Source organism: Eucalyptus grandis, chromosome 7, assembly GCF_016545825.1.
Source record: "Eucalyptus grandis isolate ANBG69807.140 chromosome 7, ASM1654582v1, whole genome shotgun sequence".
Classification (NCBI taxonomy): domain Eukaryota; kingdom Viridiplantae; phylum Streptophyta; class Magnoliopsida; order Myrtales; family Myrtaceae; genus Eucalyptus; species Eucalyptus grandis.
Genome location: NC_052618.1, coordinates 32,189,937 through 32,262,025, shown reverse-complemented (window position 1 = coordinate 32,262,025; position 72,089 = coordinate 32,189,937). Strand labels below are relative to the sequence as shown.

The following is a 72,089-nucleotide window of genomic DNA, read 5'->3' as shown; positions in this document are numbered from 1 at the left end:
TCTACCGTGTGGACTGCTTTGTTTACTGGTTATGTCAAAGCACAGCAATGTGAAGCTGTATTTGAACTGGTGAATGAATATGGAGGGAATGCAAACATTTCTTTTGATGCACCCACAATCATCTGCTTGCTAGGTGCCTGTGCATTGCAGGGGCCCTGGATCCGGGAACACAAATTCATGCTTACTCACTGAGAAAAGGGATGGAAATGGAGGAGAAGCTGATTAGTGCCACGATCGACATGTACTTTAAGTCTGGCAGTACTGAATATGCAGGAAAGATATCTCAAAAACTCACGGAAAGAGACTTGATTCTCTACAATATTGTGATTTCCGGTTATGCAAATCAAGGGCACGAAGATCAAGCTATGAAGCTGTATAAAGACATGTTGGAGAGAGGATTGAAACCTGATGAGGTCGCCTTTATTGCGCTTCTATCTGCTTGCCGTCATAGTGGGTTAGTCGAAATGGGGGAAAAGTATTTCAAGTCCGTGGTAGAAGATTACAAAATTGTGCCTGAAACGGATCACTATGCCTGTACGATTGATGTGTATGCAAGGGCAAATCAACCAGAAAAGGCAATGGATATCATGAAGAAAATTCCCAGGAATTCGGATCTTGTGATTTTGGGGGCTTTTTTGAATGCCTGTAAGATATATAGGAACCTCAGTCTTGCAAGAGAAGCAGCAGAGCAGTGATTGGTTATTGAGGAAGATAATGGATCTCGGTATGTGCAGCTGGCAAATGTATTTGCAGCTGAGGAAAATTGGGCGGAGATGTGCAAGATAAGAGAGAAAATGAGAGGGAAGGAAACCAAGAAGCTTGCTGGCTGCAGTTGGGTGTATCTTGAAAATGGAATTCATGCATTTACCTCTGGCGATACATCACATTCAAAAGCAGAGATTATCTATTCAATCTTGGAGTTCCTATCTGCAGATTTACGTGCACCACCCAATTCAAATGTTGGAAAGGTTACAACTTTAACATCAACATAAGGGGACAGATGAATTCAAATGCTTCGTACAGGAAGATCTATGGCTGCTTTCAAGAGCATATATATTTAAAAGAGGATGAGGTATGGAAACACGGACTAGATTTAATTTGAATTAGACGTTGTCCCTCTCTGCATCATGATGCGATTGATATTTCTCTTTACTAGATAATAGGTGTTCATTATTCAGATTAATACACAGCAATGAATTCAACTGTAGAATGGTGGGGGCTGTTGCCCTCATCTAAATACTATTAAAACTGGCTGATAGCCCATGCATTGTATGGGTTTCTGTTGAAAATCAGAATCAGATTTGCTGGTTATTTTGTTTCCAGATTTTCCAGATTTTCCAGATCTTCAAGATTTTCTAGATTTTCCAGTTTTTATTTTTCTAGATTTGTTTGTTAGCTTTTAGGAATTTGTTTATTACGTTTTAGGTGGTGTAGCAGCTATAAAAAGGTGAGATGCCTCATGTAAATATTCATTCTCTGGAGAATAAAAAAACTCAGAGCAATTTCTCTTGAATTTCTTCATGGTATTAGAGCACGATCTGGACCATTCTCTTCTACCTTATTTCTGAGAGTTTCCACCATGACAAAATACCCTAGAGCTGCCATGGCAAGCAAGGTTGAGAGTGAAACCTCATATCCTAGAGCTCAGAACTCTCCTCACATTACCCAACCTATCAATATATCCGAAGGTGGAACTCTTCTCATCACCGGTCATAAACTTACCGATCACAACTTCAATCAATGGTCCCATTTTGTCATGATTTTGGTTTGCGGAAAAGGTAAAGAAGATTACCTAACTAGAGCTGCCGTACAACCTGAGGAGATGAGCCCAAATTATCGAACATGGAAGGCGGAAAATAACATGGTGATGTGCTGGCTGCTGAATTCAATGACAAATGAAACTGGGGAGAATTTCATGTACTACAAGACAGCAAAGGAGATTTGGGATGCTGTTCATGAAACCTATTCAAACAAAGACAACACCTCAGCCATATTCGAGATCAAGGGCATTCTTCATGATCTAAGGCAAGGGGAATCTTCTGTCACTGATTATTTTAACCAACTCATACGTCATTGGCAGCAACTTGACATGCTGGAAGATATGATGTGGAGTTGTCCTGAAGATAGCCATCGGTACAAGCAGATTCAAGATCGAGAACGCATCTACAAATTTTTGTTAGGCCTAAATCAAGAGCTTGATGAGGTACGTGGACGAATTCTGAGCATAAAACCCTACCTAGTGTACGAGAAGTTTTTGCTGAGGTCAGGAGAGAAGAGACTCGGCGAAAGGTGATGCTTGGTTCTTCAAACAACCAGACCAATCCAGCAAATTCTGCTCTAATAGCTCGAGGATCTCAACCATCCTACAGTCGAGGCAGTCAATCAAACAACAACAACCAGCAAAGGGGTGGTCGTCCATGGTGTGATCATTGCAAACGAACGGGTCACACAAAAGACACATGCTGGAAAATTCATGGTCGGCCAGATGATTGGAAGCCATCAGCCTCACATCCTACTCAAAATCGAGAGAGCAGAAGCAACGTAGTCCAAACTGAAACAATCGCTTCGGTAGATTCAAGTCCCTTCAACAAAGAGCAACTGGAGATGCTAAAAAAGTTGCTACAAGAATCAGTTCAGAAGGCAATCCATCCAGAAGGGGTTAGTACATCAACGATAGCGCAACGAGTTAATTTTCTAAATGCCTTTAGTGCTAAATAGGAGAAGATCACCTCTTGGGTTGTAGACTCAGGAGCATCCGACCACATGACAGGAGATATCACGGTGTTCAACGAGTACAATCCATGTCAAAATGGCACTAGTGTTTGAATTGCTGATGGTTCTTGCTCAAAGGTGGCTGGTGTTGGATCAGTGGTTATTTCAAAAGATATAACACTGAATTCAGTATTATTTATTCCCAAACTCAGCTATAATCTTATCTCCATCAGCAAATTAACCAAAGATTTAGGCTGCATTACTAAATTTTTCCCACACTCATGTGAATTTCAAGTTTTGAATTCGGGGATGACGATTGGCAGTGCTAAGATGGATGCGGGTCTCTATCTTCTGCGAGTTAATGCCTCAGAATGGAAAAACAAGAAGCTGTCATGTGTAGCATCTCGTGCTAAAGAAGAGAGTGACATAAGATTGTGGCACTATAGGTTAGGTCATCCAAATTTCTCATACTTAAAAAGGTTGTTACCTTCGTTGTTCAATAAAGATTCAATAAAACTTCAATGTGAGGTGTGTCAATTATCCAAACATACTCGCAGTTCATATCATTTGCAACCTTATAAGTCTTCTCATCCATTTCACATGATTCATAGCAATATTTGGGGGCCTTCTCGTGTCAATAACATTTCTGGTTCTAGGTGGTTTGTTACTTTCATTGATGATCATACAAGACTCACTTGGCTCTTCCTAATGAAAGAAAAATCAGATATTGGCCAAATTTTTCAAACCTTCAACCTAATGATCCAAACCCAATTCAGCACAAAAATCCAAGTATTCAAAACAGATAACGAGAGAGAATACTTTCACTCACAGCTTGGGTCATATCTAAACAGCCATGGTATCATACATATTAGCTCTTGTGTAGACACTCCATAACAAAATGGAGTAGTGGAGAGGAAAAATAGACATCTTTTGGAAGTCACTCGTTCTCTTATGTTAACCACCCATGTTCCTAAATATTTTTGGGGATAAGCAGTGTTGACAGCCACATATCTCATCAATCGTATGCCTTCCCGTGTCCTAGATTTCCAAACACCATTTCAGAGTCTACTTTGTAGCTACCCACATATTTTGTTTGCCTCACATATCCCACTCAAAGTATTCGGTTGCACAGCGTTTGTTCATATAAATCAACAACATCGTAGCAAGCTAGATCCTAAGTCCCTCAAATGTGTGTTTCTAGGATACGCTCCAAATCAAAGTGGATATAAGTGTTATAGCCCACAAACAAAGCATTTTTATACCACCATGGATGTTACCTTCTTTGAGCACCAGCCATTTCACTCCAAAAATACCATTCAGGGGGAGAGTTGTGAGGAATATTATTTTTGGGACACTTTTCATTCACTCGGGTCACAACAAACAAATACAAATTCTGCTTGTCTTCCTTTCTACCCATTCCAACATCTGAGAGTCATCCAACATCCGAAAGTCTTTCGTATCTACCAATTCAAGATGCTACACAAGACAAAAATAAAGAGGTAATTGTCTACTCTAGGCGGAAAACTCAAAAGGAGTTGGAGGACCGTATTACATCAAAGCCGGCTTAAGAGACAGACCTGAGTTCAAGACCCACAATAAATGAAGGTAATGCTCCTAAAAGCTTAGAAAAATTTGCTATACTTGATGATCTTGATCAGCCCATTGCTCTTAGGAAAGGGAAGAGACAATGCACTCAACATCCCATTAACAATTTTGTGTCATATGAAAAGTTGTCTCCTAAATAAAAGGCATTTGTTTCAAAGTTGGGTAACATTCAGATTCCCAAGAATATCTAGGAGGCACTTGCTCAATCCGAGTGGAAAAAAGAGGTTCTTGAGGAAATTCATGCGCTTGAGAAGAATAATACTTGGGAATATACAAAATTGCTAGTTGGGAAGAAATTGGTGGGATGTAAGTGGGTCTTTACAGTTAAGCACAATGCTGATGGTAGTGTTGATCGTTTCAAGGCAAGGTTGGTTGCTAAGGGATTCACACAATCATATGGTATAGACTACGAAGAAACCTTCGCTTCGATGGCCAAACTAAACTCCATTCGGGTGTTGCTCTCCCTTGCAGCTAACTTGGACTAGCCCCTACATCAATTAGACATAAAGAATGCCTTCTTGAATGGGGAATTGGAGGAAGAAGTCTTTATGGAGGTTCCACCGGGAATTGACACTAAAGAGAGCTTCAACAAGGTATGCAAACTCAAGAAATCCTTATACGGCCTAAAGCAATCACCCCGTGCTTGGTTCGAGAGGTTAACAAGGGTCGTTAAGAAGCTGAATTTCATTCAATGTCAAACAGACCATACAATGTTTGTCAAGAAGTCAGCTGAAGGTAAAAGAGCAGTAATGATTGTATATGTCGATGATATAATCCTAACTAGTGACAATCTAGAGGAGATTGGAAAACTGAAGAATATCTTGGCAAAAGAATTTGAGATTAAAGACCTAGGTCAACTCAAATACTTCCTAGGTATGGAGGTAGCTCGGTCACGGAAAGGAATTGCAATTTCCCAACACAAATATACTCTTGATCTTTGAAGGAAACTAGTATGCTTGGATGTAAACCAGCTGACACACCCATGGATTCTACAAATAAAACCGAGATGGAAGAAGAAAGACCATTAACGGACAAAGGGAGGTATCAAAGATTAGTTGGCAAACTAATCTATCTCTCACACACTCGGCCAGACATTGGTTTCGCAGTAAGTATGGTTAGTAGATACATGAACCGACCAACAAAGAAACACATGCAGACAGTTTTTTCGAATCTTACAATACTTGAAGAAAAGTCCTGGAAGAGGGCTCTACTTTAAGAAAACAGATGAAAGAAACGTGGAGATATTCACGGATGCAGATTGGGCTGGATCTCTCATGGACCGAAGGTCAACAACAGGGTATTGTACCTTCATGTGGGGCAACATGGTTACTTGGAGAAGCAAGAAGCAACCTATTGTTGCTAGGAGCAGCGCTGAAGCGGAGTTTAGAGGAATGTGTCAAGGAATATGTGAAGGCATATGGCTAAGAAGAATCTTAAATGAACTAGGATTCTTTAATACCAATCCTATGTCATTATTATGTGACAACAAATCTGCTATTGAGATTGCCAAGAACCCGGTTCATCATGATAGAACAAAGCATGTGGAGATCGATCGACATTTCATCAAAGAAAAACTCGAGGAAGGAATGTTGAAGCTCTCGTATGTTCCAACCAATCATCAAACAGCGGACATACTGACCAAGGTTTTATCTAGAAATAGTTTCGAGACTCTAAGGTGCAAGCTGGGTATGATAGACATTCATAACCCAGCTTGAGGGGGAGTGTTGAAAATCAGAATCAGATTTGCTGGTTATTTTGTTTCCAGATTTTCCAGATTTTCCAGATCTTCAAGATTTTCTAGATTTTCCAGTTTTTATTTTTCCAGATTTGTTTGTTAGCTTTTAGGAATTTGTTTATTACGTTTTAGGTGGTGTAGCAGCTATAAAAAGGTGAGATGCCTCATGTAAATATTCATTCTCTGGAGAATAAAAAAACTCAGAGCAATTTCTCTTGAATTTCTTCAGTTTCTATGGCTGCACTATGCATTAAATTTTGTTAGGATGAGCATGTAATAAGAAAGCGGCATATATACATTCAATAGATTATTTCTGAAGAGGAGATGAGCGAATGGACATAACTTTTTAATCCTCGTACATTATAAGAAAGCAAAACAAATAATATGATTGGAAAAAGGTTTTCATGATATTATAAGAGCAAGTGCATTCAAAAGACAATAGATGGTGAAGTTTTTACTTTGCTGCATTGAGATGAATATTTGTTGGGAAAAAAATGCATAAACTGCTTTTCAATTTACAATCGTATATCGTATATGAAAGAAAATAGTAGAAACATATTAGAAGAGGACAATGATAGGCGTGCAGTTTTGCTTATCAGCCGCAAACGTTCTTGCAGACAATACTCACTCTCAACACTAATTCAATCATGTTTCAAGGGTCGATGGTAAAAGATATATATTTTGAAGAATGAATTGCACTCGTTGGTGTACCACACACGAGACGGTGGAGATAAAAAACGACTGTGATGGATAAGAAGTGCCGCCAGATGAAGCAGTGGCAAAGCTTGTTCATGTCAAAGCTCTCAAGCCAACAGAGGTTTTGCTCAATTAGTGGAATTTTATTTCAAATAGGATGAGCTGAAGATCACTACTAGAGGATGAAGACGTGCATATAGTTCCAGGATTTGGTTTGGATGAAAGCCATTTTAATTTATTCATATGTTTTCTGGGCATTGATATTCTCTTCATCAATTACGCTTGTCATGTCTGATGCATGAATGCCCAACTTTTGCAAACACACTGTCTTTCCTTATTTTGTAACACTCGAACTCTCCATATTAGTTATTGATCCACCATATGCCATGCCTCTCTATCTCTCCATAAATAGTATTAGTCTCTCTAAAAAATGTGGCATCAAAGGAGAGTTGCTGGAAAAGTTGATGTCAAACTACAACAAGATTAGCTTGCTCAAGAGCTGCATATATATAGTTCAATTTTTTGAATGATATTTATCATTGCCACCTTTAAATCTCCCGAACCTACTTAATCAAGTGGGTTCATTATCTTCTATTTTCCTGATAAATCAACCTAGTATAATGAAAACGTAGTTGCTGCAGGTTACAACGCAATAAACTAATCCTACTAAATTATTAGTTTTTATTGATTTTTTGTCTTCAAGCACAAGCCAGTATGCTGTTTATTGAAATGAATAAATTTAGACAATTTATGATCATTGATTGGATTTGCCACTCTGAAAAAAAAAAAGACGTCTACCTTCACTCCATATATTGTATCATATTATTGATGTACAAAAACTTCTCAGATGCCATGAAAGAGGAGAGAAAAAATATTTGTTTGCAGAAATGTGATAGGAAACTTGTTTGTTGCTACTTATATGGACACTTTATGTTTGGTTATTTTCTGACTGCCAGGTTGGAGCACCTTCTTCAGAACCATCTGACTGGTTAACTTGTTGAAATCTACTCTCGTCATGTTGCCAGTGAACACTGATATCATAAAGCAAGTCAGGAATCTAAATGCTCAATTTTCTGAAAATGGAAGAACCAGGAAAGAAGATCCATTTTGTGGAAGAAGACTGATAGCCTGCAGCTGGGACTTTACTGGACTCTCCACGGCTTGCCAAGCAGGCCACCATAATCTCCGAGGACTTCCTGCATACATGATGGCAAAGATATTCAAGAAGTCACTGTCTAGGACGAGCTTGTAGCTGAATAAAGGTATAAAGGTGTGACGTCTCAAGGGGGTAATGATGTGTACAATGGTCTTATTAGTGGCTATTTGGATATGCTTATGTAGAATGCAGGTATGGATTGCCAGACCATGTCCGGTCATATCAAGCTGGCTCATTCTGGACGTCTTCTTTCATCACGGTTTCAGCATGTGAGGCTCCATGTCATCAGTAGAATAAAGCAGTTTTTTCTGGACGTCCATGGTGAATTCCTCCTATGGTGCCTGCCTAAGCAGTCCAAATTTTTTGAATTCGTTGAGTCATTACTCTTTGGAGCTTCTGGTGATCGGGGATGAGCACAAATATTTACCGTGGTCGACGTGGCAACACTCTCCAAACTCCGTTCCGATGGCGTATGTCTGTGATATATTTTCTTGAGTATCAGAGAAGAGTAACCTGTACTTTTCATGGTTTGTGTATATTCTGAGCTCATTATTTCAAACCAAATTGAAGTCATACATATGGAGAAATAAACATTCTGAAGTACTCATCTTCTTCGGGTGTTATTTTCTTGCACACCCCTCTCGCAAAGATGATATCATTCTTTTGGATGCAATATCCCTGTCACTCATGAATTTTTTTTACCCAGAACCCTTTAATATGTAAATTCCCGATGCAGATAAATTTTTCAGTGCGAGGAAGTTCAAGAGATTGACATTAATATATCTTCACAAAGCTAAAACAGATCCGTTGGAATCATGAGAACACGTAAGAGAGTATGCCCAACATGATTACATCCTTCAGTAGATTTGATTCCAGGTAATCACCTGGAGAAGAGCTGGCTTTTGGATTTGAATATGTCGGTCTCAGAGTTCAAAGTTTATTAATAGGAATTATTGGACAGACATATCCTCACATGAACATGACAAAGCTAATCAGAATGTACTGAACTTTTGAGATCTTTCTCTCTTTGTTCAAGGTAAAATACAATTTCGAGTGGCTGAACGATTGAGTTGAGTTCAAGCTAGAAAATATTGACTTGAGTCACAATAGCATTATCAATTAGTTGTTAATTCATAAGGTAAATGCATTGGAAGTTTTAAAACTTATCATGAAAGTGTAATTAAGTTTTAAAATTTTTAAAAAGTGCAAAACTTATTGCAAAAGTATCATTGAGTCCTACAACTTTCAAAAAGCATAATAAATCCTAAAACTTGTCAAATTGATTCAATCAAATGCTTCCATTGATTGCACTTTTGAAAATTTTTAGGACTCAATTGTACATTCTTGATAAATTCTAAGACTTGACATTTTATTTTTGAAAATTTTAGGGCTGGATTGTATTTTCGTCACAAATTTTATAATTTTGTTACATTTTTTTAAAAATTTTTATGATTTAATTATTTCATGATAAGTATCAAGATTTTCAATATATTTATGACCCATAAAAAGAAAAATATATCATCAATGAGTACTAGACTATAAACATGAGTCTTCCTTATTGTCTCCAGCGAAATTGTCCTATAAAAGGTCAAACAAACCAGCCAACTCATGACAGAGCATTGTTTAGCCTTGTCAGGTGATTTATATAGTCCTATATCAAAACTAAGAAAGTTGTGATTATGTATCATTCAATATTATTGTAGAAGTATGTTGATTGAGATTTGAGTTAATTTTGTCTTTTGATTGATAGAGGTGGGTTTAACTTTCCAATTCACTCCTAACAAGTTTTCGTTTATGCCAACCAATCAAGTGCACAATCCAACGAGAACACCCATCAAAACATGATAGCACCTTTTTTCTATTTTTTTGGAGTAGGTAGCACTTGACAAGACACCATCTTAAAATCACCTCGTTTGTGAAAAGATCACTCTCTGGACAGCTAACCATTATTGGTCCCTAAAAAGTTATATGTATGTCACTTACCAAGCCATCTCATCCAATTATCATCTGAAGACCTTTACCTATTAAGCATTACCCAAAAGTTTACTAAAATGATAACTTATAAATATTAATTCAAGTAAACTAATGTGAGAGTGGCCATTTTCATCTCCTTAATTCCTACTCAAGTCTCTTTTTCTCTCACTCTCGCACACATGTCTTGATTCCTACATAGCTAGAAATTCGAGAGAGAGAGAGAGAGAGAGGAGCTTGGGGAGAGCTTGTTGAGTGTTATGAAGATGAAGCACCCTCTCATATGATTTTTATAGATCTTTAGATTCAAGGATAAACTTAATTGCAATCATATACATTGTGTGTGGAGGAAGCTAAATCTTGGGCAATGTTACCTAGAATGCTCGTGCCAGGTCAGTATTTTCTATTCTTGAGAAAATACAAAAAATTTAGGCTTAGAGTCAACCCATTAACATCCAACCTGTTCATTGTTATATTTGTACAGAGATTTGCAAGGCAGATTATTTGGTAAGACAGACATTATGATATTTCCATATTTACTATATGACAATAACCTAGATATCATGCGGGTTATCCCTTTAGCTATTGGATACTTGCCATCATAAAATCTTGATGGCCGATTTTCCTTTTGTATTAACTAAACTATGTTAGAGATAGAAAATGTTGTTGTGTTGTACTGCTTTTTATTTTTTCCAGAGAGATTACCTCTTACATTTTCTAGGTAATTATGCTTTACATCTTGTATATTCCGAAATTAGAATTTAGCATCCTATATCTTATCAAAAGGAAAGGTTATGTTGGTGCACATCAAGTAGCTCTCATTTCAAGTATTCAAAGTGCCAACATGTGCCCTTAACCTATGAAGCCAAAAAAATCCTACTTGAAGCTTCACTTGGGTGCCTGTATTAAATAATAGTTTGGGTCACAAATTGTAGATGGCTGATGTTTTCACTAAGACACATCTACCTAGGGTTTTTGAAAATCTTTTATTAAAATTCCAATTAACCTCTTCTACATCACCTTGAATTTGAGAGAGATGTTAGAGATATTACTCTTCCCCGATTGATTCTCATTAATTTTATTTGATATTGTAATATTTCATTACTTTAGATATTTTCTAAAATAGTTTATAAATAAGCTCTTGTATCATCAGTATTATTCATACATAAATATATATGAATTCTCTTTTCCACTTTTTTCTTAAGTAAAAAGACTCTTGCATTCACCATTTTCAATAGAAAAATTCACCTCAACAAGTACTACAAAAAAGTGATGCATCATTTATGTTTTTTAGAGAACATGGAGACAAAAAGAAATACATTCTCTTGACTCTCATGTTCGAGTAATTAGCATCCTAAAAAAAGGATAACCACTATTGGTGGGGGAGTTGGAAGATTTTCAATCTATGAACCGGAGTTCACCAATTAAATTCCATTACTTATGTGCAAGCTATTCTGGGTCATGGCCATTTGAATAGGTTGATTATAACTTTGTTTTACCTTTATTTACCTTACCACATTCTTAGGTTGTATACGGGAAAATAAGTTCAATTTTACTATTCTATATAATTAATATATTTGAATGGATATGATTTTTATTACAATTTTTAGTTATTAATAATAAAAACTGCCTCATTTTTAAAGTCAAAGGTCACCCACGCCTTCTGCCTCCCTCTGTCTCTGTGCCTGTCTCTTTCTTCCCATAAAACAAGCCAGGGACAGTGAGTACCGGGTGCCAAGCAACTGAGCGAGGGAGAGATGGCTGTGGACAGCAGAGCTCAGAGGAGGATTCAGTCTCTGTATCGTCATCTTTCACCACAAGCTTCTGATGCGAGACCACTTCTTCAACCAGTCAGTATGCTCTCTCTCTCTCTCTCTCTCTCTCTCTCTCTCTTCCTTCCCGCGGGTGTCTGCTTTTGTTTTGTTTCGTCTAGCGGAAAATGTTGATATAGTTGGCGCATAGTTGATTTTTTTTTTTTTTTTTTTTTTTTTCTGGTTTTGATGGAAGACTAGTGAGAGCAGAGCAATTAAGCCTTCAAGATGGTAGAGAAGCTGTGGTAATCGATGGTATGGTGTTGGACATTCATGCCCAACCTCTTTCTCCTGCTTCCCGAACCACAACCCCTAGCGAAGTAAATTTGTTTTTCTTCCCTTATCTGTTTGTTCAGTCATTCTTATTCTGTTTTAAATAAAGGCTTTTGTGGGATGTTTACCTTGCTTGTAATGCGAGTTTAAGAACGAAATTTGTCGACGCTGGCTGCTAAAAAATGCCAAATTGGGTATCAATTTTTTGTGCTCTTAGTCTGGATTTCAGTGAAAGAGAGGTGGGAGTACTCTAATTAGGTCCATTTGGGGAAATTTCGAAGTTGCTGGAGTAGTCTAACAAGTGCTAGTCTCTGTAATATGGATTGACGCTCGTTTCTGTCAATAACATGGAGAACCCAGCCAAAAATAATAGGAGAGTATCATATAAAGATGACGCAGGAATGGAGGATAGACCCAACTAGTCATATAGAATGAGAAAGGTTGAAGTGCAGAAACATCAGGATTGTGAAGATATATAATAGGACGCACAGTCTTGTGTCAACTTTTACCCATTTAAGGATGCGTTTGTGGAAGGGAGAAAATGGTTTAGAAGTAGGTGGTTTTGTCTTTGAAGGAGTGGGTTTGTGCTTGGAATATGGTGGCGGAGAAGGTTTTGAAGATTTGTAATAGTTAGTGGCAGAGTAAGATACCAGATGCGGGTACTTACCAATATATTCTCTAAGGGGTCCAATGGTTGGATCTGTCTTTCCCTCGATGAAAAATTTCATGCTCGGATGAGCTGCACTTCTTCTTTCTCTTGGAAGGCTTGTCGTTCTCTTCTTTTGGAGGGTTGGCAATTCTCACACCGGCAATCTATATTACAAAAACAATGGCCTATATGAGGATTGTTGAAGTATACAAGGAGTTGTACTTGCTAGTTGATAGGCTCTGTTTTAAGTGTTTGTCCTTCACCTTCAACTTCTAGTAGTAAGGCTGCATTGTCGAGATTGTAAGAATGATGGAATAAGAGTCTTCTTCATTTTCTCTTGAGTGATCAATTTTTGTGACCATACCGGCTGTGCTTTTTCTTGGTGAATTTTTATTCTAAAGGCTACATAAATTTTACTCTAAAAATTGTATAGGCTAACTTTTTAATAGATCTTTTCATAGTTAGTCACCTCGGTATCTAGAAGGAGTTTGACTAACTTTGAACAAGGAATCTATCTTGGAAAATGATGCACAAATTCATCTAGTTGTTGTCTACAGAGATCAAACGAGCATTCTCCGCTCTTGGTAAAGCTAAGTTTATGGTGTGGTTTTGAACTCTATGCTCCATTTTGGTAGTGGAGAGTTGCCACGATTGAATATGGATTATGGGGAGTCCTAGTGTTTTGCTTACTAGCCCAAAAATCTACTATTGGCGGACATTATTATAAACCAAAGTGTTTAGTTTGCTTTATCCGATATCTCTTTCCTACGGGTCCGTTCATTTTGCGAAAAATTGGCCATTTCTAGAAAATATTTTCCCATAGGTCTTTTTCTAAGAAGATGACAATATTTTATGGTGTTCAGCTAAAACCTGAAAATGTTTCGGAAAATATTTTCCGATGTTCGGTAAGGAAAATATTTTCTAAGACTTCACCACTTAGGCATGCATCACTTACCAACCTATAAATCCATCAAATATGAAATTGCCTTTAAATTCGGGCAAACTTGCTTCATATCTTTATTCCCTCATTGTTGCCAAACGCTCATCTATTCTAAAAAATGTTCGTATGGATTTTAAAAAGAAGCAAAAAAAAAAAAAAAAAAAAGCAAAGCATATACAACCCTAATGAGAATCTTCCAATTGAGTGGCATGTTTTCCCCTGCGTCTTTTGTATTCTAATAAACAAAAGAAAAAGAAGCAAAGCATGTAGAGCCATTTGCTTGATCAATGTACAACTGCAGAATAGAGTAAATAAAGAAAATGATAAGCAAGAGTGCAGAGCGCGAGCTTGAGATCAACGAGCTTGAGGTTCGCCTAGCAATGGCCGACGATTAGCCAAGAAAGAAGAAGATGGAAAACAAAGAAAAAAAGAACAAAAAAAGAAAAAGGAAAATTTTAAATTAAAAAGGAAAATTAAACGAATAAAAAAAGAAAAGAAGAAGAAGAAAGTGGAGAAGAAAGTGAATTTATAGAGGTGTGAGATAAGAGAGATCAAGTGAGGAAAATGTTTTCCATTTTTCAAAGTGGAAAATATTTTTCTCTGATTTAGAAGACTTTTTTTCTTTTCATGGAAAACATTTTCCCCAAGGTATTCATTTTTTGTGAAACGAACGCCGAAAAATCCGGAAAACATTTTCTCGGAAATTATTTTCCACAAAATGAATGAAGCCTAAAAGTGTGAATTACTGTCCTGTAAGAGCAATTTTTCAATGGCAGCAACCTGCACTTGAACAAAGGGAAAATCTAGAAGTGTGTCGCTAGTTATGTGTGCTAATGTTCTGCCATCAAGATACCACAAAGGATGAGAAGTCTCCCCAATCGAGAGAGTTGAGAAGGAATTAGAGAGATCAATTGTGGTGGGCGCTAATGCTCGCCACCAAGATACCACAAAGGATGAGAAGTCTCCCCAATCGAGAGAGTTGAGAAGGAATTAGAGAGATCAATTGTGGTGGGCGCTAATGCTTAGCCACCAAGATACCACAAAGGATGAGATTTCTCCCCAATCGAGAGAGTTGAGAAGGAATTAGAGAGATCAGTTGTGGTGAAGGCGTGGTCGAACCGTTGTTGGCATCATAGTGCACTGTGCCCGGATCCATTACCAATTTTAGAAATGAGATGATTCCTCAATTGAAGAATGCCTCCCTAGGTGCATGGAGGAATAGGGCCTTGGACCATCAACATGGGGGCCAAACTGTGAACCAAACCGATCATAGGAGGATTGCAAACTCGATTGATTATTGGGAACCGTCTACCATGTCATTGACCCCATTTCGGCTCCTAGAATTACGTCTACCTAGGTACTCTCGGGGGATGGGTTTAGTGGCATGACTGAAGCAAGTGTCACGGGTCGATCAATTTCGGTCAATCAAACACCGCGCGGCCTTAGGATCGGTGATCCCAAGTCAGCCTTACACACGCACACGCTCGAACACAAGAACCGAATGGGCAAAGAGAGTGTATATTGCTTGTGAACGAACTGGTTACAAGGTGGGAGAGGGATCCCTATTTATACAAGAGTGGGTCGCATCTCGGCCGTGGATCGTCCTCCGATCCAACGGTCCGTTTTGAATCCGTATAATCATTACAAGCTATACAATAGACTACTCGAAGGCTACTCGATGGTCTGCACCCGGCGGGCCCTTGGGAAGTCCATGGGTCGCGTGCGTCAGGCCTTGGGCAGATCATGGGCGTGCGTTAGAAGCAAGATCAGGGTACCAGGTCGGTCTGACACGCGACCAGCTAAACCGTCACGGGCTGCTTGAACATCGCTCAAGGGTCGCCCACGGGCTGCGCATGGGCCTTCCGCTCGTTCGCTCATGGGTCGTTCGTGCTGCTTCCGGCAGCCCCTTGTACGTGACACGGTCCCTCACGGACGATCTTGGATCATGCTTGTCCGTGGGCCGTGTCATTCTCCCCCACCTAACTGGCGACGCCTCGTCGCGTCCGTGGCATGGAAGGCTTCGATGTGCCCCTTGAATTCCCACAAAGCCTCGGAGGGTTCCCAGCTTGCTTCACTCTCAGGAAGGCCTCTCCACTGGACGAGGTATTCCTTCCTTGGTGCCCGATATTTCTTCCGTATGATCCGATCCGCCATGATACACTCAACATCCCGATCATAGGAGGTCTTCACCCCAAGGGCGCTCGCTGCGATGTGCCCCGATCCGGATCATCCTCATCCACATGAAACGGTTTTAACATGCTCACATGGAACACGGGGTGGAGCCTGAATTTGGACGGTAAGTGTAGCTTGTACGCCACCTTTCCGATCCATTGTATCACTCGAAAAGGGCCTTCATAGCGACGGATCAGCCCTTTGTTCACGATTCTGTATCGAAGGACGAGGTGCAACTTGACTAGCACCAAGTCCCCGACTTGAAACTCCACATGCCGTCGCTTTCTGTCAGCCCATTTCTTCGTGCGTTTCACGGCCCTATCCAGACACGCCCGGGCCAAGTCCAAGTGCTCACCCCATTCCTTGGCGAGTTTATATGCGGCCGGGCTACTTCCTCGATACCCCGAAGCGATTGCGCTTGGCGTGAGCGGCTGCTGCCTAGTCACGATTTCGAACGGGCTTTGACTCGTGGACTCGCTCCGCTGCAAGTTGTAAGAGAATTGGGCCACGTCGATCAGTCGTGCCCAGTTCGCTTGCATATTGCTCACATAGTGCCGAAGGTAGATCTCCAGCAATCCATTTACTCGCTCGGTTTGTCCTTAGGTCTGCGGATGCATGCTGGTGGAAAGATTGAGACTCGTCCCCAGCAACTTGATGAGCTCGGTCCAAAGCCGTCCGGTGAACCGAGGGTCGCGATTGCTCACGATCGTGCGTGGAATGCCCCAATATTTGACTACGTGCTTGAGGAACAGCTTGGCAACTTCCTCGGCTCGGCATTCCATTGTGGTTGGCACGAACGTCGCATATTTGGAGAGGCGATCTACCACAACCATGAGAGCCCGACACCCTTCAGACTTGGGCAGATTTACGATGAAGTCCATGGAGACGCTCTCCCATGGACATTCCGGGATGGGCAACGGTTTAAGGAGCCCCGCGGGAGGCCGTTACTCTATCTTGTCTTGTTGGCAGACAAAGCACGTCCGCACGTATGTCTCCACATCATCCCGCATATGCGGCCAGAAGTATTGATCTTCCACAAGCGCCATGGTGCGGTGGATTCCCTGATGTCCCGCCCATTTGGAGTCGTGGCACTCTTTTAGGACTTCCTTTCGAAGTTTCCCGTGACGCGGCACATAGAGTCGCCGTCCTTTGGTGTAGAGGAGGTCATCCTCATGCCAAAATATCCTCGTCAAGCCCTCTTTGGCGTATCGCATGAGGACTTGGGCTTTTTGATCATGCTTCAGCCCCTCCTTGATACGATCAACCCATGGGCAATTGGGCTGCTCACCACATTGGCCAATTCGAACTTCCTGCTTAAGGCGTCGGCCACAGAATTGGACTTTCCGGGCTTATACTCCAGCACATAATCGAACTCGGCCAGGAAGTCTTGCCACCGAGCTTGTTTCGGGCTGAGCTTCTTATGGGTTTGGAAGTAGCTCGTAGCCACGTTGTCGGTCCTCACGACGAACCGGGATCCCAAGATATAGTGCCTCCATGTGCGAAGGCAGTGCACCACCGCGGTCATCTCCTTCTCTTGGACCGTGTATCGTCGCTCGGCGTCATTCAACTTTCGGGATTCGAAGGCCACTGGATGACCTTCTTGCATCAAGACACCACCGATGGCAAAATCAGAAGCATCGGTCTCCACCTGATATGGTTTGGTGTAGTCGGGCAGCATAAGCACCGGCTCTTTGGTCACGGTCCGCTTCAACCGCTCGAACGTCTCTTGACACCGATCCGTCCACTCCCACGGCCTTTCTTTCTTCAGCATATCCGTGAGTGGCACGGTGAGGCGCGAATACTCCCGGATGAAGCGCCGGTAGTAGTTCGTGAGACCAAGAAAGGATCTCAGCTCAGTCACCTTGGTTGGTGGCTCCCAATCAACAATGGCACGGATCTTGGCCGCGTCCATCCGCACACGTCCGCCCCCAACGATGTGCCCAAGGAACGGAATTTCTTTTTGTGCAAAGGCACATTTCTCACGTTTCACATACAAGTCGTTTTCTCGAAGGGTTCGAAAAACTCGACTCAAATGTTCAACATGCTCCTCGAGCGTCCGACTATATATCACTATATCATCAAGATAAACTACAATGAACCGATCAAGGAATGGATGCAGTACCTTGTTCATGAGTGTGTAGAACGTAGCCGGTGCATTGGTCAAGCCGAATGGCATGACAAGGAACTCGTATGATCCATAGCGGGTCACACATGCTGTCTTTGGCTCATCCCCCTCAGCGATCCGCACTTGATAATACCCCGATCGAAGGTTGAGCTTGGAGAACCAACGGGCTTCTCCGAGCTGATCAAACAAGTCAGCAATAAGGGGAATCGGGTACTTATTCTTGACGGTCAGCTTGTTCAATGCCCGGTAGTCGATACACATACGGAGGGATCCGTCGTGCTTCTTTTGGAACAAGACCGGGGCACCGAACGGGGCCTTGGATGGCCGAACATATCCAGCATCCAACAGCTCTTTGAGCTGTTTCCTCAGTTCCTCCAACTTGGGCGGAGCCATGCGATAGGGAGCCATGGCCGGTGGTCGAGCATCGGGCACCAGTTCGATCCGGTGGTCGACCTCTCTCCGAGGAGGCAGCTTCTTGGGCAACTCGGGCGGCATCACATCTTGGAAGGCATCGAGGACTCGGGATGCTTCTTCTGGTACCGAGCTTTCCTCCGCGCCCTCCTCCTTCAATGCCGCCAAGAAGGTCACCTCGCCTTTCTTCAGCCCTTTAGCAAGCTGCATGGCCGATAGCATCTTCCTGTCGCGTCCAGATTCACGATAGATCGGGACCATGCATTGGCACCGCTTGTCTAGAATGCATATGCAATCCGCGAAGGGCATGACACCCGCATTGATCCGGTCGAGAAATCCCAAACCGAGTATGAAGTAGTAGTCATCAAGGGGGATTACCTCGATATCTTCTTTGCTGGTCTAAGGACCTAGGTGAAACTCCACGCCCCTGGCCATGTCGCTGGTCAAGACTTCTCTGGAATTCACCGTCTTGAGCCAACCGGACTCATTTGCCTCGACCGGAAGATGCAGCTTCTTCGCGGCCTCTTTGGATATGAACAAATCGGACGCCCCGGTATCCACGAGTGCGCTCATCGTGATACCCCCGATCTTCACGTCTACGAACATCATTCCTTTCGGTTCTTTGGCCTTCTTGGAGGCCTTGATCGTTCCAAGGATCCGCAACGATCCCAACTGCGCCTCCTCTCGTGGCTTGTCCTCCTTGCACAGGGCCGCCAACTTTCCCCTCTTCGGGCAATCCCGAGCCATATGGGGACCGTCACAAAAGAAGCACTTGTATGTGCGTACCTTGTGTTGGTATCTCACGTTGCTCGACTCGGGTTGATTCCTATGAGGAGTCGGATGTGGTCTGCCAGCATTTGGTCGAGGGAACCGGCCTCGATCTTCCCCACCAGTAGCCTTTTCTCTCGATCGAAAGTCGGGCTTGGCGGTGGTTGCCGGCCTATATTCAACAAGGGACTCGGCCACAGAAGTGGCTGTGGTGAGGTCCGTTGCACTGCACCGTTTGAGCTCCTGCTTGACCCAAGGTTTGAGTCCGCCCATGAATTGGTGGAACGCCTCCGTCTCGGTCATGGACAAGATTTGGAGCAGCAGCTCCGAGAACCGCTTCACATATTCACGAACTCCGTCCTTCTGCTCTAGGCGCTTGAGTTCCCCTCGGGCTTCCTCCTCCGCATAAGGGGGATAGTAAGTTCGCCGAAACTCTTCGACGAACCGAGCCCATGTCACGATAGGATCGCCATTCCTACCATCCGACCGACGTCTCCACCACAGCAGCGCATCATCAGCTAAATACATGGCTGCGGTGTTCACCCGGATCACGTCGTCGGTCGTCCCTATCGTCTGGAAGTATCGTTCCATGTACCATAGGAAGTTGTCCACGTCCTTTGCCACCTGGGAGCCCTTGAACTCCTTTGGTTTGGGTGCATCGGCACGGATCGCACGGTGATCACCCCGTTCACACGTGCTTGCTTCAAGCTCCACGAGCTTGCCCTTCATCTCCGCCATTTCCGCCCGCATGGCCGCCATCGCGGCTTCCCAAGTCTCATCCCGCTGCTGCAGCTCGTGCATGAAGGATCCTTGCACCTCGACACGGAGCTCTCCCATGCCGGCTTGGAGCTCTTGCACTTCGGCCAAGAACTCCTCCCTACCGGCTTCCGCTCCTTCAACAGTCTGGTGCAGGTCATCCATGAACGCCTGGACGTCTGTGACGGTCTCCTCTATGGCCGTCAGACGGTTTTCCAGATCCCTCTTCGGATCCCTCGCACACGAGGCAGCACGGGCCTTTTTCGACCGGTTAGCCCTCCCGGCTGAACGCCCACGATCTTCATGCTCATCGTCTTGAACGATCGGAACATCAGCGCGAGGATTAGCCATTTCGTTTGGAAATGATGGCTCTGATACCACTTATCACGGGTCGATCAATTTCGGTCGATCAAACGCCGCGCGGCCTTAGGATCGGTGATCCCAAGTCAGCCTTACACACGCACACGCTCGAACACAAGAACCGAATGGGCAAAGAGAGTGTATATTGCTTGTGAACGAACTGGTTACAAGGTGGGAGAGGGATCCCTATTTATACAAGAGTGGGTCGCATCTCGGCCGTGGATCGTCCCTCCGATCCAACGGTCCGTTTTGAATCCGTATAATCATTACAAGCTATACAACGAGACTACTCGAAGGCTACTCGATGGTCGCACCCGCAGCCCTTGGGAAGTCCATGGGTCGCACGCGTCAGGCCTTGGGCAGATCATGGGCGTGCGTCAGAAGCAAGATCAGGGTTGCAGGTCGGTCTAACACGCAACCAGCTGAACCGTCACGGGCTGCTCGAACATCGCTCAAGGGTCGCCCACGGGCTGCGCATGGGCCTTCCGCTCGTTCTGCTCATGGGTCATTCGTGGGCTGCTTCCGGGCAGCCCCTTGTACGTGACACGGTCCCTCTCGGACGATCTTGGATCATGCTTGTCCGTGGGCCGTGTCACAAGCATGATGAATATTGGATGTAAATGAGGCATTAGATTTTTGTAGAAATTGTTCTCATTGGATGAGGAGTCGTGAAGGCAACCTGTCGGAGACGAAGCAATTGATTTTAGTGGGAGAGTTCGCAATTGGCTTCAGATGTCGAAGGTGGAAGAGATGGACTGATCAGGTTTCTTGATGGCATTCTATAATTAAGTTCTAGTTCAATTACCTTGGTCGCACAGTGAGCTTTGTATTATATATATATATATATTCTAATGACCTGAGGAAACCCGTAAATCGACAGTCGGCGGGCAAACCTTGGAGCCCACGGAAGAACCCACCACTCCTGTGAAGTGGGTAAGTCCACTTGCGACATGCTGGGGATTCAAACTTCTCCCCTTTGTGAGGGGAAGAAAGCCCAAAGCCAACAGCGTCACTCAATGCGGTGGTGTTTTGTATTATATATTTGTAAGTCAAGAAAAGGCACGTTCTGATGCTATTTATCACGCAAAAAAATAAATAAATAAAATCAGCATCTGAAGCAGATTAGATGTTCAAAACGTATGAAACCGTAACAGAAGTTAGCGAAAAAAAATTGTAGGAGTTAGGATTTGCAGGGTTACTTCCAACATAGACTGGATTGCGTCCAAAATCCAAATCTCCCATTCCCGGTATTGTTCTGTTGCTCTAGGACCTCGGCTCCAACTCCTTGTCTTCTGAGAGCGAGCCAAATCTCCCGAAATATCCAAAGGTCATGAACTTCATGGAAAACTTTTGAGGGCCGAATTGATTAAACTACAGAGACACTGATCCTTTCTGACCCATGTGAAATAGGAGGGATTGATCCCCCCAGTCCCATTGTGATTTGGAACAACCTTTGGCGAATACGCAAAAGATCCATTCACATGGCCCAGCGGATCAGTACAGATTAGAATTGGCTCAAGCTAAGTTTTTGCAAAGATGATTTCTTGCATCAAGCTTGATGGAGATGAGACTTGTGCCGTCGGGAACGTTGGGGGAAGAGGTGATGAGAAATTGGAATTAGTGAAAATAGAAGACAATGGGTAAAGAGATGGCAGAGAAGAAGAAAGCTCGGGATTCATCCGAAATAGAAATGGGAGCCAAGAAAGTGTTGATTTGGGGTAGAATGTCGAAGAATTTGATGGTTTTTTTTTTTTTTTTAGCTCTGATGCTATGTTGTATTTAAAGTGATAGAGAGAGTAGAGTTTGAGTTTTTATGGTGGCTTAACTGATGGTTTATGTGATGGGCCTAAGTTGACCCGTCCGCCCATGTTGGGCCTAAAAGCCCGGCCCACAAGATTATGGCCCATGGATGAAGGGGTACGTTCCTTTCGAGGGAGGGAGGAACACAACCGTTGGCATAACGTACGTTCCTCTCCCTCTCTCCTTCCAAAAGAAAAACAGTGTGCAAAAGGCGACGCCGTCTTCCCTTCAAGGCTAATCAACGTCATCGGATTGAACGGGATCGGTTTCTCTTCCTCTTATCGGCGTTGGTGTTTAATCTGTGGCTAACAAGATAAGCTCGATTTCGTGGTGTGCTTTAGGATTGGTGATACATATGAATTTCCCGGGCTTGTCTTCCGCATTCATTTTAGGGGTTCGATTTAGTATCGAATCAGTTTTTGGGAATTCGATACTCCCAACATTGGTATCAGAGCCCTAGTTCATGTTTTCCCGACCCCTTTCATGTTTATGAATAATTTTTTATTGATTTTTCGCGGAATAATTCGGCCGAAACCAATAAGGGCAAAAAATCCTAACACCCGAGTACTCTTCATCCATTTTTTCGAGTTTTTGTAAGTTGAAATCAATTTTTGTTGGCATAGGGTGAAAGAGCTCATCGAGACGAGTCCATCGTGGGTCGACCGCCGCCGGGAGACGCCGGACGCGCCCACACGCGCGGCCAAAAGCCGCTGTGCGTGGGTGCCACGCACGGCCAGAAGCCGCTGCACGTGGGCGCCACGCGCCGGTCGACGAATCGGCATGTGCGCGACGCCGCCGGCCGGCGAACTGGCACACGCCGGTCGGCGAACCGACTTGTGATGACGTCACCCAACGGTCGGTAACCGCTGGGATGAGGTCATCGATGACGTCATCACCGGCGACGGGGCGGCGACCCGACCCGAGATCCGACCGGTCGCTCGCGCGTGCGCGGCACGTGCCGGGTTGGTTCGTCCGTTGACCCGACCGGCCCGACCCACGCGACCGTTGACCTGTTGACCGTTGATCACCGTTGACCAACGACTGTTGACCGTTGACCACCGTTGACCGACGACCGTTGACCGTTGACAAAAAAAAAGGAATTTATTTCTTTTTCAATTATGTCTGTGTGGGTAATAGGTAATCCATTTTTTATTCTCCATTTGTTGCATGAATCATGGAAAAATTATGTATTTTCCATTATGTTTATTATGGATTATAAGTGATCCATTTTTAGTTCTGCATTTGTTGCAGGAACTATGATGCGTTATGCACAGATATCTACATTCCCGAGAACAGACGAAGGAAGAGCAAGACTTAAAAGGCTGATGACAGAGTTAGCTGATTATCGGTGGCATGACGGTGATTTAGTATCACATGTGGTTAGGGTCAATCAGATGATACAGGAAATCATATGTAATGGTTATCTTATGCCGGATTTTGAGAAGGTGCCGGCTTTGATGAACACTCTTCCACCTGAATGGCAAGCAGTGTTAGATCGGCTATGGGAGGTCAACGTGGTCCCGGGTTATAGGAGGTTAGTGGTAGCTTTTATAAGAGAGTACTATAGGATTGAGTTAACCAAAACTTCAACCCTTAGAATGAGCGCCACATGGCGCAGAGTCAATGCGCCTTGGAGGCGACATGAAAGCTCTCTAAAAGTTTTTCCAAGGTTGGCAAAGGTGTCTTCAAATTTCTTAGATTAGTTTGAGATGTTTTGTGTGTAAATATTTATTTCTATGTTGATATTTTCCTCTGTGAATATTGCTTAGTGTAATGGATAGTTGTATTATGTGAAAGCATTATTATTCTATATGGATGTCAAAAATTATTTGCTTTTTGTTATTGTTGACTGTGGGTAGTTCATAGAAGGTTTTATAACTTCATAAAATTTATTTTGCATAAGACAATTATATTAATAATAGTTTTAAGTTAGGATTTTTGGAGGATGATTGGAAACATAGTGACCTTTTTATTCAGAAACCTTACTTGAAATTGTTCATTGATATGATGGGTCTGTGCAAACTGGATGCATAAATGATAGGCATTAATTATTCGTGCATATATGTCTGATATGTTCAAATCGATGGTTTCAGCAACTAAGAACGTAATTGCTAATATGAACGGCAACAATTGTGAAATATTGAATATGAAGATTCAATATGTGCTGGAAAAGCAAGAAGCATTAGAAGCTCTTGACCATGTTATGGAAGATCTTGAGAATACCGTGCGCCACCTTGAGCTAGTAGAGGACTGCATAACGGCATTTGAGCCGAAAATAGATATTTGCAATGCTGGTTCTAGCTATAAAAAAAAAAGGGCTTTGAGCTCTAAGCGCAAGCGTATTGATTCGGTCAATATGTGGGAATGCAAAAGATCAAGTCATTATTGCAAGAAATCAAGAGTTAACCAACACAAGAGAGGAAAACGTCCTCAAGTGAAGAAAATGTCAATGGTGAGGTGTTACAATTGTGGCAAAAAAGGTCACTATGCTCGCAACTGTTGTGAGCCGAAAAGAGTAAACACCTCTTGTACATTTGAGAACTTTGCTTATGTGTCAAGTTCTGCATTATTGGCTAAATTCAATCCTTTGTGGACTGTAGATTCAAAAGCGACATACCATGTAGCGAAGGATAGAGAATCCTTCGTGGAATTCCGACGAGTACCAACTGGAACTAAGTGGATTTATGTGGGATATATCTCCAGAGATGAAGTTAAAGGGATTGGCACCTGCCAATTGAACATGCGTGGTGGACGCACATTGTTCCTACATGATGTTCTATATGCTCCGGAGATTCGTCGAAATTTAGTGTATGTTTTGGTGTTGGTTAAGCTTGTTTTTTATGTGAACTTCCATAATAGCGGTGTAGATTTGTATTTGGATACAAACTACTACGCTTATGGTTATTTTCTGGATGGTTTCATTGTATTAGATATTGACTATGTTAATGCAAATGTTTGTTATTCCCTTCTCACATCTCCTAATTCATTTGATAATGATATGAATGTGTGGCATGCTAGACTTGGTCATATTGGCCAACAACATATGAATAGATTAGCCAAAGAGGGCTTGTTGGGCAACATTGAAAAAGTCGATTTGCCCATATGTAAGCATTGCCTAGAAGGGAAAACGACAAGGAAACCATTTGGAAAAGGTAAAAGAGCTGAATTTCCTCTGCATTTAATCCATTATGATATCTGTGGTCCAATGAATGTGAGAGGAAGGCATGGGGCTGTTTATTTCATCACTTTCATAGATGATTATACTCGATTCGGATATGTCTATTTAATTTCTCATAAATCTGAAGCATTAAGTTGTTTCAAAAGGTTTATGAACTTGGTAGAAAATCAATTAGACAAGAAAATAAAAGCATTGAGATCCGATCGAGGTCGAGAATATTTATTTGATGAGTTCAGAAAATTATGTGATGAAAAAGGAATAGAAAGACAGTTGTCTATTCCATATACTCCTCAACAAAATGGTGTTGTAGAGAGAAGAAACTGAACCCTACTGGAAATGGTTAGGTCCATGATGGCGCATACTAACTTACCTATCATTTTTTGGAGTGATGCGTTGTTAACTGCTGCCTATATACTTAACCGGGTGCCTTCCAAATCAGTTACTTCCACTCAATATGAGTTATGGACAGGTAGAAAATCGGACTTAACTTTTCTTAAGCCATGGGGTTGTGCAGCCTATACTCATGAGTCATCTCACAAGTTTGGGAAATTGGGTCCCAGAGGAAAGAAGAGTATTTTCATAAGGTACTCCGAACACTTGAAAGGGTATGTGTTCATAGGTGGAGTATAACTGAATTTGAATCACAGGATGTCACATTCTTAGAGGATGAATTTCCTAAGAAGGGCGAAATAGGGGAAGATTACTCCCTATTTGAAACCTTGGATCAAGATAATGATATTAGTGGAGTTCGTCCAAGTGGGAGTAATATGAGAAGTGATGAATTGAATTCAACTCATTCTCAATTACAACTACATGATAAGACGACATCATCATTATCTAATCCAAGTGGGAGCATAATGGGGAATGATATGCAAAGTGTACAATCTCCCATACGGCGAACAAGTCGCCGAAGTATTCCCCGTCGACGTTTTGACATTGAAGGGGAAAATTTTATGATTACTCCGCAAGATGAGGAAGAGCCAATAAATATTAATGAGGCTCTGAATTGCCTTAGTAAGGAAAAAGTGACTCGTGCAATGGAAGAAGAAATGGAGTCAATGAAGTCAAACCAAGTTTAGGAACTTGTTGATCTTCCAAAAGGACGCAAAGCTATTGGGAACAAAATGGGTTCTCAAAATAAAGCGAAAATCTAATTGCTCGATAGAAAGGCATAAGGCTCACCTTGTGGCGAAGGGGTATAATCAACGAGAAGAAATTGATTATGAAGAAACATTTGCTCTTGTAGTGAGATTTACCTTGATTCGCATAATTTTGGCAATAGTGGCTAGTATGGATCTTGAGCTACATCAAATGGATGTAAAGACTGCTTTCCTCAATGGAGAATTAGAGGAAGAAATATATATGGAACAACCTGCTGGTTTCATTAAAGAAGGCCAATAAGAAAAGGTATGTCGACTTTTGATGTCAATATATGGCCTTAAGCAGTCGTCAAAGACAATGGTATATACGTTTTCATAATGCCATCATGGCATATGATTTTACAATGATAGATGAGGATCATTGTGTATATATCAAAAGATCCAAAGATCAATTTGTGATCATATCATTATATGTTGATGATATACTAATTGCCGGAAGCAATATGGAGTTTGTTAATACTGTCAAGAGTTGGTTGTCTTCTAACTTTGAGATGAAGGATATGGATGAGGCTGCATACATTCTTGGAGTTAAGATTTCAAGAGATCGTTCGAAGATATCGTTATCTCTTTCACAAGAAACATATATAAATAAGGTTCTTAAACGATTTCGTATGCAAGATTGTAAACCCATTGATACTCCTATTTCAAAAGGTGATGGATTGAGCCACAGATTGTGTCCAAGGACTCCACAAGAGAAGGAACAAATGAAACATGTTCCTTATGCTAGTGTTGTTGGGAGCTTGATGTACGCTATGATATGTACAAGACCTGATATATGTTTTGCAGTTGGAATGGTGAGTAGATACCAATCTAACCAAGGTCCAGCACATTGGAAAGCCGTTAAGAGAATACTGAGGTATCTAAAGGGGACTGCTGATTATACGCTGATTTATTAAGGAAAGGATCTGCGACTCTAAGGCTATTCTGATGCTAATTGGGGAGGAGATTTAGATGAAAGAAAATCTACCTCTGGGTTTGTTTTCTTATCGAATAATGGCACCATATGTTGGTGCAGTAAGAAACAAAAGTGTATAGCCTTGTCCACGATGGAAACTGAGTTCGTGGCATTATCAGCAGCAATACAAGAAGATGTTTGGCTTAAGAGATTATTGGATCATTTATGTGTTATTGGAAGTGCTGCATATTCATTGTTGGTTAACTGTGATAACCAAGCAGCAAAAGCGTACACCAAAGATCCAAAATATCATGGCAAGACCAAACATATAGATACCAAGTATAATTTTGTCAAAAATATGATTGCACGAAAAGATGTGAACTTACAGTACATATTATGCATAGAAGGGTAGCAGATCCTATGACAAAGCCAATACCTAGAGATGTGTTTTGTGGCCATATGAAATCTCTAGGATTGCGTAGAGTCCGATGTCTTTGGATTGTAATTTCCCTGAAGTGTTCACATTTGATGAATTTGTGTTTTTTTATCATTAATGCCTATGAATCTTTGTTTAATCTTTATGCATCTTAATGCTTAGTGCATTACTTTAAGTTGAGAAAGTATGTCAAACAGATATAAGATTAGCCCACTCACACGGGTAATCGCCTCTATTTACTGTGTGATAAATAGAGATGAGACTGTTTTTTAAGCTTATTATCTAGGTGATAATCGAGAGCTCAAGCTTAAAATACGTATGTCGCCTTAATTAAGTGTTAAGATGAGGACATAATACTTACTATGTCCGAAAGTAAAATAACCAACACATTTTACTTTATCTGTCTATGATGCCAGATGTGAGTTCTGATGAATTTTGCGAATGAGTAGATATGTGAACTCAAGTTAGACATTGGGTATGTCTGAACTAACATCTGTATGGTATTGAAGGAAAAGACATACACTCCATGGGAAAGGAGTTAATACCGTAATACGTATTTCATACTACGTATGCATAAGACGACCAATAAGAGTGGCAAAAGTTTGATCTCAACTTTTATGCCGTGTGAGACTCTTGAGGAAAATAGTTTCTCAATTTTAGTGCCCTCATGAATTTTACTTATTCTTAAGATTTCTATTTAGTGTTTGCTATCTTAGGATGTTGCCAATGGTCATGAGTTGATTCGATCTAATGGGACATTTCTAGAAAAGCAAGCTGAACTGAAATTGAGAGTTTGAAGGAAAAAGGAATATCGAATTTGGAGAATCACATTGTAGTTTTGTATTCACTGGTTAACCAATTATGACTGTCTTTGGGATAATCATAATTGTGAATACAATATATATATCATTGTTTAAAAGAGATCAAGAGAGATATAAATGTGATCGATCGATCTAGGGTACTACATACTAATCTACTCAGAGTGTGATGCCTATTATGAGCTGCTATATATTCCTAACAGATGTATGGCAACGAGCTCTCAAAGTATGCTGGTCGCACGGATTATTCACCGGTATGAATGTTGAAGAGAGGTAAAGAGAATCTTGTTCGGCCCACCATGTGCGAATGGGAGATGATGGTTTTATGTGATGGGCCTAAGTTGGCTCGTCCGCCCATGTTGGGCCTAAAAGCCCGGCCCACAAGATTATGGCCCATGGATGAAGGGGTACGTTCCTTTCTGAGGAGGGACGTATAAAAGGAGAAAGAGAGAGGGAGGAACACAACCGTTGGCATAACGTACGTTCCTCTCCCTCTCTCCCTCCAAAAGAAAAACAATGCGCAAAAGGCGACACCGTCTTCCCTTCAAGGCTAATCAACATCATCGGATCGAACGGGATCGGTTTCTCTTCTTCTTATCGGCGTTGGTGTTTAATTTGTGGCTAACAAGATACACTCGTTCCGTGGTGTGCTTTAGGATCGGTGATACATGTGAATTTCCCGGGCTTGTCTTCCGCATTCATTTTAGGGGTTCGATTTAGTGTTGAATCCATTTTTGGGAATCCAATATTCCCAACATTAACCCTAACTATGCTTGGGTGATATGTAAATATAATAGTAATTAATTACAGTCATCGTCCAGTTAAAAACATAATAATCACAGAAAGACTCCATAATATATATCGGTTATATATTAATAAATATGCAAGCTTCATTTCCTGTCCAGCTTCTTAAGCATGTCGTAGCCAAGTAAATGAAATAAGATTGTACTTTTCCTTGGCATCGACTAGGAATTGACGAATTGCTATCCAAAGCAAGAAGATGATGAAGGCCTTTTTGTCAAAAAGCTGCACTTAGCTTTGATAAACAAACAAATCAAATGTCAAATGTTGATGTCTTTCACTTTATTGAACTAAGAAGGCAATGCAAATTGAGGTTCACATCACATCCTTCACAATGAAATGGACACTAAACAAACAGTCCTCTATAGGGGCACCATTTCAATTGGTGAGGGGCTTCATGATCCCCGGAAGCACGTATCTGCTTGCTTTTTCCTGTTCTTCGACATACTTTATGAGGTGTCTCATCTTCTTCTTGATGTCTGCTATTTCGAGCTTCACTGTTTCTACTCCATCCTCAATTGCAAAATCATCTTTCTGCGAGAGCTCTTGATCTGTACCGCTAGACAGTCAATAAGAATTCAGAGTGTGTCCTGGTCCGTGAGAGCAACAAAAGTTACTGGCCTGTAGAGCTTTTAGTTGTAAGAATCTACTAATGTAAATCATGGCGACTTCTCTTGCAGAGTTTCTTGCATTTTAAACCCGTAAATGTTGTTTCCATCATTACAGCCACTTAAAAATCAAGCTAGCCTCACAATGTTCATTATGTTAGATGTGAGAATTTCAAGGGGAAACTATTATTTTAAACTTAATAGGGATGTTAGCTTGGTTTGACGAAATTGTGGGGATGGTCACTGTAGTGAGCGAGAAAAAGGTTTGCACTACTCACTTGCATTGAGGTGATCACCTCCCTTTGTTCCATAAGCGTGTTTTCATAATTTTTCCAGAGGGAGTCAATCCACTTGCCCATTGAATCCAGGGAAAAGGCAGCTATAACTGCTAGAGCTGGGGTGACTGGCAGAGCAAACACCGCTGTAGTCACAACCGAATGTATCAGAATGGCTTGAAAAGTCGTAACCAGTATCTTTACTTGAGAACTTCACCCAAGTGTGTCTATTCTTGAGCTTTGTGTCAATCTCCTTCTTCTTGATCTGCAACTTCTCGAACATGGACTCTTTTTGCTTGTGGATAATCTGAAAGATCTCGAAGAACTCAGTAAAAGGGTCTCCAATCTCCCTGAAATTCTTCAATTTTTCCATGGTGTTTGAGTACATAAATTTTTCCAAGGCCTCTGCATCAGTTTATCTCGAAACAGAACAAGTGTGTGTATTCCTCACCACCTTATCCTTGTAATGTTAGGATGTCAAACCCTAGAAATCATTTCAATCTCATGGGCATGTTAGGATATGAAGTCTAATGCTATTGCATAAAGCAAACAAGAGAGATTGTAAACCTTAGCACTAGTAGCTCAAGAACCAAATATACTTAGATACATGTGTTTTCAATGAAGTTCCCCGAGAATCAAGATACAAATACTCGCAGTCTTCTTTCCTGTCTTCTTTGTCGAAGCAATGAATCGCGTCGAAAATCCGCAATTAGGCATCATGCGCATACTTCAAGCAATTCTCAAGGGTGGCACAGAAATCTAGGATGTGCAAGCCATTCGAGAAGTCCTCCCCAACAAGCTCACACAACTCTAGAAGGTTTCTTGTGGTGTTGGAATCTTCCATGGACCTTTAGATGAGATCATGAGGTTAACAAAAGAGGGAGAGTACACTCTAAGGATAAAAAAGAAGCGATGCACTCGTCCTTTTTTGTCAATCAATAAACCTACTTCACATCCTCATACCAAGAAAAAAGGCTACAACTTGAATTTAATCTAGGCAATAAAAGAGATAGCATGTTTGTTCTACTTTGTGTGCTAAACATTTCATTTGGCATCCATTGATTGTAGGTTAAGGGCACATATGGATTACTTGTTAAGGTTGTCCCTTATGAGTTGTGGAGAGGATTAGTAGTCGGTTTATTAGTATGAGGGAATGCCTTACCTTTGGAGTTAGCTTTTAAGGTGAGAGAGAACCAATACCACCCAACGTTGGTATTAGAACCAATTACCAATAAGTTTGGACCAAATAATCACTTTGAAGATATGGGTTGTTGCGGCGCTGACCTAGGACCCAATGTGTGAGGGAGAGGTTTGTTGGAGTTTATCTTACATTAGTTGTGGAAGGGGCTGGTGGTTAGTTTATAAGTGTAAAGAAAAGGTTCACCAATTGAGCTAACTTTTGGGTGAGAGAGGCCCCAAGACCACCAAATACTAGTATCGGAGTCCAACTTATCAACAAATCTGAACCCAAAGTCACATAGGAGATATATAGCTTGTTGCTACTTTGACCCACATTCCAATATGCGAGAGGGAGCTTATTAGAGTTATCCCACACTGGTTGTGGAAGGGGATAGAAATTGATTTGTAAGTGTGAGGGAAAACCTCACATTTTGAGCTAACTTTTGTGATGAGAGAGGTCCAAGACCACCCAACACACTTGTGAGGAAAAGCATCACCCTTTGAATTGGCTTTTGGGATGAAGGAGATCCCAGACCACCTAACATTGGTATCATAACCTATGGTAGATTGATGGGTTCCCAATCCATTCTGATTTTGGTGAATATCTCAAGAAATGAATCTGGTGACCGATGCATTTTTTGGGCAAGTGAGCATTGTGGACTACTAGCATGGGCCAGATGGCAAATTTCATGGTTCGATGTGAAGGAAGAAACATGGGACGAAGTTGAGCGTTGGAGACTTAGATTGAGATTAATTGATGTAGAAAGATACCTAAATTAATGGGGGAGCAAACTTAACACTAGAATTACACTAGAATTCATACGTGAGGATGAGATCATTAAGATGGTTTTTGGGCAAGTGAGCATTGTGGACTACTAGCGTGGGCCAGATGGCAAATTTCATGGTTTGATGCAAAGGAAGAAACATGGGATGAAGTTGAGCGTTGGAGACTTAGATTGAGATTAATTGATGTAGAAAGATACCTAAATTAATGGGGGAGCAAACTTAACACTAGAATTCATACGTGAGGAGGAGATCATTAAGATGTATGTGTAAGTTATGTTAAAGAAGATTATCACATCGGAGAATTAATGTGATGTTGGGTAGTTAATATATCTTAGTTCGCTCATAAGTCATTGGCTTAAGTTTTTTGAGTGAATTTGAATCCAATTTGATATGTTGATGGGCTCAAACTTGAACTCCTCATGGCGCTCTCCCCGAGTGAAGTAACGTGATCCTGATGGCAGACTTCATGGTTTGATTTGGAGAAAGAGGCCAAGGATGAAGTCTAGCATTGATGGAGATTCAAGTAGAGATATCTTGATGTGGAATGATACTTAGATTAAGGGAGAATAGACCTAACATTGAACTCACATGTGAAGGGGAAATTGTTAAAATACATGAGAGAGTTATGAGATGTTGCGGTTTTGATTTAGGGCTCGATGTGTGAGGGAAAAGTTGTTGCACTCCCACATCGGTTGTAAAAAGAGCTGGTATTGACACCTAAATTTTGGCAACTTGTTTAATTGTCTATTATATAGGAAAATTAGGGATCGACCATGACCCCTAAACAAAAATATTAATTAAATAATATATAGATATTAAGAGCATTTAAATTAGGCCCATATACTAATTGGGTCTGTGGTGGATGAGTCTAAGTGGATGGCCTTAAACTTAATGGATTGGATTGGATCCACAAGAGTGTTAAATTTTGGCCAAGGCCATGGGATTCGTTATGGCCCAAATTTGCATTATAATTTCCAAGTTGGAATAATTAATTTAATTGATTTAGTACTTGGAAATGTGATTTAGTTTATTTTGTGATGATTCAACTAGAGGAGGTAATTAGAAAATTGCCTAGAAAACGCTAGACTTGGCCCTTATAAAGGGAGGCTACACAATTAAGATACACTACCACAATTCTGAGAAAGAGAGAATACACTAAGAGAGAATAATTGTGGGAGACGGCTGTGGGGAGAGTATAGCCACAAAGGCCGAATCAGAGAGAGAAGTGGATGGGGTGCTTTGTTTCCACAATAATCGGCCTCCAACCCGCTCTTACATGCTTGGCTCACAACGCCCCTCGACAGCTTTTCTTGCCATTGCCATACCTTCACCTTCACCTCCGCAAAATGTCTCGGTCAGCCTTCAAGCGAGTATCCAGTAGTTCTAGTCGTGGTCCTCATGTCCTCAGCGACACCTGTTATTTTGCCAAGTCCTGTATCAAGCCCGGTGTCCCAAGACTTGTGGCCAGCCATCAAGTGAATGCCACAAATACTGGTGACCTCTTGCCATAGTCATCAATTGACATTTCCAGTCTTCAACAGCAAAACCGAAGAACTGCTTCACTCTTATTCGTCCCCACATCTCATTGACAATCAGTATGGATTCTTGCGGTTTTGCACTTGTTCTCTTTTTGCAGGCTTTTCTCAGTGAAGTTTGACACTCATAAGCACAATTCTTATTCCATCACACAAAAGGAGCCAATCGGTGGTCAAGAAGGAGTCCTTGGTCAAAAGAGCAAAAAGACCAAAGTGGGCGTAATTGGACTAAGTGGAAAATTTAGTGTACAGTCGATTTCTTGTAATCTAGTGTGGCTCGATGAACAAAGTGAGATTCAACATTCCAACATGAACCCAATGAAGCAACAAACAAAGAAAAGGAAAAGATGACTCGGAAAGAAGGATTGATCCAGCTGTGAGCAAAAGTTCTCACTGAGATTTACTTGCCTTGATGTTGTACCTCATCATTCCCTTCGCATCGAGTCTATCGCCCCTAGTCTCGCTTGCTTTTGTTAACAATCATCACGAGCTCCCTTCATTGGCCACGTCGTTGGACCGAGATCGCAAGCTTGTGATCCTTGCTAAGCTGTGATGCCGCCGTGATCCACTGGGCTTAGCATCACCACCATCAAGTAGGTCGTCACTATCAATCGTTGCGCCATCACTAGTCCAAGTTTGGGAACAATATCTTCAAGATTAGGTAATTATTTGATGTTAATTCAATATTTGATTAAGTTACCTAATTTAATAATACCACCATCTAATTGTATATGTTGAGTGATAGGTATCCCCAACTAGGATTTATTTCCTATTCTGCAATATTTTATTTATAAGACTTTAGATGGAATTATTAATCGTGTGGGATTTCTTAAAATTGATATTTTGATCTTTAATGCTTAAGATCAATTTACTGATTTTGTCCGCGGAAAATTCGTGTTAATTTTATATGGCTTCCTAATTTTTTTTTTTTGGTCGAAAGGATAAAAAGTTAAGAGCACAACCGGCCGCCAAAGCATCCGAATACAATATGTCTAACAAAGCAGAAGGAGGTGAAACGGGCCAGTTAAGGGGAAGTGTGCCATTTTTGTGGGTCTTTGCAGCCTAGTCGGCCACAAAATTAGCCCCCCTTTGACAAAACCTAATTTGCAGATTGGAGAAGCCTTGAAGGAGAGCTGCTGCTTCAGCGAAGATGGATCTGACCTCCCATGGTGTAGATCTTAAACCTTGGATTCTTTCACCCATAATTTTTTAATCAAATTCAAGCACCATTCGATCGTGCGCCTTGCTCTGCTTCAACAGGTAGTGAAGAGTGATTGTTAATGCTTGAAATTCCGCCTGCAAAGCCAACGATGTGACAAAACTCCTGGTAAGGCCATCTATCAGTTTTCCATTTCAAGCGCGACAGATACACGCCATAGTCCCCTCATTACCCTCTAATTGAAACGCTCCGTCAATATTCACCTTCAGGAAATTGGGATCTAGAGGTCTCCATAAATCGTCCGGCTTGAGACAGTGGCGTCCAGTGCCTCCTCCGTCAGAGTTGGAAAGCTGTGCCATCCAGACATAAGCGAATGCTAGATTAACGACCCGAATTGGATCAGGTTGTTGTCGCCGAAAAATGAAATTATTTCTAGTCTTCCAAATATGCCACAAGACTGTAGCTACAGCTTCGAAATCAGGTGAGTCATGATTCTGTTCAATTATGTTTGCCATCCAAGCTCCGAGATTTTGTATACCCTGTGTTGATATCTAAATATTAAGCGTTGGATGTGACCAAATAGTTGTTGTCCATGGACAAAGTAGAAAGGTATGTATTGGAGTCTCTGGTGCGTTGGTAGGACATATTGGGCAGATTGGATCTGAGGTGATGTGGCAATGAAAAAGATTAGCTTTGGTTGGTAGAGCATCATGGCTTAGGGACCACAGGAGTAGCCGTATTTTTGGGGAAATCTTCAGCTTCCAGATTTTCTTCCACAGAACATCCGGGGCTTGAACAAAAGTAGTTGCTCTGTTTTCAATACTATTGAGGACTGCTGTTCTAATTGATTGGTGGCCACTTTTTAGGTGTATTTGCCTTTTGCGTCAGTCCAAATAATTTGATCATTTATGTAATTGGGTCTTACCGGAATGGTAAGAATTTCACTAATAGTGGAGTCATCAAAGTACCTATTTAAGAGAGGAATGTTCCATGTATTGTTGTTGGGGTCAATATAATCAGCCACCAGCAGGGGTTCATCTCGAAGAGCTAGACCGCCCAAAATTCCTTTTGGTAACCAACGATCTTCCATAGTTCTAATTTTGCTCCCATCACCCACCGCCCATTGTAGTCTCGGTAAAATTAAATCTCTTCCTACCAACAAGCTCTGCCAACCCCACAAGGGTCTAGTTCCTTTCTCAGCATGTCTAAATTCACATGAATGAAAATAAATACCGTTGAATAGCATGCTCCAAAGGGAGGAGGGTCGCTGGATTAAACGCCAGGCTTGCTTCCCGAGCATTGCCCTATTAAAATCCATAAGATCTCTAAAGCCGAGTCCTCCTTTACTCTTACTAGTTTTGAGCTCCTCCCAACTCTTCCAGTGGATACTAGGTTTTGTTCTATTATTCTGTCACCAGATTCGAGCAATCTTCTTCTCAACGGATTTGCAAATAGATGCTGGAATTTTAAAGATAGACATAGCATACTGAGGGATCACTTGGACAACAGACTTGATCAAAATTTCCTTGCCGCCCTTTGTTATTAACTTTTCTTTCCATCCGTCTACTTTGAATGAACTTTTCCCATTATCCAGGCAAACATTTCTCTTTTTGATCTACCCTAGTCTGAGGGAATCCCTAGATATTTGCTTGTTTTAACCATCAGAGGTACTCTGAATTCATTGGCCAAATTTTCTTGTAGGCCAATAGGGCAATCTTTACTAACAAATATTCCAGATTTATTCATGTTTACTTCCTATCATGTTGCCAAACAGTATTGATTTATAATATTGGAAAGATTTTGACATTCCAGCAACTTACCATCTAAGAAAAATATGGCATCATCTGCAAAGAATAAATGAGATAGGGTAGGACAGCACCTGTTGAGCTTGATGCCTCTAATGTTTCCCATATCGAGAGCCTGATGAATAAGGTTTGACAGGACATTTGCCAGCAAAATAAACAAACAAGGAGAAAGTGGGTCTCCTTATCTTAGGCCGCGTGTTGGATGGAAGTAATTGAAAAAGTTCGGATATGGCTTCCTAATTTGAATCGTGAATTTTACCTTCGGTGGGTGGGCAAATCTTGAGTGTTTGAATGTTATCTTGTCTTGATTGTTTTCCTTATTTGAAAATATAAAAAAGATTGCATATAGATAAATTAGGTCATGAGGTAATATTGCCTAATTAGAGTAGATTGTATTGCATAATTAAAATAGAATGCATATTTGGATAGTTTTTTTCATAATAATTTGAATTGCTTCTGAATAGGATTATTTACATAGCATGGCATATTTAGGTAGGTTCATGAAGCTAAGGATACTCATCCAATTGAATTGAATTACTTTCTAGTGTAGATTTGATAATATCTTTTTATAGGTAGTTTATTTACATTAATTTTTAATTGTGAATTTTAATAAATAAATAAAAATCATATGCATACCATATAGATTGATTGCACATCGTGTCATACGCCATGTCATATGGTCTATGTCATCATGTGCCATATCATCACTCATGCCATGTCATTGCTTATATGTCATTTAGTGATTGCATATTTAGATTCATTTAATTAAATTGCATGTCATGCACATAACTTTAATTAAATCACATGCCATATTAGAGTAGTTGAATGCCAATTTTCCCATCATTATAAATTGCATCTCTAGGTACATGTACTTTGGAAATTGCGTGCTATGCTAGAATAATATATTTTATTGCCATTATAATTAAGACATTCATATGCCGCATGTCCTATTAGACTAATAGCCTGCACTGCTTATAGCTTAGTTTCATTTATATAAAAGAAAACCCCAAAAAAATTGTTTGCAATTGCATGTTAATTAGAAACATATATTTAGGTTGAATATGCAGTTTTTTCCATTAACATTGCAGATACTTGTATTGCTTCAAGGTAAACACATCTTCTCTATCCTTGCAATTTATTTATTGTTTTCATTATTGGTTGTTATTTTGATGTCTCATTTTGATGAACACCTTGCATGTTAGTAATTCTAGTTCAAATGAATCTAAGCTACCTACCAAACATTTTTTTGCAATAATAGAAAAAATGTACCGGAAGGACGTTAGAGCAATTTTGTGTAATCAAGTTCTCTAGTGCATAGGGTAAAGTATAATTTTTGATACTTTACTTGTGTCCCTAATTGACCTCCAAAAAACTTATTAGTGGCGATTCCAAGATGAAAATTATTTATATTGTAAGAACTTGAACCCTAACACATGAACTGGTATAAGCTTGAGAGAGTCTGAGTTAAGTCGAGGCTTAATGTCACAACATATGGTGGTCAATTTATAAGTATGAGGAAGTGCCTCACCATTTGAGCTAGTTTTTGAGGATAAGGGAGACTCAAGACTACCCAACGCTAGTATTAGAATTTAAGTTACCAATAAGTCTGAACTCAACAATCACACAAGAGAGATATGGGTTGTCGTGACTCTGACCTAGGGCCCAACGTGTGAGGGAGGGATTGTTGGGGTTATACCACATTTGTTTTGGAAGGAAGGGTGGTCGGTGTGAGGAAAAGTTTTACCATTTAAGCTAACTTTTAGGGTGAGAGAGGTTCAAGACTATCTAGCACACTCATGAGAGAAAGTATTACCTTTAAAGCTAGCTTTTGAGGTGAGAGATACCTAAGATCACCTAACACCGGTGTCAAAGCTGATGATAGATTGATGGAATCCTAATCTGTTCCGATGTTTGGTGAACATTGCAAGGAAGGAATCATATTACCAATATAGTTTCGGGCAGGTGAACATTATGGTGTGGTAGCGTTAGCTTGATGGTAAACTTAATGGTTTGATTTGGAGAAAGAAACCTAGTGTGAAGTTTAGCATTTGAGATTCAAATTGAGATAAATTGATGCGTAGAGATATTTGAATTAAAGGGGAGCAAACTCAATACTAATACTTACATGTGAAGGGGAGATAGTTAAGATGCACGTGTGAGTTGTGTTAGAAAAAAATCACATCAGAGAATGGATTTGGTGTGGAGCAGTCAATAAATCTTAGTTTGATCATAACTCATTGGCTTAAGTTTTTAAATGAAGGTGAGTCTAATTGGATATGTTGATAGGCTTAGACTTGAGCTTTCTCTTGGCGATCTCCATGAGTGAAGGTATTAAGTTTCTTCCGCATGCTCCCTACAAATGGTATCAAAGACGTTGGTTGACTAGTGGGCCCCCAATCTATTTCGGTGTTTGGTGAATATCTTAAGGAAGGAATTTGATTACCAACATGGTTTTTGGGTTGTGGGCATTGTGGTGTAAAAATGTGGATCGGATGGTAGACTTCATGGTTTGATTTGAAGAAAAAGACCAAGGATGAAACTCTTCATTAATGGACATTCAAGATGAGATATCTTGATGCAAAATAATACTTAGATTAAGGGGAAGTAGAACTAACGCTAAGATCACACGTGATAGGAGATTGTTAAAATACACGTGTGAGTTGTGTTAGAGAAGTTCTATATCGAAGAATTAATATGGTGATAGAAATTAAAATATTTTAATTGGATCATAATTTATAGGCTTAAACTTTGAATGGAGGGCGGTCTAGTTTTTGGGTTGAGATAGGTTCAAGACCACCTCAACACTAGCATCAAAGCTGGTTAATTTGTGGGCTCCCAATTTGTTCTACTGTTTGATGAATATCTCAAGAAAGGAATTTGATTACTAACGTTGTGTTCAGGCAGTGCATGTTGTGATTTAGCAATGTGGGCACAATGGAAAACTTTATGGTTTGATCCGGAGAAAGAAATCAAGGATGAAGTTCGGCACTGATGGAGATTTAAGTTGAGATATCCTGATGCAAAACGATACTTTGATTAAAGGAGAACATACTTAACATTGAGCTCACATATGAGGGAAAGATTGTTGAAATATACATGTGAGTTTTGTTAAGTCCGATATCGAAGAATTTGTATGGTGTTGAGTAGTTAATTGCCAGTAGATATGTTGACGAGCTTGGATTTGAGCTTCCTTTTGGCAATCCCCCAGGTGAAGGTATCGAATTTCTGCTGTGTGTTCCCAACAAATGGTGCAAAAGCTGTTGGTTAATTGTTGGGCACCCAATCTGTACCAGTGTTTGGTACATATCTCAAGGAAGGAATTTCAATTGGTTTTTAGGGTGTTTATCTCATTGTTGTGGCTACCACCTAGGACTCGATGTGTGAGGGGGAGATTATTGGAATTTATCTTATTTCAGTTGTGGAATGAGCTAATGGTTGATTTATAAGTGTGAGGGAATATTTTATCCTTTGAGCTAGCTTTTGGGATAAGAGAAACCCAAGACCACCCAACACTACCTAGAAAACTTATAAAAAGTAATCCCTCCGGGAAAAATAATAGGAGGTATAGTCCAAGCTAATATTTTCTATCTTTAACACATTTCAATGGAAGGAAAGATTGGTTGTCAATGAATTATATCGGCAAACATCCAATAACTAAATGTGTGTTTTGAAAAATATCTAGGTTTTTGTCATCTGGTAAATATGGCAGCATTATAATATCCATCCGACGCAATAATTTACATTCCAAAAATCTATAGAAATATGACATGGAACTGATCACGCAAAACGGTCGAGTGTCAACATATCGTCTCTAAAGGTGGTTTCTCCTAATCATATCAAGAATGAGAAACACTAATATGGCATGAGCATTCTCGGTAACTATGCTGAAAATTTCAAAAGCTTTCTCTAGACACTTTCTATGTCATCGTGACAAAGTCTATCCTCCGATTGAAAAAATACAAATCTACATGAGAGGACGCTTCTTCATTACATTCAACAAGCCATCTTGCCCTTTGTTTTCTAACTTCCGTCCCGCGGAGCAGTAAATTGAAGCCACTTATTTAGGTAAAGAAAAATCCAATTTATGTTAATTTGTGCAAGAGTTAGCTATCTTGGTTGTTGGATTGTAATCCTATTATGGTTTTAGATCTTATGCAGATTGTGGTATCTGACTTTTGCTGATTATAATGTAGGAGAGATAAATAAAAAGGCCATCATGAATTTGAAAAAATCATTATCAAGCTTGATCATGAAATATACCCGTTACACATGCTTGTTCTGTTTCGAGATACACTGATGCAGAGACTTTGTAAAAATTTAGGTACCCAAATATATTGGACAAATTGAGGAATTTCAGAGAGGGTGGACACCCATTGACTGAGTTCTTCGAGATCTTTCAGATTATTACAAAAGTCAATGTTCAAGAAGTTGCAGATTGAGAAGGAGATCAACATGAAGCTCAAGAGCATACGCACTTGGTTGAAGGTCTCAAGTATGATCCTAGTTATGACTTTCTAAACTGTTCTGATCTATTTAGTCATGACTACAGCAGTTTTTGCTTTGGCTGTGGCCACTGCTCTTGCAGCTACAACTGCCTTTCCCATGGATTCGGTTGGCAAGTGGATTGACTCCCTTTGAAAGAATTATGAACATATGCTTACATAATAGGGGGAGGTGATCACCTCAATGCAAGTGAGTACTACAAAGCCTTCACACTCTTATTATAATGACCATCCCCATAATTTCATCAAACCAAATTAACATCCCTGTTAAGTTCAAAACAATAGTTTCCCCTTGAAGTCCTCACATATAACTTAATGAACATTGTGAGGCTGGCTTGATTTTAAGTAGCTATGATGATGAGAACAACGTCTAGTAGTCCAAAATGCAAGAAACTATGATTTCCATAAGCAATTCTCACAAGTAAAAGCTCTACAGTCCATTACCTTTGTGTCTCTCAAGGACCTAGACAATTAGAATTCTAATTTACCGTTTGGAGGTATAGATCAAGAGCCTCTTGTGGAAAGCTGATTTTGCAATTGAAGAGAAAGCAGAAGAAGTAAAGCTAGAAATAGCAAACATCAAGAAGTAGCCGAGAGATTTCATGAAGGATGCCGTGGAAAAGCAAGCCAATATGTGCTTCAGGGGATTATGAAGCCCCCCACCAATTGAAACGGTGCCCCTATAGTGCCATACAGGACTATTGTTAAGTGTTTGTTTCATTGTGAAGGATGTAATGTGAACCTCAATGTGCATTGCCTTCTTAGTTCAACAAAGTGGAAGACATCCACATTTGGCATTTGATTTGTTAGGATTATAAAAAATAGGTAGCTTTTTGACAAAAAGACTTTATCATCTTCCTACCTTAAAAAGTAATTCTTCGATCCCAAGTTCCACATGAAATGAGGCTGGCTTGTGTATAAATATATAGTTGATATATATTATGGGGTCTATGAGTGGCTATTGTGTTTTTATATGTTCCTTGATTGGAATTAATCACTATTATATAATCCTAGGAAACACATATCGGCTAGCTTTTCTAGTTATTCGACATCTTTCAAGAAATCTCTTAGCTTCTTCTTGATGTCTGCTATTCCAAGCTTCTTTGCTTCTGCTCCCTCCTCAATCACAAAATCAACCGTTAGCAAGAGGCTATTATTCTGTACCTCCAGACGGTCAATAAGAATTCCGATTGTTTCCATGTCCATGAAAGCAACAAAGGTATTGGCAGGTCAAGCTTTTAGCTATACGAATTTACTAATGTAAATCATGGCAACTTCTCTTGCAGAGTTTCTTGCATTTTGGACTCCTAGACGTTTTCCCCATCATTATAGTTACTTAAAATCAAGGCAGTCTCACAATGCTCATTATGTTAGACGTGAGGACTTCAAGGGGACACTATTGTTTTGAACTTGACAAGGATGTTAACTTGGTTTGTGGAAGTGTGGGGATGGTTACTGTAATAAGGGAGAAAAAGGTTTGTAGTACTTACATGCACTAAGGTGAACACCTTCCCATGTTCCATAAGCGTATTTTCATAATTCTTCCATAGGGAGTCAATCCACTAGCCCACCAAATCCATGGGAAAGGCAACTGCAGCAACCAGAGCCATGGTGACTGGCGGAACAAACACCATAGCAGTCATGACTGGATAGAGCAGTATGGCTTCGAAAGTCGTAACTAGTATAGTGCTTGAGACCTTTGCACAAGTGTGTATGCTCTTGAGCTTTGTGTCAATCTCCTTCTTGATCTGCAACTTGTCAGACATTGACTTTGTTGATTGCAGATAATCTGCAAGATCTCAAAGGGTCTGCAGTCTTCCTAAAATTCCTCAATTTCTCCCAGGTGTTTGGGTACCTAAATTAGTTTTTGTCGAAACTGAACAAGTATATGTATTCCTCACCACCTTGGCCTTGTAATGTTAGTATATCAAACTCTAGAAATCAACTCAACCTCATTGGCAGAGAATATGAAGTCGAATGCTATTGCATAGAGAAGACGGGAGAGAATGAAAATGTTAGCAATAGTAGCTCAAGAACTAAATGTACTTAGATACACGTGCTATCAATGAAGTTCCTTGAGAATTAAGATACACATACCTGTGACCTTCTTTCCTATCTTCTTCTTCGAAGCAATGAAGCGTGTCAAAAATCAGCTATTGGGTATCGCATGCATACTACAAGCAATTCTCAAGAGTGACACAGAAATCTAGGATGTGCAAGCCATTTGGGAAGTCATCCCTGACAAGCTCGAACAGCTTTGGAAGGTTTCTCCCGGTGTGGAATCTCCCATTGACCATCAGGTGAGATCATCAGGTTAACAAAAGAGAGGGAAAGTACACTAAAAGGAAAAATAATGAAGCAGTCACAGAAGTTCACATCCCCTATAGAATTTTAGAGCATGTGAAATTGAAATTTGAAGGAAGAGCATGGGAAGGAACTCCAAGTTAAGTTAGAAGATCATTGTGGCATGTCCCAAAAATATAAACTATTAATAGAGCAAAGATTCGAGACCATGCTAACTAGATTTGGAATGAAATATAACTAGTACAGACCAAACCTAGAACATGAAACTCCAATTGGAGAACTGAGTCTACGGAGTTTGATGAACAAAGACAATTACAATTCATATTCTGTACCTTATGGAGTTTAGGACAAATATTAGATAATATTGACGATTTTTACACCATTCTCACATGGATGAGAGTCACATTCATGCAAGAAAATATGCATTATAGTACGAGGATGATAAATGACTTGAGTAGTTACCGATGTCCATGCTCTATATTTTAAGCACCTAATATAAATTATTTCTAGTTTTATTCCGTGAGTCATCCTATCAAGTGGGCTAGTACATTCATTTTCAACCTCAACAAGTTAGTTCTATGAGTTGGGGTATATCTCATAATCAAGCGGGGTCATGATTTTTTCAAATTCATGAGGGCCTTCTCATTTGACTAGCTTGCCTGGTAACCAGCAAGAGTTCAGATTCCACAATCTGCATAAGATCTAAAACCATAACAGGAGCACAATCTAAAAAGCAAGATAGCTAACTGTTCTTGCACAATGGAATATAAATTGAATTTTTCTTTACCTAAATGAGCTGCTTCTTGCAATTGACTGCTCTGAGGGACGGAAGCTAGAAAAGAGAGAAAGAGCAAGATGGCTTGTTGAAAGAAGAAGAAGCGCCCTCTAATATGGATTTCTAATTTTTCAATTGAAGGATAAACTTTGTCAGGATTACATAGAAAGTATCCAGAGAAAACTTTTGAAATTTTGGGCATTGTTACTGAGAATGCTCATACCATGTTAGTGTTTCTCACTCTTGAGATGATTCCGAGAAACTACATTTAGAGGTGATATGTTGACACCTGACTTGTTTCTTATGAACAATTTTGAGTCACATTCATATAGATTTCTAGAATATAGATTTATAGGTGAAATGGGCTTTATGGTACTGCCATATTTACTAGATGACAAGAACTTAGATATTGTGTGGAATACCTGTTTAGTTATTGGACGTTTGCCAATATAAAACCTTGACAACCAATCTTTCTTTCTATCGAAATGTGTTAAGATAGAAAATGTCAACTTGTAATATACCTCTTGTTATTTTTCCTTGGAGACATTACTTTTTACATCTTCTAAATAGTTATGCTTTGCATCTTGTATCATCTCAAATTAGAATTTGGCATCTTCTATTGGAATATTGCGTTGCTGCAAGACAAATGGCTATCAGTTATAAGCGTTCTAGGTAATCCTTATGTGCCCTTAACGACGATCTGTGGGATGACAAATAATATGTTAGCACACAAATTGGAACACACATGCAATTTCTCTCTTGTTGTCCGGATTAAATCCTCTTGTAGTTTTTTCTTGGTTTGAGGACCTGAAGTAGGTTTATTGGATGATAAAAAAAGACTAGTGCATGAAGAGAGAGAGAGAGAGAGAGAGAGAGAGAGAGAGAGAGAGAGATAGTAAAATCATGGGAAAATAGAGAAAAATATATGGACAAAATCAAATGCCATGATTGAATTTTTTTGAAAAGTTAACTATATATTTAAGAGATTCATAGGATCATTGGGTAGTGCCATCTAGGTAGATGACTTATATCGGGTCGCTAAGGACCTGCTTGTTTTTTCTCCAAAGAGTGTCCGATTCTATTTTTTTTTTCCCGGAACGAAAAAAGAACACAAATCCGTTTGGTAAAATTTTTGCTCCTAGAAACAAAAATATATTTTTTTTGTTCTCGGGAATAGATTTACAATAGAATCAAGAAGTAGAAAAAATAACTTCTTGTTTCGGGAACAATTGCTAAAATCAATTCTTTTTTTCTTTTCTTTTCTTGTCTCTTCTTCTCTTCCCTCTCTTTTTCTTCCCTTCGCGCCAGTTGCCGGCCTCCCGGCGACACCAAGCTATGGCAAGGCTTGCTGGCCTAAGCCTTGCGTGGCTGGGGCGAGGCTCGGCCTCACCCGGATCTTGCAAGGCCAAGGCTCACCTTGGCTAGGTGAGCCTCCGGCGAGCTTGCCGAATCTCGCCCTAGCTTGGCGAGATCCGGCGAGCTCACTAGACCTCGCCCGATCGATCACCGGCCACGGCAACGAGGAATAAGAGAAAAATAAATAGAAAAAGAGTAAAAAAAAAGAAAAATATAATAAAATTACTAAAAATTAAAAGAAACAAAAGAATTTAAGAATCTTACCAAACACATTTCTATCATAGGATTAAAAAATTTGTACAGTTACCAAGCACGTTCTTTACTCAGAAATTGTTCTCAAGAACAATATTAGAAAAAACCAATTTTGATTAAAAATTGTTCTTCGAACAAAATATTTACTAAACGTGCCCTTAGATTTTTTTCCCCTCTATTCTCGCCCTTTTTGTTTATTCTCATTATACACTACTACTTGTATGACTAGAACACAAAGTCATTATTATTAATTAATATATATTCCAAGGGTCTTAAATCAAGTGAGACATGAAATCTACAGCTTGGATCACATGAGAGACAAAGAAAGATGCTCCATTTGTTTAAAAAAAATAAACTTGTTGAAAAACAATGCTCTAAAAGTAATGGTTCCTATCCTTAAAATAATTTGCCAATGAAAGATATCTTCATTATTGACAATAATTAATAATTAAAAAATATTCATAAATAATGAAAATATTTATTATTTATTCATAAATATTAGTGATAAACATAATTTTAAGGAAAATATTTTCCCAATCGTTAATTTTTCAAAAGATAAGCACCCCTTGTCAATCTCGGAATTGCTACAGTTGGTCGGCGTGTCGGAGGATTTTTATCTAAAGAGCAGGAAAAAATTTGTCACGACGACATAGTCGTGTCCATCGCCCTGAGAAACCCCGAGAACCTCGAGTACCTTCACGGGTTCGAGAGTGACCCTTTTTTTTAGAGTGGGTTGATTAATATGTATGCGGGATGGGTAGTTCAGAATCGTGTCATAGGGTGTTTGGAAGGGTTTTTCTTTTTATCATGATGCGGTGTGTCAGACGGCGATGCTGAGCGCTTCCGCCAAGTATGGCGACGTCGCGTTTGCTAAGCAGCTCTTTGACGAAATGCCCGAGAGAGATACTGTTGCTTGGAATGCGATGATTGCAGGGAATGCCCTATGTGGGGAATCGGGGCAGGCCTCGAATATGTTCTATGAGATCAATTGGAAAGTGTGAAGGTCAATAACCCTTCTATGGTTCTGGTTCTATCTGCGTGCACTCGATTATGTGCACTAGATCAAGGGAGGTGACCTTATGCATATATTGAAAAGAGCAGGCTTCAGATTGATGTTGATGCTAGGAACTGCATTGATTGATGTGTATGCCAAATGTGATGACTTGGATAAGGGCATAGAGGTCTTCCGGGGGATGAAAGAACGGAACGTTTACACATGGAGTGGTGCCATGAATGGAGCTGGTAGAAAATGTCTCGAGCTTTTCCTGCTCATGAAGAAAGACGGGGTTATCCCGAATGAAGTGTTGTTGGACTAGTTGAGGAAGGCTGTAAGCATTTTGGCTCAATGACAGAGTCGTTCGGAATCCAGCCTGACCTGGAGCATTATGGCTGCATGGTTAATTTGTATGGCTAAGCTGGCCGTTTAAATGAAGCCCTAAATTTCATCAATGACATGCCACTGGAGCCTCATGCCAGCGTTTGCAGAGCTTCAATAAATGCATGTAAAATTCACAAGAATATGGAAATAGGCGAGCTTGCCTCAAGAAAGATGCTGGAGCTTGAAGCAAAGAGTGAGTTGCTTTCGTGCTTTCGTCCAATATCCACGCTGAAGACAAGCTGGGAAGGTGTGAGCCATGTGCGGCAGGTAATGAAGTCCAGAGGCGTGAAGAAGCTTCCCGGTTGCAGTGTTGTAGAACTTGATGGTGAAGTTCATGAGTTCCTCGTTGGAGATAACTCCCACCAAATGTATAGTGGATTTTAAGGGATGCTTGGCGAGATCTTCAGGAGGTTGATATTATCAGGGTACATGGCTAACACGAACCCAGTTTCATTTGATATAGAGGAAGAAGAGAAAGAGAATGCTATGTCTCTATGGGTTCGAATCTCAATGGCTATTGGCTTTTTCCATATAGATGTTTTGTTACTAGTAGGACTAGATGAACCATCTAGAGAGGTGAATAGGTGATTTTGCAGAATAAACAAAATTTAAAAAAATTTGTAACAGAACAACTTTTGATCAAAACTTGAATAACTGTCAGATCTTACCAGTGTGCAAATAATCCTTAAGACAAATAAAATAAAGAGAGTAAGGAATAAAGAATTAAACGATAAGAGTAGTTTGGCTTCAGTAGACCTACGTACAATCTCCCACACCAACAACTGATTGGCTAGATCTCACTAGATAGGGGTGTGCAACGGAAACCACCCGAACTGGAACCGGACCGGCCGGTTTTGGGCGGTTCCCACGGTCGGCGGTCCGGTTCCTGGTTCCCAATTTTGGAACCGACGGCGGTTGGTCCGGTTCCCAATTCCAAGGTGGGAACCGGGCCAATCGGACCGACCGGACCGAACTAAATTTTTTTATATATAATTTATATACATATAATATATAAACACATATAATATATGAATATTACATATGAAACTTATTGCAATTCGAATTGCAATTGAGGTAACAACCTCTTATGTGGCCAAGAGACCACCAAAGCTCTTAGAAAACGTATTTGTTTGTTTTATCTTCTACTCGATGTGGGATAAGGCTCTAGGAGTTCCTCATGCTCACACTCTCTCTCTCTTGCTCCCGTCACTTGCAAACAACAAGGCACTTCAAGCCTCAAATAGTCCAACATCGACTAAACATTCAAAGCATAGAAGAGATATTATCTATAAAACCTAAACCAAGCACAAATTTTACTCAAATTGTTCATGGCTTTTATGCATAAAATTAGCGTAAAACACATAAACTATGATTGATATTTATGCAAGTGAAGTTTGAATATTTTGCACGTAGAAACATGTGTGAGTAGTTTTATTAGATTGCCCGGGAACCGAAATGGATTGATCGGTTCGGAGCATGGTCGTTCTTTAGTGAATGGTCGTTCTTTAGTGAAAAAGGAAAGTGTTGATTTTATTGGACCGGATTGGACCGGACCAGACCGGAACCAATGGTTCGGTCCGGTTCCCGGTCCTAGGACCAAACGGTCTGGTCCACGGTTCCCAAAATTGGGAACCGGTTCTCCCGGTCCGGTTCTCGGTTCCACCTTAGAACCGGATCGAACCGGGAACCAATCACTCCTATCACTAGATCAATCTATAAAAGGTTACTAGATCTGAGTAATAAATACTCAAATTCATGAGACAAATTCCTTACATACTCTCAACCTCTAAAAGATTAAATAGTATAGCTTTTCAGAGATGAACGTTTAAGATTGAAGATTACTCAAAACTTAGGAATTATAAACTTAAGAATTTCATCTCTATATATCCCTTTCAACAGCTTGATCTTTTTATATAATCTTTTGTATCGAAGCTAACCGTTGGATATTTCCTTAGAGGTTCACCCAACCAATCTTCTTGTTGGATTTGAATGTTGCTAGAAGATGTAATCATTTCAAGGTCGCCAAGTGTTGACACCTGATTTTTAGTCGATATATCATTAAAAGAGAATTTATTTCCCTCGTTTATTTCCTGCAACCCCGTGTTAGGCCCCCTTCTCTGGTTTTGGAAATTGGTGATCCATTTTTCAACAAAATCTAGAAGCTACTAGCTTAATGAAGAATAAACTTGAAGACTCTCAAATGTTGAAGAAGCTTCTGGTACTACGTGAAGAAGCCCAAATTGATCAAGAAAAGAGGGGCACACAATAAAATAATATTATAGTAGTTGCTGGAGTTTTCAAGAGAACAAGCTCTACGTGCATGGGAAATTTGTGCATGGGAAATCTTGAAAGAAAAGTCAACAAAAGCTGCTGAGATTAGAAAAATGAAGAAAAATGGAGAAGCCACCAGAAGATCCGAAGAAGCCGCACGAGCAGGAGATAAAGAAGCAAAGTTGTAATTTTATATTAATTTTTATACTAGATGTCGGTGGAGTATGGCGGTGAATTCACGCCTATAAATAGGCTTGGAAGTTGATCATTTGTGTGTGAGAGATTACCTCCACCTTGTATGTGGGGGTGAACTCTTCACCTTGAAAGGTCTTAGACCTTCATTGTACTTTCATCAAACTAGTTTGTTTAACTAATAAAACTATTTCCCCCATATCTCATGTCCTATATCCTTCTAATTATCCTACCTTGTCCCTTGTTCATCCTCCACAAAATTACACCATACACTTGCACACACATTACTAATCAAAAACTATAACCAATACCAAAACCATGCTTCCGCAGTGCACACATCCAAAAAAATTTAACAGGATAAAATCGTCTTGAATTTTTCTATTACTGAAGAGGAGAACATCCATAATTTGTAGTCCCTATATATTGGGCTGAATTGAAACAAAAACAGTGGCAAATCTCGTTTGAGGGAAAGAAAGACAAAAAAAGTACTTCTAGGTATTTACAATATCAATGACTAGTGGAAGTCATGTCTGTTGTCCCTTCCAGCTTGAGTGAGCTTCTTTCCTCTATTGCAGTTTATAATGTGACCATTGTCCATCTTTCATGGACAAAGTGTTTGGCGTGGACCACGCAGAATTTCATGTGCAAGTGGGACATGTCTGCCTTGATGACATCCCCACATCCGAAAATGAAGTCGCCTCTTCGTTGATGGACACCTTCTGCTTATGTTGATGTATCAAGATTGCACGTGCTGCTTTTCTCTTTTTTGTTTTGTTTAGTCAGTTTGTTGGAGTCCTGCTTTTTAGGAGTTGATTAGTCAATCTTATCTCCTAGGAGTAGTTAACTGCACGTATCTTAGATATTCTGATATGTTGCTGATTTTGTGGATCAAGCAAGCCGTTAGTCGGCAACGTGGGTTTGTGGTTACGTTCTAGTATGTATTTTGTACATTTTTTTTCAGTTTTCTGAACACGACGCTCTATTTTTTGCTGTCAACTTGTTCTCTGTTTTTGCTGTCAACTTGTTCTCTGTTTTTCTTTTTTTTCAAAAAACAACACTGGTATCAGAGCCTTCTTGATCTTAAGGGGCTGTGAGTGACTTGTGAGATTGATTGAGAGGTGTGTCTGCTCCACCAGTGGTTGATGGAGAAAATTATCAAGCCTGGGCAGTGAGAATGCGAGCCTATCTAGAGGGTTGTGATTTTTGGGAAGCCGTGGAACAAGATTATGAAGTTGCTCCCCTTCCTGATAATCCAACCATCAATCAAATCAAGTTTCACAAGGAGAGGACAACAAGGAAAGCAAAGGCAAAGTCTTGTTTATATGTTGCTGTCTCATCTGCCATTTTCAGCAGAATTATGGCTTGTGAATCAGCCAAAGCTATCTAGGACTTCCTAAAAAATGAGTATCAAGGAGATGAGAGGATTAGAAGCATGAAGGGGCTAAATCTGATCACAGAATTCGAGAGACTGCAGATGAAGGAGTCTGAGACAATTAAGGAGTATTCTGGTAAGTTGATAAGCATTGCAAATCAGGCAAGAGTTCTAGGCACCGACCCTCTCGATAATAGGCTAGTGCAGAAGATTCTTGTCTCCTTGCCCGAAAGGTTTGAGGCAACCATTGCCTCTTTAGAGAATACCAAGGATTTGTCTCAGATCAAGTTGGCAGAATTGCTAAGTGCTTTGCAAGCACAAGAGCAGAGGAGGTTAATGAGGGTGGAAGGAAGTATAGAAGGAGCTTTGCTGGCCAAAGAACAGCAGAATGTAGGAGGAAAAGTTAACAAGTGGAAACGGAAGAAAGGAAATGGCAGTAGTGGTTCAGAAGCTGCTGCAGGAGAGAATAGTGCAAGTAACTCCAAGAACAATTGGGGAAGATATTCCTCATGTCAGCACTGTGGAAAAAAGAATCATCCACATTTTAGGTGTTGGAAGAGACCAGATGTAAGGTGCAGAAAGTGTCATAAACTTGGACACATTGAGAAGTTCCGCAAAGAGAAGAGAGATCAGCAGGGGTGAGGCACATGCGTAGTTCAGCAAGAGGTAGATCAACTGTTTGTTGCCTCTTGTTTCTCCTCTAGTACTCCATGTGACAATTGGCTTGTTGATAGTGGTTGCACAAACCATATGACAAGTGATGAAACGCTGTTTATAAACCTTGACAAGTCGTTGAAGTCAAGAGTGAGGATTGGGAATGGGGAGTACTTAGAAGTGAAAGGTAAAGGGACTGTAGCAATGGAGAGTTGTGCTGGAACTAAGCTGATTTCTAATGTGATGTATGTGCCTAAAATTGATCAGAATTTGCTGAGTGTGGGGCAGTTGGTAGAAAAGGGATTTAAGGTGATATTTGAAGAGGAGAAGTGTTTGATCTTTGACTCCAATGGTCAGGAGTTGTTCAAAATAAAAATGCAACAGAAAAGTTTTTCTTTGAATCCTCTTGAGAAGGAGCAGATGGCATTCAAGTGTCAGGCTAATGATTTAGAATTCTGGCACAAGAGGTTGGGGCACTTTCATCATAAAGGCGTGTTGTTCATGCAGAGGAATGAAATGGCAACCGGGTTACCAAACCTACAGGAGCATATCACAAGGTGCAAAGCTTGTTTTCTAGGCAAGCAGACAAGACTTCCCTTCAAGAAATCCACTTGGAGAGCGATAGAGAAGCTACAACCGATTCATACGGATCTATGTGGTCCACAAGTGACTCCTTCACTAAATGGCAGCAGGTATTTCATTATTTTCATTGATGATTATACTAGAATGTGCTGGATTTACTTTATGAAGCAAAAGTCAGAAGTTGCTGAGGTATTTCAAAAGTTTAAGAAATGGGTTGAGAACCAAAGTGGCTGCAAGATTCAGGTCATTAGATCAGATAATGGAACAGAATACACTTCATAGAGGTTTAAATCTTTCTGCGAAGAGGCTGGAATTGAGCGTCAGCTTACTACTCCTTACTCTCCACAGCAAAATGGAGTTAGTGAGAGGAAGAATAGAACCATTATGGAGATGACTAGGTGTTTGCTTTATGAGAAGAGTCTACCAAAAGAGTTTTGGGCAGAAACAGCAAGCACATCAATTTTTCTACTGAATAGATTACCTACGAGGGTACTGGAGATGAAGACACCCTTTGAAGCCTGGTTTGATGTCAAGCCAATTCTAAGAAATTTGAAGGTGTTTGGCTATTTGTGTTTTTCTCATATTCCTCAGGTTAAGAGAGATAAGTTGGGAGAGAAAGCTGAACCTGGGATCTTTGTTGGCTACAGTTTATTATCAAAAGCTTACAGGATCTATCAACCACAGACAGGGAAGGTGATCACTAGTAGGGATGTTCAATTCCTAGAAGATGAGAAATGGGATTGGACAAATGAGCCACAAGGCAAGCACAAAGAGGTCTCATTGGAACCTGACGAACTGGTGGATGATGTTCCAGTTAGAGGTACCAGATCTTTGACCGATATATATCAAAGGTGTAGTGTGGCTGTTTTGGAACCTGCAGGTTATGAGGAAGCTAAAAGCAATCGAGGTGGATAAATGCAATGAAGGAAGAGTTGGCTATGATAGAAAAGAACCATACGTGGGAGCTAGTGGAGAGGCCTCAAGATAGGAAGGTGATTGGAGTAAAATGGGTTTTCAAGACCAAATTTAATCCCCGATGGCTCGATGAATAAGCATAAGGCCGGTTGGTGGTGAAGGGATATGCACAGATTTTGGGAGTTGACTTCTCGAAACCTTTGCTCCGTGGCAAGACTTGATACAATTAGAATGATTCTTGCTTTGGCAGTTCAACAAGGATGGAAGGTATATCAGTTAGATGTGAAATCTGCATTTTTGAATGGAGTGTTGCAAGAGGAGATTTATGTTGAACAGCCAGAAGGCTTTGTCACACCAGGCCAGGAGGAGAAAGTTTATTTGTTGAGAAAGGCTCTTTATGGCTTGAGGCAAGCTCCTAGAGCATGGTACAGTAAGATGGATGAGCTCTTGTTGGGTCTAGATTTCAAGAAAAGCCTCAGTGAATCCACTCTATATGTCAAGAAGTTAGTATCTGACTTAGTAGCAATGTCTCTTTATGTGGATGATATGATGGTGACAGGGAGTAATAGTGCTCAGATTACTGCATTTAAGCAAGAGATGATAAAGATGTTCGAAATGACTGATCTTGGTGAGATGTCATATTTTCTAGGAATGGAAGTTAGGCAGACTAAGAATGAAGTTTTTATCTATCAAAAGAAGTATTTGAAGGAGATCCTAAGGAGATTCAACATGGAGGAGTGCAAGAGTGTGAGTACTCCAATGGGTCATAAGGAAAGCTTCAAAAGGAGGATGGATCAGCACTGCGGATGAAAGAGTTTATAGAAGTTTGATTGGCTGTCTTATGTATCTCACTGCAACTAGGCCAGACATCATGTTTCCTGTAAGTGTCTTATCTAGATTTCTTAATTGTGCAAGTGAGTTGCATATGGTAGCTGCAAAGAGGGTGTTGAGGTACTTGAGAGGTACTCTTTCATATGGGATTAAGTTTTGTAGAGTTCAGGAGTTTAAGTTACGGGGTATTCTCGATAGTGAGTGGGCGGGATCAATGGATGATATGAGGAGCACTTCAGGTTATTGCTTTACATTTGGGTCGGCATGTTTTTCTTGGTGTTCAAAGAAGCAGGAAATAGTGGCTCAATCAACTGTAGAAGATGAGTTCATTGCAGCTACTGTAGCTGTGAATCAAGCATTATGGTTAAAGAAGTTGATGGATGATTTGCATATGCAGCAAGAAGAAGACATAAAAGTGTTTGTGGATAATCAAGCTACTCTGGCTATTTCACAAAATCCGGTATTTCACGGAAGAACAAAGCATTTTAAGGTCAAGTTTTACTTCTTGAGAGAAGTGCAAAAGGCTGAAGAGGTGAAACTGGTGTACTGCAATTCAGAAAACCAGATTGCAGATATATTCACGAAGTCATTTCATGTTGGTCGATTTGAACTTCTCAAGGCAAAGCTAGGAGTGTGCAGTACTTGATCCGGGAGGAAAGTGTTGATGTATCAAGACTGCACGTGCTAGTTTGCTTCAAGAATCAGTTGCTCTCTGACTTCCATTCTAAGGGCCATTTTCCTAATCCAGGAGCAGAAAAGGAGCTCTCTTGATGGTGAATTGCCTTTTGCTTGCTCTTGGAGTTATCTTCTTGACTGGCATATGTACATATCTCATACTTTTCTTCCATTTGTGATACCTGGCATCTGCAACCTATTTTAATATCCACCCACGGCCAATTGCTGGCTCTGGGAAAGCTGTCATTACTTGCAATTTTGCCAAGATTTGATGAGGAAAAATCGACATCTGCAATTTCTTCCTCCATTAATTCTTGTCAACATAAAATTTGTCTCTAGATGACTGGATTTACTGATTAGTTTTATTGAGTACTCTTTTACTAATGAGGCACATTGACAGGATATGTTTTCTTCATATAGATGATTTCGTTTTGCTGATTTACTGCTGTCTGGTCTTTCATTTGGCTTATGTAGCTTTCATCTTTTATCAGACTCAGACATTTCTCATGAACACAATGAGCTCTAAACACAATTCAATGAAAATTTAACTATTCTGTCCTAGCTACTAACTTCTGCTTTTGGGAAGAACCTGAACCATACCGTTTCCATATAACAGGTCAGTTTTATGTCAGTGATCTGAACTTGTTTAATCACCATATGGAACTATACACGAGCAACCAAAACAAGGGATTATCACTTAATCTTTGAATATTGAGGACTTTCCATCCTATCCTGTACTTTCAATTGTCCATCAAACCTGCAAAGATCTATCTATTTAGCAGTGCAACAAGAGAGAGTTTCATCATAGGTTTTGACGTGCCACATGGTTGCAGTTGTTAATGTGACTTAGTTAGGCTCATGGATTTATAATCTTAGCTCCGAGTTTAAGATCAACAAGGAAAGTATCTTGGCAACATATAATCCCTGGAAGGTTGTCATTAGAAGGGACACGTCAATGATTGTAAGAGTGACCACCTTGACTATCATATGTCAGCCAATCCAGCTTGGATGGATCGTTTTTAGCATTTCGTAGGAAAGTAAAATGTGAAAAGGTTGTACTTTCGTCCTTAACATCAATTTGGGATTGAAGAATTCCTGTCCAAAGCTGATAAAGGCCTTTATATTTGAAAGCTGCATTTAATAATGATTATTCAAAAAATGGAATGCCAAATGTTGATGTCTTCCGCTTTATTGAAGAGAGAAAGCCAGGCAAATGGAGGTCCACCACACATCCCTCTTAGGAAGAAAAACACTTAGCAACAATTCTCTATAGCTACATTGGGGCACCATTGCAATTGGTGGGAGGCTTTATAATCCTCTGAAGCACCACTAGCCTTGATCTCTGGAGATTGCGGCTGCACATATCGACATCCTTTCCCAGTCCTTTGACGTCCTTCATGAAGTCTCTCAGCTTCTTCTTAATGTCTGCTATTCCGAGCTTTACTGCCTCTGCTCCCGCCTCAATTGGAAAATCAGCTTTCTGCAAGAGGCTCTTCATCTGTACCTCCAAAGGGTCAATCGTAATTCTCATTTTATCCAGGTCCTTGAGAGCAACAAAGATACTGGCCTGTAGAGATTTTAGTTGTGAGAAATTATTCGTGTAATCATGGTGACTTCTCTTTCAGACTCTCTTGCATTTTGGACTCCTAGACATTTTTCGCATCATTGTAGCTACTTAAAAATCAAGCCAGCCTCACGATGTTCATTATGTTAGATGCGAAGACCTCAAGGGAAAAATATGGTTGTTGACTTGGTTTGACGAAATTACAGGGACGGTCACTGTAATTACAAAAAGGGAGGGAAAAGCTTTGTAGCACTCACTTGCATCGAGGTGATCACCTCCTCCCATCTCTTCAGTGCTTCTTCACAATGCTTCCAAAGGGAGTCTATCCACTTGCCAATCACATCCATGGCGGTTGCAGCCGATAGGGCAACAACAACTGGCGGAGAAGCCACCATAGCAGTTGTGACAGAATAGATTAGAATGGCTGCGAAAGTTACAACCGGTATCATGCTTGAGATTTTCCTCCACATCTGTATGCTCTTAAGCTTCTTCTCAATCTTCTTCTTCTTGATCCACAACTTCTTGAGCATGAACTTCTGTAGCTTGTAAATTGTCTGAAAGAGCTCAAAGAACTCCTGGTGAAAGGATCTCCGGTCTCCTTGAATTTTGTCAGTTCCTCCAAGATTTTTGAGTAACTAAATTTATCCGAGGTCTTTGCATCAGTTTCTCGCGAAACAGAAAAGCATGCATAGTTCACACCAACTTAACCTTGTAATGTTAGGATATCAAACTCTAGGTATCAACTCAATCTCATTGGCATGTTAGGATATGAAGTTGAATGCAAATGCACGGAGAAAATAGGGGAGACTGAATGAGTTAGCCAATAAATGAAAACAGTGAGCAAGAATCAATATACTAAGATACATGTGCTCGAAATGAAGTTGAGAACTGAGATACATGTACCTGCAACAGCCCTCCCCATCTTCTTCTTCAAAGCAATGAAGGGCGGTGAAAATCTGCAAATGGGCATCACGCACATGCTTCAAGCAATTCTCGAGGGAAGCACAGAAATCAAGGGTGGGCAAGCTGTCATTGAAGTAATCTTGTACAAGCTTGAGCAGCTCTTCATTTCTCCAGATATCTTTCTTGCTATCCAAGATGACTTTGACCACTTCCTGGTTCATCTCCAATAGGCACTCGCTTATCTCTTTCAGAGAATCCAGTGAAAGAGTTTGGACATCAACCCCGGAAGCAAGAGTGCTGAGGACTTGGTTTGTCCTCGCTTGGAGGTTTGCGTTGAAGGTTCGCGGATCAGGGTCGGACTCACACGCTGCTCCATCCATGGGAGGGTTTCTTCTGGTGTTGGAGTTTGCCATTGACCTTAAGGAGAGATCATGCAAAAAGAGAGGGTGAGTACGCTAAAAGGAAAAGAAATGAAGCTGTTGCAGAAGTTTATCTCCTTATAGAATTTCAGAGCATGCAAAAAGGAAAGTGAAAGGAAGAGAATGGGAAGGAATTCCAAATTATGTCAGAAGATAGAAAAGCAATGATACGAGACCAATGTTAAATAGGATAGGATAGGAAAGGAAACAACCAATGCTGGCCCAAAACAAGCAATTATATCAAAACTCAGAGCCAGAAAACGATACTCTACTTCGAGAACCGAGTCTGTCTAGGATGATGAATATAGCCAATTACAATGCATGGATTTGATGAGATTCACTCCACTCTCACATGGATGAGTGACATTTTATGCAAGAAAACATAGTATATGATTTGATACTGGGGTCACTATTGGTTTAATAAGCAAAAAGCACATATATTCACTAAATGACTTGAGATTTTTTTTTTTTTAATCGGATTTACTCTATTCCTACTATAATTCTTACTTTTAGACTTTTGTCATATCTTCTTTCAGGAGTGTAAGAGTTGAAACTTATATCTAAAACTACATCATTCCTAACCAAACTCAAGGTGGGGATTCGAATCTCCCAACTCTCTCTTCCCATGTGGCCACTGGGACAAACCCCAGTGGTTTCATATGCTATATTTGAGTAGCTAAAAAGACATAGAATTTACAATTTTTTTTTTAGGGACAATCACTTAGCAGTAATAAATAAAGGGTCCACAAAAAAATTAAAATTTTAAAAAGTTTTGTCTTTATCGTCTTGAGAAAAAGAGTTATATCATAACTGATTTTTTGAAGTTCAATCCACAGAAGAATTTGTCGATTGAGAAAACTAGAGAATTAAAAACAAAAGACGACTTAACAAATCTCGTTCACCTTTTATGAATATAGAAAAATATATTTTTCTATCCAATTATTTGGATTGGATACCACTTTAAAAAAAAAAAAAAAAAAAGGTTGGAACTTTCACACAAGATGTAGACTTCATAATTGAGGAAAATGTCATACAAGAATACCAAAAGTTATTATCATCAAGTAAGTAAGAAGACAAGAAAATATGCAATTTCTCACAAAATTACCATTTGGAATGTTTGTCCCAAACCAAGAAAAATTCAATTCACTTCACAAACTGACCTACGCATCCACCGACCACGATGTGCTAGTGACCAAGCCCGCTAAACATAAACTCAGATGGAAAAACGAAAGGAATGAAATCTATACGATGTTTGATTAAATATTCATTATCGTTGGGTTCACATAACAAAAGGCGGGCGAGCACAAGTGTCCACCTCTTGCCTATGTATCAGGTGATTTTTAAGTGCTTAGATCATGAAGACGCCCCAAAAGAAATCATTTCTAGGGTTTGTACGAGAGTTCCCATCGAAATGGGCTAATACATACATTTTCAACCACAACAAAGGAGTTCTTGAGTTAGGCTTTATGTGATAATCAAGCGTGGTCATGATTTTTTTTTTTTTTTAAATTATGAGCGCCTTGTCTTATTCGTAGCCTGCATGGTAATCAACAGAAAGTTAAGATACCACAATCTGTATAAGATCTAAAATCATAACAGGAATACAATCCAACAAGCAACATAACTAACTCTTTTTGCACCATTGAATATAAATTGGATTTTTCCTTACCTAAATGATCTGTTTCTTGCAATTGACTACTACGGGGGAGAGAACTTGAGAGAGAGAGAGAACTTGTTGAATGTTATGAAGATGAAGCAGCCTCTCGTATGATTTTTATAGATCTTCAGATTCAATGATAAATTTGATTGCAACCACATAGATGGTGTGTGGAAGAAGCCAAATGCTAGGCAATGTTACCTAGAATGCTCATGCCACGTCAGTATTTCCTATTCCTAAGAAAATACCAAGAAGGTAGATTTAGAGCCGATCCATTAACACCCAATCTATTCGGTGCCATATTTGTATAGAGATTTGCAATCTAAATTATTTGGTGAGACAAACATTATGATACTTCCGTATTTATTATAGGACAATAACCTATATATCATGCGGATTACCCCTTTAGCTATCGGATACTTGCCATCATAAAATCTTGACAGCTGATTTTCCCTTTGTGTTAACTAAATTGTGTTAGAGATAGAAAATGTTGTTGTATCATACCTCTTTTTATTTTTCCCATAGAGATTACCTCTTACATCTTCTAGGTAAATATGCTTTGCATCTTTCATATTCTGAAATTAGAATTTAGCATGTTATATTTTATCAAAAGGAAAGGTTATATTGGTGCACGTCAGGTGGCTCTCAATCTTCTAAGTGCCTCCATGGGCCCTTAACCTATGAAGCCAAAAACAATCCTACTTGGAGCTTCACTTGGGTGCCCATATCAAATAATAGTTTGGCTCGTAAATCGTTTTAATTGATCAGACGGTTGATGTTTTTACTAAGACACATCCATCGGAGCTTTTTAAAAATCTTTTATTGAAATTTCAATTGACCTCTTCTACGTCACCTTGAGTTTGAGAGAGATGTTGGAGGTATTAATCTTCCTTAATTGATTGCAATTGATTTTATTCGATATTGTAATATTTCATTGCTTTATATTTGTTTGAACAGTTTATAAATAGGCTCCTGTTTCATCAATATTATTCATATATAAATATATGGAAATTCTATTTTCCGCTTTATTTTTAAGTAAAAAGAACATTACATCCACCATTTTAAACATACGAATTTACCTAAACAAGTATCACAAAAAAGTGATACATCACTTATGTGATTAGAGAACATGGAGGCAAAAGGAAATTCATTCTCTCTTGACTCTCATGTCAGAGCAGTTAGCACCCTAACAGAGGATAACTATTGTTGGTTGGGAAGTCGGAGAATTTTTAATTTATGAACTGGAGTCCACCAATTCAATTTCATTATTTGCGTCTAAGCTATTATGGGTCATGGCCATTTGCATAGGTCAATTATAACTTTGTTTCACCTCTTATTTACCTTACACCATTCTTAGGTTGTATTTCAGAAAATAAGTTCAATTTATAAATTTGAATGTATATGATTTTTGTTAATAATAATAAAAAAAGAAAAAAGCTATCAAAAATCTCAAATTTTACTCAGTGTGATAAATTTACATCAAATTTTTTTTATGACACAAAAAATTCCAAATTTTACCAACTGTGACACATTTACCCCAAACTCTATGGTTGAAGGGCATTTTCATCTTTTACTTTTAATTTTTTTTCCTTTTACTTTCCTTTATCTTGTTTTCCTTTTTGGCAAGGGTTGTCCTATTTGGATCTAGCGAGGGCGACCCTCGCCCAATGCTAATGAGGGTGGCCCTCGCTTGAGTTCGACTTCTCTCCACCAGCCATGGTGGGTGAAGAAAGAAGAAGAAAAATTAAAAATAGAAAAATTAAAAAATTAAAAAGTAAAGGACGAAAAATGCTCTATAATTTGAAATAAATGTATCACATGACTATAAGTTTGGAGTTTTTTATATCATGGGAAAACAATTGAGATAAATACGTCATAGTTGGTAAAATTTGAAATTTTTATGTCAAAAATATTTTTGAGATAAATTTGCCATAGGAAAAAGTTTAGGATTTTTTATTTCTTTTTCCTAATAAAAACTTCCCTAGTTTTTTAGTCAAAGACTCAAAGGTCAACCACACCCTCCGTCTGTCTCTGTGCCTTTCTTCCCATAGAACAAGCCAGGGACAGTGTGCCAAGCAACAGAGCGAGGGAGAGATGGCTGCCGAGAGCAGAGCGAGAGGAGGATTCAATCTCTGTATCGTCATCTTTCACCACAAGCTTCTGATGCCCCGACAAAGTGGGCCCAAATTTGCATTATAATTTCCAAGTTGGAATAATTAATTTAATTGATTTAGTACTTGGAAATGTGATATAGTTTATTTTGTGATGATTCAACTTAGAGGAAGTAATTAGAAAGTTGCCTAGAAAACACTAGACTTGGCCCTTATAAAGGGAGGCTACACAATTAAGATACACTACCACAATTCTGAGAAAGAGAGAATACATTAAGAGAGAATAATCGTGGGAGACGGCTGTCGGGAGAGTATAGCCACAAAGGCCGAATCAGAGAGAGAAGTGGATGGGGTGCTTTGTTTCCACAATTATCGGCCTCTAACCCACTCTTGTATGCTTGGCTCACAACGCCCCTCTACAGCTTTTCTTGCCATCACCGTACCTTCACCTTCACCTTGGCAAAACGTCTCAGTCAGCCTTCAAGCGTGTATCTAGTAGTTCTAGTTGTGGTCCTCATGTGCTCAACGACGCCTGTTATTTTGCCAAGTCCTAAATCAAGCCCGGTGTCCCAAGACTTGTGGCCAGCCATCAAGTGAATGCTGCAAATGCTGGTGACCTCTTGCCGCAGTCATCACTTGACATTTCCAGTCTTCAACGGCAAAACCGAAGAACTGCTGCACTCTTATTCGTCCCCACGTCTCATTGACAATCAGTATGGATTCTTGCAGTTTTGCACTTGTTCTCTTTTTGCAGGCTTTTCTTAGTGAAGTTTGACACTCATAAGCACAATTTTTCATCCATCACACAAGAGGAGCCAATCGGTGGTCAAGAAGGAGTACTTGGTCAAAAGAGCAAAAAGACCAAAGTGGGCGTCATTGGACTAAGTGGAAAATCTAGTGTGTAGTCGATTTCTTGTAATCCAATGTGGCTCAATCAACAGAGTGAGATTCAACATGAAGAGTAGAGAACATTCCAACATGAACCCAATGAAGCAACAAAACAAAGAAAAGGAAAAGATGACTCAGAAAGTAGGATTGATCCAGCTGTAAGCAAAAGTTCTCACTGAGATTTACTTGCCTTGATGTTGTACCTCACCATCCCTTCATTGGCCACGTCGTTGCACCGTGATCCCAAGCTTGTGATCCCTGCCGAGCCGTTATGCCACCGTGATCCAATGGGCTTAGCATCACCACCATCAAGTAGGTTGTCGCTATGAATCGTTGCGCCATCACTAGTCCAAGTTTGGGAACAATATCTTCAAGATTAGGTAATTATTTGATGTTAATTCAATATTTGATTATGTTACCTAATTTGATAATACCACGATCTAATTGTATATGTTGAGTGATAGGTATCCCCAATAAGGATTTATTTCCTATTATGTAATATTTTATTTATAAGACTTTAGATGAAATTATTAATCGTGTGGAATCTCTTAAAATTGATATTTTGATCTTTAATGCTTAAGATCAATTTATTGATTTTATCCGCAGAAAATTCTTGTTAATTTGATACGGCTTCCTAATTTTATTTTATTTTTGGTCGAAAGGATAAAATTCATTCATGAAAGTTAAGAGCACAATCGGCAGCCAAAGCATTCGAATAAAGTATGTCTAACAAAGCAGAAGGAGGTGAAATGAACCAGTTAAGGGGAAGTGTGCCATTTTTGTGGGCCTTTGCAGCCCAGTCGGCCACAAAATTAGCCCCCCTTCGACAAAACCTAATTTGCAGATTGGAGAAGCCTTGAAGGAGAGTTGTTGGTTCAACGAAGATGGATTTGACCTCCCATGGTGTAGATCTTAAACCTTGGATTGTTCCACCAGAATTTTTGAGTCAGATTCGAGCACCATCCGATTATGCGCCTTGCTCTGCTCCAACAAGTAGTGAAGAGTGATTGCTAATGCTTGAAATTCCGCCTGCAAAGCCGACGATGCGACAAAACTCCTAGTAAGGCCATCTATCGGTTTTCCATTTCGATCGCGACAGATGCACGCCATAGTCCCTTCATTACCCTCTAATTGAAACGCTCCGTTGATATTCACCTTCAGGAAACCGGGATCTGGAGGTCTCCATAAATCGTATGGCTTGAGACGGTGGCGTCTAGTGCCTCCTCCATTAGAGTTGGAAAGCTGTGCCGTCCAGACAAAAGCCAATGCTAGATTAACGACCCGAATTTGATCAAGTTGTTGTCACCAAAAAACGAAATTATTTCTAGTCTTCCAAATATGCTACAAGATTGTAGCTATAGCTTCAAAATTAGGTGAGTCATGATTCTATTCAATTCTGTTTGCCATCCAAGCTCCGAGATTTTGTATACCCTGTGTTGATATCTGAATATTAAGCGTTGGATGTGACCAAATAGTTGTAGTCCATTGACAAAGTAGAAAGGTATGTATTGCAGTCTCGGTGCGTTGGTAGGACATATTGGGAAAATTTGGATCCGAGGTGATGTGGTGATGAAAAAGATTAGCTTTGGTTGGTCATGGCTTAGGGACCACAGGAATAGCCGTATTTTTGGGGAAATCTTCAGCTTCCAGATTTTCTTCCATAGAACATCAGGGCCTTGAATAGAAGTAGTTGCTCTATTTTGAATACTACTGAGGGCTGCTGTTATGATTGATTGGTAGCCACTTTTACGGTGTATTTGCCTTCTGTAGAGTCAGTCCAAATAATTTGATCATTTATGTAATTAGGTCTTACTGGAATGGTAGGAATTTCACTAATAGTGGAGTCATCAAATTACCTGTTTAAGATAGGAACGTTTCATGTATTGTTGTTGGGGTCAATATAATCAGCCACCAGCAAGGGTTCATCTTGAAGAGCTACACCGCGTAAAATTCCATTTGGTAACCAACGATCTTCCCTAGTTCTGATTTTGCTCCCATCACCCACCGCCCATTGTAGTCTCGGTAAAATTAAATCTCTTCCTACCAACAGGCTCTACCAACCCCACGATGGTCTAGTTCCTTTCTCAGCATGTCTAAATTCACATGAATGAAAATAAATACCTTTGAATAGCATGCTCCAAAGGGAGGAGGGTCCCTGAATTAAATGCCAGGCTTGCTTTCCGAGCATTGCCCTACTAAAATCCATAAGATCTCTAAAGCCGAGTCCTCCTTTGCTCTTACTAGTTTTGAGCTCCTCCCAACTCTTCCAGTGGATACCGGGTTTTGTACTATTATTCTGCCACTAGAATCGAGCAATCTTCTTCTCAACGGATTTGCAAATAGATGTAGGAATTTTAAGGATAGACATAGCATACTAAGGGATCACTTGGACAACAGACTTAATCAGAATTTCCTTGCCGCCCTTTGATATTAACTTTTCTTTCCATCCGTCTAACTTTGAATGAACTTTTCCCATTATCTAGGCAAACATTTCTCTTTTTGATCTACCCCCGAGGGAATCCCTAGATATTTGCATGTTTTAACCATCGAGGAGGTACTCGAATTCATTGGCCAAATTTTCTTGTAGGCCAATAGGGCAATCTTTACTGACAAATATTCCAGATTTATTCCTGTTTACTCCATGTCCTGTTGCCAAACAGTATTGATTTATAATATTGGAAAGATTTTGACATTCCAGCAACTTACCATTTAAGAAAAATATGGCATCATCTGCAAAGAATAAATGAGATAGGGTAGGACAGGACATGTTGAGCTTGATGCCTCTAATGTTTCCCATATCGAGAGCCTGATGAATAAGGTTGGACAGGACATTTGCTAGCAAAATAAACAAATAAGGAGAAAGTGGGTCTCCCTTTCATAGGCCGCGTGTTGGATGGAAGTAATTTAAAAGTTCGGATATGGCTTCCTAATTTGAATTGTGAATTTTACCTTTGGTGAGTGGGCAAATCTTGAGTGTTTGAATGCTATCTTGTCTTGATTGTTTTCCTTATTTGAAAATATAAAAAAGATTGCATATAGATAAATTAGGTCATGTGAGGTAATATTGCCTAATTAGAGTAGATTGTATTGCATAATTAAAATAGAATGCATATTTGGATAGTTTTTTCATAATAATTTGAATTGCTTCGAATAGGATTATTTACATAGCATGGCATATTTAGGTAGGTTCATGAAGCTAAGGATACTCATCCAATTGAATTGAATTACTTTCTAGTGTAGATTTGATAATATCTTTTTATAGGTAGTTTATTTACATTAATTTTTAATTGTGAATTTTAATAAATAAAAAAATCATATGCACATCATATAGATTGATTGCACATCGTGTCATACGCCATGTCATATGGTCTATGTCATCATGTGCCATGTCATTGCTTATATGTCATTTAGTGATTGCATATTTAGATTCATTTAATTAAATTGCATGTCATGCACATAAGTTTAAATAAATCACATGCCATATTAGAGTAGTCGAATGCCAATTTTCCTGTCATTATAAATTGCATCTCTAGGTTCATGTACTTTGGAAATTGCGTGCTATGCTAGAATAATATATTTTATTGTCATTATAATTAAGACATTCATATGTCGCATGTCATATTAAACTAATAGCATGCACTGCTTATAGCTTAGTTTCATTTATATAAAAGAAAACTCCAAAAAAATTGTTTGCAATTGCGTGTTAATTAGAAACATATATTTAGGTTGAATATGTGGTTTTTTCTATTAACATTGCAGATACTTGTATTGCTTCGAGGTAAACACATCTTCTCTATCCTTGCAATTTATTTATTGTTTTCATTATTGGTTGTTATTTTGATGTCTGCACACCTCATGAACACCTTGCATGTTAGTAATTCTAGTTAAAATGAATCTAAGCTACCTGTCAAACGTTTTTTGCAATAATAGAAAAAATGTACCGAAAGGACGTTAGAGCAATTTTGTGTAATCAAGTTCTCTAGTGCATAGGGGTAAAGTATAATTTTTGATACTTTATCCGAGTCCCTAATTGACCTCCAAAAAACTGATTAGTGGCGATTCCAAGATGAAAATTATGTATGTTGTAAGAACTTGAACCCTAACACATGAACTGGTATAAGCTTGAGAGAGTCTGAGTTAAGTCGAGGCTTAATGTCACAACATATGGTGGTCATTTTATAAGTATGAGGGAGTGCCTCACCATTTGAGCTATTTTTGGGGATAAGGGAGACTCAAGACTACCCAACACTTGTATCAAAATTTAAGTTACCAATAAGTCTGAACTCAACAGTCACACAAGAGAGATACAGGTTGTCGTGACTCTGGCTAGGGCCCAACGTGTGAGGGAGGGATTGTTGGGGTTATACCACATTTGTTTTGGAAGGGAAGAGTGGTTGGTGTGAGGAAAAGTTTTACCATTTAAGCTAACTTTTAGGGTGAGAGAGGTTCAAGACTATCTAGCACACTCGTGAGAGAAAGTATTACCTTTAAAGCTAGCTTTTGAGGTGAGAGATACCTAACACCGGTGTCAAAGCTAATGATAGATTGATGGAATCCTAATCTATTCCGATGTTTGGTGAACATTGCAAGGAAGGAATCATATTACCAATATAGTTTTGGGCATGTGAACATTATGGTGTAGTAGCGTCGGCTTGATGGTAAACTCAATGGTTCGATTTGGAGAAAGAAACCTAGTGGAAGTTTAGCATTTGAGATTCAAATTGAGATAAATTGATGCGTAGAGATATTTGAATTAAAGGGGAGCAAACTCAATAATAATACTTACATGTGAAGGGAGATAGTAAAGATGCACGTGTGAGTTGTGTTTGAAAAAAAATCACATTAGAGAATGGATTTGGTGTGAAGCAATCAATAAATCTTAGTTTGCTCATAACTCATTGGCTTAAGTTTTTAAATGAAGGTGAGTCTAATTGGATATGTTGATAGGCTTGGACTTGAGCTTTCTCTTGTCGATCTCCCTGAGTGAAGGTATTAAGTTTCTCCTGCATGCTCCCTACAAATGGTATCAAAGCCGTTTGTTGATTAGTGGGCCCCCAATCTATTTGGGTGTTTGGTGAATATCTTAAGGAAGGAATTTGATTACCAACATGGTTTTTGGGTTGTGGGCAATGTGGTGTAAAAATGTGGATTGGATGGCAGACTTCATGATTTGATTTGAAGAAAAAGACCAAGGATGAAGCTCTGCATTAATGGACATTCAAGTTGAGATATCTTGATGCAAAATGATACTTAGATTAAGGGGAAGAAGAACTAATGCTAAGCTCACACATGATAGGAGATTGTTAAAATACACGTGTGAGTTGTGTCAGAGAAGTTCTATATCGAAGAATTAATATGGTAATAGAAATTAATACATTTTAATTGGTCATAACTTATAGGCTTAAACTTTGAATGAAGGTCGGTCTAGTTTTGGGTTGAGATAGGTTCAAGACCACCTCAACACTAGCATCAAAGCTGGTTAATTTGTGGGCTCCCAATTTGTTCCAGTGTTTGATGAATATCTCAAGAAAGAAATTTGATTACTAATGTGGTGTTCAGGCGGTGCGTGTTGTGATTTAGCAATGTGGGCACAATGGCAAACTTTATGGTTTGATCTGGACAAAGAGATCAAGGATGAAGTTCGACATTGATGGAGATTTAAGTTGAGATATCTTGATGCAAAATGATACTTGGATTAAAGGAGAGCATACTTAACATTGAGCTCACATATGAGGGAAAGATTGTTGAAATATACATGTGAGTTTTGTTAAGAAGTCCGATATCGAAGAATTTGTATGGTGTTGAGTAGTTAATTGCAAGTAGATATGTTGACGAGCTCGGATTTGAGCTTCCTTTTGGCAATCCCTCCGGGTGAAGGTATCGAATTTCTACTGTGCGCTCCCAACAAATGGTGTAAGAGCCATTGGTTAATTGTTGGGCACCCAATCTGTACTAGTGTTTGGTACATATCTCAAGGAAGGAATTTCAATTGGCTTTTTGGATGTTTATCTCATTGTTGTGGCTACCACCTAAGACTTGATGTGTGGGGGAGATTATTGGAATTTATCCTATTTCAGTTGTGGAAGGGGCTAATGGTTGATTTATAAGTGTGAGGGAATATTTTATCCTTTGAGCTAGCTTTTGGGATAAGAGAAACCCAAGACCACCCAACATTACCTAGAAAACTTATAAAAAGTAATCCCTTTGAGAAAAATAATAGTAGGTATAGTCCCAAGCTAATATTTTCTATCTTTAACACATTTCAATGGAAGGAAAGATTGGTTGTCAAGGTATTATATTGGCAAACATCCAATAACTAAATGTGTATTTCGGACAATATCTAGGTTTTTGTCATCTGGTAAATATGGTAGCATCATAATATCCATCCATTACATTCCAAAAATCTATAGAAATATGACATGGAACTGATCACGCAAAACGGTCGAGTGTCAACATATTGTCTCTAAACGAGGTTTCTCCGAATCATATCAAGAATGAGAAACACTAATATGGCATGAGCATTCTCGGTAACTATGCTGAAAATTTCAAAAGCTTTCTCTAGACACTTTCTATGTCATCGTGACAAAGTCTATCCTCCGATTGAAAAAATACAAATCTACATTAGAGGACGCTTCTTCATTACATTCAACAAGCCATCTTGCCCTTTGTTTTCTAACTTCCATCCCGCAAAGCAGTCAATTGAAGCCACTTATTTAGGTAAAGAAAAATCCAATTTATGTTAATTTGTGCAAGAAGAGTTAGCTATCTTGGTTGTTGGATTGTAACTCTGTTATGGTTTTAGATCTTATGCAGATTGTGGTATCTGAACTTTTGTTGATTATAATGCAGGAGAGATAAATAAAAAGGCCATCATGAATTTGAACAAAATCATGATCAAGCTTGATCATGAGATATACACGTTACACATACTTGTTCTGTTTCGAGACACACTGATGCAAAGACTTTGTAAAAATTTAGGTACCCAAATATATTGGACAAATTGAGGAATTTCAGGGAGGGTGGACACCCATTGATTGAGTTCTTCGAGATCTTTAATATTATTACAAAAGTCAATGTTTGAGAAGTTACCGATTGAGAAGGAGATCAACATGAAGCTCAAGACCATACGCACTTGGTTGAAGGTCTCAAGTATGATCCTGGTTATGACTTTCTAAACTGTTTTGATCTATTCAATCATGACTACAGCGGTTTTTGCTCTGGTAGTGGCCGCTGCTCTTGCAACTGCAACTGCCTTTCCCATGGATTCGGTTGGCCAGTGGATTGACTCCCTTTGAAAGAATTATAATCATATGCTTACATAATAGGGGGAGGTGATCACCTCAATGCAAGTGAGTACTACAAAGCTTTCACACTCTTATTATAATGATCATCCCCACAATTTCATCAAACCAAGTTAACGTCCCTATTAAGTTCAAAACAATAGTTTCCCCTTGAAGTCCTCACGTCTAACTTAATGAACATTGTGAGGCTGACTTGATTTTAAGTAGCTGTGATGATGAGAACAACGTCTAGGAGTCCAAAATGCAAGAAACTATGATTTCCATGAGCAATTCTCACAAGTAAAAGCTCTACAATCCATTACCTTTGTGTCTCTCAAAGACCTAGACAATTAGAATTCTAATTTACCGTTTGGAGGTATAGATCAAGAGCCTCTTGTGGAAAGCTGATTTTGCAATTGAAGAGAAAGCATAAGAAGTAAAGCTAGAAATAGCAGACATCAAGAAGTAGCCGAGAGATTTCATGAAGGATGCTGTAGAACTGGAAAAGCAAGCCAATATGTGCTTCAGGGGATTATGAAGCCCCCCACCAATTGAAATGGTGCCCCTATAGTGCCATACAGAACTGTTGTTAAGTGTTTGTTTCATTGTGAAGGATGTAATGTGAACCTCGATGTGCATTGCCTTCTTAGTTCAACAAAGCAGAAGACATCGACATTTGGCATATGATTTGTTAGGATTATAAAAAATAGGTAGCTTTTTGACAAAAAGGCCTTTATCATCTTCCTACCTTAAAAAGTAATTCTTCGATCCTAAGTTCCACATAAAATGAGGCTGGCTTGTTTGTCAATATATAGTTGATATATATTATGGGGTCTTTGTGTGGTTATTGTGTTTTTATCTGTTCCTTGACTGGAATTAGTCACTATTATATAATCATATGAAACACATATCGGCTAGCTTTTCCAGTTATTCGACATCTTTCAAGAAATCTCTCAACTTCTTCTTGATGTCTGCTATTCCTTCTTGATCCTCAATCACAAAATCAGCGTTAGCAAGAGGCTCTTATTCCAAGGTCAATAAGAATTCTGATTGTTTCATGTCCATGAAAGCAACAAAGGTATTCCCTCCTCAATCAAAAATCAGCAACTTCTCTTGTAGAGTTTCTAGCAAGAGACTCCCCATCATTATAGTTACTTAAAAATCAAGGCAGTCTCACAATGCTCATTACCTGAGGACTTCAAGGGGACACTATTGTTTTGAACTTGACAAGGATGTTAACTTGATTTGTGGAAGTGTGGGGATGGTTAGTAATCAATAAGAATTCTTAGTTGCGTATTTTCATAATTTTCCATGTCCATGAAAGAAACAAAGGCTTTGGAAGGTTTCTCTTGGTGTTGGAATCTCCCATTGACCATCAGGTGAGATCATCAAGTTAACAAAAGAGAGGGAAAGTACACTAAAAGGAAATGAAGCAATCAGAATGAAAAGTTCACGTCAAGAACCCTTAGAGAATTTTAGAGCATGTGAAATTGAAATTTGAAGGAAGAGCATGGGAAGGAACTCCGAGTTAAGTTCATCGTGGCATGTCCCAAAAATATAAACTATTAATAGAGCAATGATTCGAGACCATGATAACTAGATTTGGAATGAAATAACTAGTACAAACTAGATTTAGAATGAAATCCTAGAACATGAAACTCCAATTGAAACTCCAATTGGAGAAGTGAGTCTACGGAGTTTGATGAACAAAGCCAATTGCAATTCATATTCTGTCTTATAGAGTTTAGGACAAATATTAGATAATATTGACGATTTTTACACCATTCTCACATGGATGAGAGTCACATTGATGCAAGAAAATATGCATTATAGTACGAGGATGATAAATGACTTGAGTAGTTACCGATGTCCATGCCCTATATTTTAAGCACCTAATATAAATTATTTCTAGTTTTATTCCGTGAGTCATCCTATCTAGTGGGCTAGTACATTCATTTTCCACCTCAACAAGATAGTTCTATGAGTTGGGGTATATCTCATAATCAAGCGGGGTCATGATTTTTTCAAATTCATGAGGGCCTTCTCATTTGACTAGCAAGAGTTCAAATTCCACAATCTGCATAAGATCTAAAACCATAACAGGAGCACAATCTAACAAGCAAGATAGCTAACTCTTCTTGCACAGTGGAATATAAATTGGATTTTTCTTTACCTAAATGAGCTGCTTCTTGCAATTGACTGCTCTGAGGGACGGAAGCTAGAAAAGAGAGAAAGAGCAAGATGGCTTGTTGAAAGAAGAAGATGCGCCCTCTACTCTGGATTTCTAAATTTTCAATTGAAGGATAAACTTTGTCAGGATTACATAGAAAGTATCCAGAGAAAACTTTTGAAATTTTGGGCATTGTTACTGAGAATGCTCATACCATGTTAGTGTTTCTCATTCTTGAGATGATTCCGAGAAACTACATTTAGAGGCGATATGTTGACACCGACTTGTTTCTTATGAACAGTTTTGAGTCACATTCATATAGATTTCTGGAATATAGATTATTAGGTGAAATGGACATTATGTTACTGCCATATTTACCAGATGACAAGAACTTAGATATTGTGTGGAATACCTATTTAGTTATTGGACGTTTGCCAATATAAAACCTTGACAACCAATCTTT

The 72,089-nt window shown here is 39.7% G+C and overlaps 2 protein-coding genes and 1 pseudogene across 2 annotated transcripts in view; 2 read left to right on the top strand and 1 right to left on the bottom strand.

Annotated features, from left to right (window-relative positions):
• Positions 1–992, top strand: part of LOC120296082 (putative pentatricopeptide repeat-containing protein At3g18840) — a 2,048-nt gene extending 1,056 nt beyond the window's left edge. The window contains exons 2-4 of the mRNA XM_039317735.1: positions 1–49; positions 151–617; positions 735–992. The exon at positions 1–49 is cut by the window's left edge and continues 125 nt beyond it. Of these exons, the coding sequence (XP_039173669.1) occupies positions 1–49; positions 151–617; positions 735–992 (774 nt within the window). The remainder of the gene's footprint in view (positions 50–150; positions 618–734) is intronic.
• Positions 993–40,991: 39,999 nt separating this feature from the next.
• Positions 40,992–47,080, top strand: LOC120296081 (annotated as a pseudogene).
• Positions 47,081–55,907: 8,827 nt separating this feature from the next.
• On the bottom strand, positions 55,908–57,514 carry LOC104431401 (UPF0496 protein At4g34320-like). The gene is made up of 3 exons (XM_039317733.1): positions 57,176–57,514; positions 56,456–56,752; positions 55,908–56,201 (listed from the first exon to the last, which is right to left on the bottom strand). Exons 1-3 carry the CDS (start codon positions 57,512–57,514, stop codon positions 55,908–55,910), a joined length of 930 nt encoding a protein of 309 aa, XP_039173667.1.
• Between the last annotated feature and the right edge of the window lie 14,575 nt (positions 57,515–72,089).

Bases quoted from the DNA above. Each gene is read 5' to 3' on its own strand.
- LOC104431401 (XM_039317733.1), bottom strand. From the start codon at position 57,514: ATGGCAAACTCCAACACCAGAAGAAACCCTCCCATGGATGGAGCAGCG. The intron at 56,753-57,175 runs GTGCGTGATGCC...GAGCTCTTTCAG, and splicing joins TCGAGAATTGCTTGAAGCAT to ACAATTTACAAGCTACAGAA. The intron at 56,202-56,455 runs GTGAGTGCTACA...AAATCTCTACAG, and splicing joins AGGTGATCACCTCGATGCAA to GCCAGTATCTTTGTTGCTCT.